The sequence below is a fragment of the Pristiophorus japonicus genome, chromosome 31 (genome assembly GCF_044704955.1).
Source record: "Pristiophorus japonicus isolate sPriJap1 chromosome 31, sPriJap1.hap1, whole genome shotgun sequence".
Lineage (NCBI taxonomy): Eukaryota > Metazoa > Chordata > Chondrichthyes > Pristiophoridae > Pristiophorus > Pristiophorus japonicus.
Genome location: NC_092007.1, coordinates 7,324,524 through 7,396,612, shown reverse-complemented (window position 1 = coordinate 7,396,612; position 72,089 = coordinate 7,324,524). Strand labels below are relative to the sequence as shown.

At 47.2% G+C, this 72,089-nt stretch overlaps 1 protein-coding gene across 1 annotated transcript; it reads left to right on the top strand.

Annotated features, from left to right (window-relative positions):
- The first annotated feature begins 34,095 nt into the window (after window positions 1–34,095).
- LOC139240384 (interferon-induced protein 44-like) lies at window positions 34,096–71,681 on the top strand. The gene is made up of 7 exons (XM_070868874.1): window positions 34,096–34,199; window positions 34,285–34,354; window positions 34,477–34,678; window positions 35,985–36,113; window positions 62,813–62,975; window positions 63,069–63,166; window positions 69,184–71,681. The coding sequence occupies exons 1-7, from the start codon at window positions 34,190–34,192 to the stop codon at window positions 69,346–69,348; spliced, it is 837 nt and encodes a 278-aa protein (XP_070724975.1). The 5' UTR covers window positions 34,096–34,189; the 3' UTR covers window positions 69,349–71,681.
- Window positions 71,682–72,089: the final 408 nt, after the last annotated feature.

The following is a 72,089-nucleotide window of genomic DNA, read 5'->3' as shown; positions in this document are numbered from 1 at the left end:
CTTTGAGGTCCTACTTTTTAATTTTGCTCCGAGCTCCCTAAATTCATCTTGTAGGACCCTGTCCCATTTTTTACCTATATCGTTGGTACCTATATGCACCATGACAACTGGCTGTTCACCCTCCCCCTTCAAAATGTCTTGCAGCCGCTCCGAGACATCCATGTCCCTTGCACCAGGGAGGCAACATACCATACTGGAGTCTCGATTGCGGCCGCAGAAACGTCTGTCTATTCCCCTAACAATAGAATCCCCTACCACTATAGCTCTGCCACTCTTTTTCCTGCCCTCCTGTGCAGCAGAGCCACCCACGATGCCATGACCTTGGCTGCTGCTGCTCTCCCCGATGAGTCATCCTCCTCAACAGTACCCAAAGCGGTGTATCTGTTTTGGAGGGGGATGACCGCAGGGGACCCCTGCACTACCTTCCTTCCACTGCTCTTCCTGTTGGTCACCCATCCCCTATCTGGCTGTGTAACCTTTCCCTGCGGTGTGGCCAACTCACTAAACATGCTAATCACGACATCCTCAGTATCGTAGATACTCCAGAGTAAATCCATCCACAGCTCCAGTGCCGCAATGTGATCTGTCAGGTGCTGCAGCTGCCCATGTAGTCATCAGGGACACTGGGAGTGTCCCTGACTTCCCACATAGCACAGAATGAGCATAACACGTGTCCGAGCTTTCCTGCCATGACTTTACCCTTAGATTAACTTAATTTGTCGACAACAATGATAAAGGTTACCTACTGATAAAGGAAAAGAAAAAAAAGCTACTCACCAATCACCAGCCAATCACTTACCCCCTTGGCTGTGATATCACTCTTCGATTTCTTTCTACTTCTTTTTTGCCTTCTCACCCTGCTGCAGCTGCACCAGCTGGCCTCTCCGACTGTGACTGATGGGCCTTTTATAGGCCTCTCCGACTGTGACTGATGGGCCTTTTATAGGCCTCTCCGACTGTGACTGATGGGCCTTTTATAGGCCTCTCCGACTGTGACTGATGGGCCTTTTATAGGCCTCTCCGACTGTGACTGATGGGCCTTTTATAGGCCTCTCCGACTGTGACTGATGGGCCTTTTATAGGCCTCTCCGACTGTGACTGATGGGCCTTTTATAGACCTCTCCGACTGTGACTGATGGGCCTTTTATAGGCCTCTCCGACTGTGACTGATGGGCCTTTTATAGGCCTCTCCGACTGTGACTGATGGGCCTTTTATAGACCTCTCCGACGAACTCCCATACCTCCTCGAACTCCCGCTCCCCGGCTGTGACTGATGGGCCTTTTATAGGCCTCTCCAACAAACTCCAATGCCTCCTCGAACTCCCGCTCCCTGACTGTGACAGATGGGCCTTTTATAGGCCTGTCCAACAAACTCCCGTGCCTTCTTGAACTCCCGCCTGCCTCCTTGATTCCCATTGACTTCAGTCTTACTCGGGCTCCTTGGTGCCACTCGGTCAAATGCTGCCTTTATGTCAAGGGCAACACCTCACCTGTGGAATTCAGCTCTTGTCCATTTTTGGACCAAGGCTGTAATGAGGTCTGGAGCCAAGTGGTCCCGAGAGAACCGAAACTGTGCATCGATGAGCAGGTTATTGGTGAGTAAGTGCCGCTTGACAGCACTGTCGATGACACCTTGCATCACTTTGCTGATGATTGAGAGTAAGCTGATGGGGCAGTAATTGGCTGGATTAGATAGGTCCTGTTTTTTTGTGGACAGGACATACTTGGGCAATTTTCCACATTGTCGGGTAGATGCAAATGCTGTAGCTGTACTGGAACAGCTTGGCTAGAGGCGTGGATCATTGTGTTAGTTGCTTTCAGTCACAGTACATGTGGGATTAAAAACAAGGTTCGCTCACTGAAAATAGTTGTATTGATACAGTAAGCCCCAAAGTATAGACATTGGCCAGGGCTTTCTTCCACTCCCCAAGTTGATTGGCTGCGCATCTCCGGGGAGGAGGAGGGCAGTACTGAAGGGTCACTGAAATGCATGCAATACAGGAGGCTAGGTTTAGTTGTGAGACCTGTCACAGTGAGGTAACGCAGGCAGCCAACACGACACGTATGGCCTTCTCAAGGGTGTCACCCATGGCTCAGTGGGTAGCATTCTCACCTCTGAGTTGGAAGGTTGGGGGTTAATAGTCCCACCCCAGAGACTTGAGCTGAAAATCCAGCCTGCCACTCCAGTACCTGTACTGAGAAGGTGCTGCACTGTCCGAGGTGCTGTCTTTCAGATGAGATATAAAACTCTGCCCTCTCAGGTTTTGTAAAAGATCCCATGGTACTTAATTGGAGAAGAGCAAGGAGTTCTCCAGGTGTCCTGGTCAACATTTATCCATCAATCAACACCTAAAAGTAGATTATTGGGTGATGTATTTCATTGCTGCTTGTGGGAGCTTGCTGTGCACACATTGGCTGCCACGTATTTGTATAGACTGGTTTTTATATAATGCCTTTCACCACCTCAGATTGTCCCAAAGCGCTTCACAGCCAATGAAGTGTAGTCACTGTTGTAATATAGGACACGCGGCAGCCAATTTGTGCACAGCAAGATCCCACAAACAGCAATGAAATGAACGACCAGATGATCTGTTTTTTTTAGTGAATGTGATGTAGAACATATAATCACCTTGACCAAGTTATAATTACTTTTTAAAAACCTGTCTCTCTCCTTTTTCTTTTAGTTTGTAAAGTTGGCAGAAGATATCAGGATTGAAAAGTGCATCATGTTTTTGATTTCAAATCAGTGGAATATGATAGAGCAGACAAAATGCATACTCGCTTTGTACGCATTGGAAAATATGGTCAGAAACATTGACCAATACCTCAAAGTGACACAGTAATGGGCAAACCTAACCTTGTACAGAACTGTGTGACAAATCCCACTTCTCCATTATAGTGACTGAGCTCGTCCACTTTAAATGTCCCGACATGAAAATCCTCTAATTTGTGTTTTAGCAGGCAATCAGCTTCGGGGTGGGTGGTATATGAGGGTCCGAGGTATTTACTGTTTTTGCACTTTTATGGCAGATGTAGTTATAGAATTATAGAGCACAGAGGGAGACCATTCGGCCCCTCTAGCCTGGACTGGCCCTTTGAAAGAGTGATCCAATTAGTCCCACTCTCCGCACTTCCCCCACAGCCCTGCAATGTTTTTGCTTTTCAAGTATTTATCCAATTCCCTTTTGAATGTTACTATTGAATCTGCTTCTACCACCCTTTCCGGCAGTGCGTTCCAGATCATAACGACAAGCTGTGTAGAAAAACAAATTCTACTCATCTCCGACCCCCTGGCATTTTTGGTAATTTTCTTAAATCCGTGTCCACTGGTTACCGACCATCCTGTCAGTTGGAACCAGTTCCTCCTTATCTAGTCTATCAAAATCTCATATCATTTTGAACACCCCTTATTAAATCTCCCTTTCACCTTCTCTGCTCTAAAAGAAAGACTTGGATTCATATAGCGCCTTTCACGACCACCGGATGCCTCAAAGCGTTTTACAGCCAATGAAGTACTTTTGGAGTATAGTCACTGTTGTAATGTGGGAAACAATCCCAGCTTCTGCAGTCCCTCCACATAGCTGGAATTCCTCATCCATGGTAACATTTTAGTAAATCGCCTCTGCACCCTCTGTAGTATAGAATTTACAGCACCGAAACAGACCATTCGGCCCAATTGGTCTGTGACGGTGTTTATGATCCACATGAGCCTCCTCCCACTCTACTTCATCTCCGCCTATCAGCATAACCTATAAACATTGTTATGTCTGTAATGTATCTATGAATGACTCCACGAGGCAATGTGTTGTACTCAAACTGTAGTGACCTTGGTCCTTTATTCGTAACTCCAGAGTGAGGCACAAGCATGATGGGCAGCCTTTTATACTGGGCCCTGCACACCTATGCAGGTGACCCTCAGGTCTCCCACCGTAGTGCCCTCTGGTGGACCGTCTCTGCCAGAGGGGCAGGAAACCCCGGTCTCCACCAGTTGCACCCTCTAGTGGTGCCAACATATTATATACACAGTGTAAACCTTATTGACAGTACATCAGGTAACAAGTCGCCATCTTATGCAACTTTACAGTGACTGCACAGAGAATATATCTATAGTCTGCATATATAACAAACATAATGCAAGATACACTAGCTGTGTATTCATATACAAGTAGGGTTAGGATTTAGTTTAGTCTCATATGATTCAGGTTTTTGCTTTCTTTTTACTTTTTAGCCAATAGGTAGCAAGCCCAACAAAAGTGGGGGTAGTTCTGGATTTTGTGTTAGGGAATTAAGCTGGGCAGGTGGAGGGAGTAGCAGTGGGAGAGCATTTTTGTGGTAGTGATCATAATTCAGTTAGTTTTAGCATAATTATGGATAAGGACAAAGAAAGAACAGGACTAAGGGTTCTAAATTGGGGAAAGGACAATTATACTGTTCCGAGAGGTGATTTAGCAAAAGTGGACTGGAAAGAGTTACTTGAAGGTAAATCAGTGCCAGAGCAATGGGAAGCATTCAAGAGGGAGGTACATGGAGTTCAGGGTAAATAGATTCCTACAAAGAAAAAGGGTAAAACTGCCAAATTTAGAGCCCCCTGGATGACAAGGTGCACACAGGGTAAAATAAGGCAAAAAGGGGAAGCCTATATCAGACATTGTGAGCTCAGTACTGCAGAAAGCCTAAAAGAGTGTAGAAAGTACAGGGGTGAAATTAAGGAGGAAATTAGAAAAGCAAAAAGAGGGCATGAAAAAATACGACAAATGGAATCAAAGAAAACCCAAAGATGTTTTACAATTACATAAAGAACAAGAGGATAACTAAGGAAAGATTAAGGCCTATTCGGGACCAAAACGGTGATCTATGTGTGGAGGCGGAGGATGTGGGGGAAGGTACTTAATGAATACTTTGCGGCTGTCTTCACAAAAGAGGAGGACAATGCTGATGTTGAAGTTCAGAAGGAAGATTGTGAAATATTGGACGGTATAAACCTATTAAGAGAGGAAGTTTTAATGAGTTTAGCATCTTTGAAAGCAGTTAAATCACCAGGACTGGATGAAATATATCCAAGGCTATTAACAGAAGCAAGGGAGGAAATTGCGGAGGCTCTGACCATCATTTTCCAATCCTCCCTGTCTACTGGAGGTGTGCCAGAGGATTGGAGAACTGCTAATGTTGTACCATTGTTTAAAAAGGGATGAAGGGATAGACCGAGTAATTACCGGACAGTTAGTTTATCCTTGGTGGCGGGAAAATTACTGGAATCAATTCTGAGGGACAGTATAAACTTTCATTTAGAAAGCGACAGAATAACCAAGGTCAGGCAGTATGGATTTGTTAAGGGAAGGTCATGTCTGACTAAGTTGATTGAGTTCTTTGAGGAGGTAACAAGGAGGGTCGATGAGGGCAGTGTGTTTGATGTGGTCTACATGGATTTTAGCAAGGCTTTTGACAAGGTCCCACATGGCAGGCTGATCAAAAAAGTAAAAGCCCATGGGATCCAAGGGAGAGTGGCAAATCGGATCCAAAATTGGCTCAGCGGCAGGAAGCAAAGGATAATGGTTGAGGGGAGTTTTTGTGACTGGAAGGCTGTTTCCAATGGGGTTCCACAGGGCTCAGCACTCAATCCCTTTTTGTCATATATATTAATGATTTAGACTTTAATGTCAGGGGCATAGCAATCGCCCCATCCCAGGAATCAGTCTGGTGAATCTTCGTTGCACTCCCTCTATGGCAAGTATATCCGTCCTTAGGTAAGGAGACCAAAACTGTACACAATACTCTCGGTGCGTTCTCACCAGGGCACAAAATAATTGCACCAAGATGTTTTCACTCTTATATTCAAATCCTCTTGTAATAAAGGCCAACATAATTGCTTGTTGAACCTGCATGTTAACTTTCAGTGATTCATGTGTAAGGACACCCAGGTCCCTCTGAACACCAACATTTCCCAATCTCTCACTATTTAAAAAATACTCTTTTTCTATTTTTCTCTACATTATATTCCATTTGCCATGGTCTTGCCCACTCGCTTAGCCTGTCTGTGTCCCCTTGAAGCCTCTTTGCATCCTCCTCACAACTTAAAGAAGGCATTTGACAAGGTGCCACATAAAAGGTTACTGCACAAGATAAAAGTTCATAGGGTTGGGGGTAATATATTAGCATGGATGGAGGATTGGCTAACTAACAGAGAACAGAGAGTCGGGATAAATGGTTCATTCTCGGGTTGGCAATCAGTAACTAGTGGGGTGCCGCAGGGATCAGTGCTGGGACCCCAACTATTTCCAATCTATATTAACGACTTGGAAGAAGGGACTGAGTGTAATGTAGCCAAGTTTGCTGATGATACAAAGATGGGAGGAAAAGCAATGTTTGAGGAGGACACAAAAAATCTGCAAAAGGATATAGACAGGCTAAATGAGAGGGCAAAAATTTGGCAAATGGATCATAATTTTGGAAAGTGTGAGGTCATGCACTTTGGCAGAAAAAAATCAAAGAGCAAATTATTATTTAAATGGAGAAAGATTGCAAAGTGCCGCAGTACAGCGGGACGTGGCGGTTCTTGTGCATGAAACACGAAAGGATAGTATGCAGGTACAGCAAGTGATCAGGAAGGCCAATGGTATCTTGGCCTTTATTGCAAAGGGGATGGAGTATAAAACAGGGAAGTCTTGTTGCAGCTATATAAGATATTGGTGAGGCCACACCTGGAATACTGCGTGCGGTTTTGGTTTCCATATTTACGAAAGGATATATTTGCTTTGAAGGCAGTTCAGAGAAGGTTCACTATGTTAATTCCGGGAATGAGGAGGTTGACTTATGAGGAAAGGTTGAGTAGGTTGGGCCTCTAAACATTGGAATTCAGAAGAATGAGAGATAATCTTATGGAAACGTATAAGATTATGAGGGGGCTTGACAAGGTGGAAGCAGAGAGGATGTTTCCACTGATGTGGGAGACTAGAACTAGAGGACATGATCTTAGAATAAGGGGTCACCTATTTAAAACAGAGATGAGGAGGAATTTCTTCTCTCAGAGGATTGGTAAATCTGGAGGCTTCAGAGAGCTGTGGAAGCTGGGAGATTGAATAAATTTAAGACAGAAATAGACGGTTTCTTAAACGATAAGGGGATAAAGTGTTATATATGTAAACCTGTAAATACCTTGTTTAACCAGAGGGCTCATCCCCTGCAGTCCCAAGGGATCCCACAATCCCTTGGGAGCATCTGTACTTAAGGAGGCCTCACAGGCTGGGGAGACACTCTGGAGACCTGCAATAAAAGACTATGGTCACACTTTACTTTGTGCTCACAGTATCTGGTCAGACTCTTCATTCATACACTACAACTGGCGACGAGATGCAGATGACAAACCCCACCGCAACGTTGCAGAGAACAGTGGGCATCCTAGAGAAATTTTCGGAGGGAGATGATTGGGAAATCTTCATGGAGCAACTCGAACAATACTTCATGGCCAACGAGCTGGAAGGAGAAGCGAACGCTGCCAAACGAAGGGCAATTCTCCTCACTGTTTGCGGGGCACTAACATATGGCCTCATGGAAAATCTGCTCGCTCCAGCGAAACCCACAGAGATATCGTATGATGATTTGTGCACACTGGTCCGGGAGCATCTTAACCCAAAGGAAAGCGTTCTGATAGTGAGGTACAGGTTCTACATGTGCAAGAGGTCTGAAGGCCAGGAAGTGGCGAGTTATGTCGCTGAGCTAAGACGCCTTGCCTTGCAGGACGTTGCAAATTGGAAGGACATTTGGAGCACATGCTCAGGGATTTATTTGTACTTGGCATTGGCCATGAAATGATACTTCACAAACTCTTGACTGTAGAGACCCCAACCTTGAGTAAAGCCATAGCGATAGCCCAGGCGTTCATCGACACCAGTGACAATACCAAGTAAATCTCTCAGCACACGAGTGCTGCTACAAGTACTGTGAACAAAGTAATATTGTTTTCGAAGCGTAACTTACAGAGCAGGCTTCACATGCCTGTAGCTGCATATCCGCAGATGTCTCAGAGTCCATAGAAACACAGAAATTAGGTGCAGGATCAGGCCATTCGGCCTTCGAGCCTGCATCACCATTCAATAAGATCATGGCTGATCATTCAACCTCAGTACCTCTTTCCTGCTTTCTCTCCATACCCCTTGACCCCTTTGGCTGTAAGGGCCACATCTAACTCCCTTTTGAATATATCTAACGAACTGGCCTCAACAACTTTCTGCGGTAGAAAATTCCACAAGTTAACCACTCTCTGAGTGAAGAAGTTTCTCCTCATCTCAGTCCTAAATGGTTTACCCCTTATTCTTAGACTGTGATCCCTGGTTCTGGAACTCTCCAGCAATGGGAACATTCTTCCTGCCTCTAACCTGTCCAATCCCGTCAGAATTTTATATGTTTCTATGAGATCCCCTCTCATTCTTCTAAACTCCAGTGTGAACAAGCCCAGTTGATCCAGTCTCTCCTCATATGTCAGTCCTGCCATCCCGGGAATCAATCTGGTGAACCTTTGCTGTACTCCCTCAATAGCAAGAACGTCCTTCCTCAGATTAGGGGACCAAAACGGAACACAATATTCCAGGTGTGCCTCACCAAGGCTCTGAACAACTGCAGTAAGACCTCCCTGCTTCTATACTCAAATCCTCTAGCTATGAAGGCCAACATACCATTTACCTTCTTCACCACCTGCTGTACCTCCATATCAAATTTCAATGACTGATGTACCATGACACCCAGGTCTCATTGCACCTCCCCTTTTCCTAATCTGTCACCATTCAGATAATATTCTGTCTTCCTGTTTTTTTCAGCAAAATGGATAACCTCACATTTATCCACATTATACTGCATCTGCCATGCATTTGCCCACTCACCTAACCTGTCCAAGTCACCCTGCAGTCTCTTATCATCCTCCTCACAGCTCACACCACCACCCAGCTTAGTGTCATCTGCAAACTTGGAGATATTACATTCAAATCCTTCATCTAAATCATTGATGTATATTGTAAATAGCTGGGGTCCCAGCACTGAACCCTGCGGCACCCCACTGGTCACTGCCTGCAATTCTGAAATGGACCCATTTATTCTGACTTTCTGCTTCCTGTCTGCCAACCAGTTCTCTATCCATGTCAATACATTACCCCCAATACCATGTGCTTTAATTTTGAACACTAATCTTTTGTGTGGGACCTTGTCAAAAGCCTTTTGAAAGTCCAAATACACCACATCCACTGGTTCTCCCTTGTCCACTCTACTAGTTACATCCTCAAAAAATTCTAGAAGATTTGTCAAGCATGATTTCCCTTTCATAAATCCATGCTGACTTGGATCGATCCTGTCACTTCTTTCCAAATGCACTGCTATTTCATCTTTAATAAATTGATTCCAACATTTTCCCCACCACCGATGTCAGGCTAATAATTCTGTCTATAATTCCTGTTTTCTCTCTCCCTCCTTTTTTAAAAAGTGGTGCTACATTAGCTATCCTTCAGTCCATAGGAAATGATCCAAGTCAATAGAATGTTGGAAAATGATCACCAATGCATCCACTATTTCTAGGGCCACTTCCTTAAGTACTCTGGGCTGCAGACTATCAGGCCCCGGGAATTTATCGGCCTTCAATCCCATCAATTTCCCTAACACAATTTCCTGACTAATAAGGATTTCCTTCAGTTCCTCCTTTTCTCTACACCCTCGAATCCCTAGTATTTCCAGAAGGTTATTTGTGTCTTCCTTAGTGAAGACAGATCCAAAATATTTATTCGACTGGTCTGCCATTTCTTTTGTTTCCCATTATAAATTCACCTGATTCTGTCTGCAAAGGACCTATGTTTGTCTTCGCTAATCTTTTTCTCTTCACATATCTATAGAAGCTTTTGCAGTCAGTTTTTATGTTCCCTGCAAGCTTCCTCTCATACTTTATTTCCCCCTCCTAATTAGACCCTTTGTCCTCCTCTGCTGAATTTTAAATTTCTCCTAGTCCTCAGGTTTGCTGCTTTTTCTCGACAATTTATATGCCTCTTCCTTGGATTTAACACTATCCCTAATTTCCCTTGTTAGCCGCAGTTGAGCCACCTTCCCCATTTTATTTTTACTCCAGACAGCGATGTACAATTGTTGAAGTTCATCTATGTAATCTATAAATGTCTGCCATTGCCTAACCATTGTCAACTCTTTAAGTATCATTTGCCAGTCTATCCTAGCCAATTCACGTCACATATCATCAAAGTTACCTTTCCTTAAGTTCAGGACCCTCGTCTCTGAATTAACACTGTCACTCTCCATTTTAATAAAGAATTCTACCATATTATGGTCACTCTTCCCCAGGGGGCTTCGCACAACAAGATTGCTAATTAGTCCTCTCTCATTATACAACACCCAGTCTAGGATGGGCAGCTCTCTAGTTGGTTCCTCAACATATTGGTCTAGAAAGCCATCCCTAATACACTCTAGGAAATCCTCCTCCACCGCATTGCTACCAACTTGGTTAACCCAATTTATATGTAGATTAAAGTTCCCCATGATAACTATTGTACTTTTATTGCAAGCATCCCTAATTTCTTGTTTGATGTCATCCCCAACCTCACTACTACTGTTTGGTGGTCTGTGCACAACTTCCACTAGCGTTTTCTGCCCTTTGGTATTCCGCAGCTCTACCCATACAGATTCCACATCATCCAAACTAATGTCCTTTCAGACTATTGCGTTAATTTCCTCTTTAACCAGCAACGCTACCTCACCTCCTTTTCCTTTCTGTCTATCCTTCCTGAATGTTGAATACCCCTGGATGTTGAGTTCCCAGCCTTGGTCACCCTGGAGCCATGTCTTCGTAATCCAAATTATATCATAATCACTAATAGCTGCCTGTGCAGTTAATTCATCCAACTTATTACGAATACTCCTCGCATTGAGGCACAGAGCCTTCAGGCTTGTCTTTTTAACACTCTTTTTTCCCTTTAGAATTTTGCTGTAATGTGGCCCTTTTTGATTTTTGCCTTGGGTTTCTCTGCCCTCAGGGTGATGAATGCTAAGCCATTAACACCTTGTTGGCGCTGCGAGGGTGATCATCGTTTCCATTCATGCCGCTTCAAAGGATACATTTGCAAGGGCTGTGGAACAATGGGACACCCCCAATGTATGTGCAGGCGAGCTGCAAACCCTGCTAATCCTGCAAACCACCATGTTGCAGAGGAGGACAGATCCATGGCGGATCATGACGAACCAGAGCCTCAGGCCAAGGAGGCAGAGATATATGGGGTGCACATATTTACCACAAAGTGTCCCCAGATAATGTTGAAGGTTGAAATAAATGGACTCCCAGTGTCAATGGAGCTGGACACGGGTGCAAGCCAGCCCATTATGAGCAAAAAGACTTTCGATAAATTGTGGTGCAGTAAGGCCTCAAGGCCAGTCCTGACTCCCATTTGCACTAAACTGAGAACTTATACAAAGGAACTGATTCCCATAATTGGCAGTGCTACCGTAAAGGTCTCCTGCGATGGAGCGGTGCACAAGTTATCACTCTGGGTGGTACCGGGCGATGGCCCCACGCTGCTCGGCAGGAGCTCGCTGGGGAAGATACGCTGGAACTGGGATGACGTCCGAACGCTCTCGCCCGTTGACGACACTTCATGTACCCAGATCCGAAACAAGTTCCCCTCGCTGTTCGAACCAGGCATCGGGAAGTTCCAAGGAGCAAAAATGCAGATCCACCTAATTCCAGCGACCCATCCATCACAAGGCGAGAGCAGTACTGTACATGATGACAGGGAGGTTGGAGATCAAGCTGGACTGGCTGCAATGAGAGGGCATCATTTCGCCAATTGAATTCAATGAGTGGGCCAGTCCTATTGTTCTAGTTCTCAAGGGAGATGGCACCGTCAGAATCTGTGGTGATTACAAAATAACTATCAATCATTTCTCACTGCAGGACCAATACCCACTACCAAAGGCAGATGACCTATTTGCAACGCTGGTGGGAGGAAAGACATTCACAAAGCTGGACTTGACCTCAGCCTACATGACGCAGGAGCTGGAGGAATCATCGAAGGGTCTCACCTGCATCAACACACACAAAGGTCTCTTCATTTACAACAGATGCCCGTTTGGGATTCGATCGGCTGCAGCGATATTCCAGAGAAACATGGAAAGCTTACTGAAGTCGGTCCCATGCACCGTGATCTTCCAGGATGACATCTTGGTTACAGATCGGGACACCGTCGAGCATCTGCAGGAGGAGGTTCTTAGTCGGCTCAATCACGTGGGGCTCAAGTTAAAATGCTTGAAGTGAGTTTTTCTGGCGCCTGAAGTGGAGTTCCTGGGGAGAAGAATCGCGGTGGACGGCAACAGGCCCACAGATTCAAAGACGGAGGCAATCGAGAACGCACCGAGACCACAGAATGTGATGGAGCTGCAGTCGTTCCTGAACTACTTTGGTAACTTCTTACTGGGTCTCAGCACACTGTACACTGTCACAGCATACTGTGAGACCCTTCGACGATTCCTCCAGAGGAGTTCCACAGTTCTGAAGTTTGGAAAGAATGAGTTGGAGTACATTGCAGTGCAGTGAGCCCTAATTTCAACATAATGCAGTTGTAAGGAAGAGGACAACTTCTGGGACACCCATCTCTACCTCACCACCACCATTCTCAATCTCACCACGGTCTCTAATATTGCTTAACCGACATGCTGGATAAGTACTGGATGAGCAGAAATTTCCTCCAACTAAAAACTGGGAAGACCGAAGCCATTGTCTTGGGTCCCTGCCACAAACTCAGTTTCCGAGCCATTGAATTTATAACCATCCCTGCCAACTGTCTGAGTCTGAACCAGACTGTTTGTAACCGTGGTATCGTACTTGACCCCGAGAAAAGCTTCCGACCACTTATCCGCTCTGGTAATAAAGGATGAAACTGAGTACTGTGTACAATGAGCAAGTGTGACTTTAGCTCCTTTAATGAGACTCCAGAGTGCAGGCACCTCGTGGGTGGCCTGCTTATATACCGTGCTCCCAAGAGATGCTGGGATCCCTTGGGACTCCAACAGGTGAACCCTCTGGCGCCAGTGTAATACAGGTTGCAAGGAGTTAAATACATAACATCACTCCCCCGTTAAGTCAATACTACACTTATTTACAGGGTGAGATGATCAGGGGTTTTTTGCTCCCTTGTTGATTGTCTCAGTACAAATGCTGGTGTGGGTGGGTTGGTCAGTTCTTCACTGGGCTGCCGGGCAGCCGGCCTTGCCGGGCTGCTGGGGATGGTGAGTTCGGCTTCGTGGTCAACCGTGATGTCAGTTGCCACTTGTATGTGTGTTGGAGGGTTAAAATTGGTGGTGTCTTCTTGGGTTTGTTCGTAGCTGTTGGTGAACTGCAATTTGATTTGGTCCAGATGTTTTCTGTATGTTAGTCCATTGGCCAATTTGACCTGAAACACCCTATTCCCCTCTTTGGCTGTGACCGTGCCAGTGAGCCATTTGGGACCATTTCCATAACTGAGTACAAACACAGGGTCATTGACCTCAATATTGCGTGACAAATTTGCACAGTCATGGTACACACTTTGTTGATGCCGCCTGCCCTCCACGTGATCATGTAGATCAGGGTGGACAAGAGAGAGCCTTGTTTTGAGCACCCCTTTCATGAGCAGCTTGGCTGGGGGAACCCCGTTGAGTGAGTGGGGTCTGGTGTGGTAGCTGAGCAGCACTCGGGACAGCCTGGTCTGCAGGGAGCCTTCCGACACACGTTTCAAGCTTTGCTTGATGGTCTGAACTGCCCGTTCTGCCTGGATGCGGGCTTGAACAGGGCAGATGTGACGTGCTTGATCCCATTACGGGTCATGAATTCCTTGAATTCAGCCCTGGTGAAACACGGCCCATTGTCGCTGACCAGGACATCAGACAGGCCATGCGTGGCAAACATGGCTCGTAGGCTTTCAATAGTGGCCGTGGACGTGCTTACAGACATTATCGCACATTCAATCCATTTTGCGTAAGCGTCCATGACAACCAAAAACATTTTGCCAAGAAATGGGCCCGCATGTTCCACGTGGATCCTTGACCACGGTTTGGAGGGCCACGACCAAAAACTTAGCGGTGCCTCTCTGGGTGCATTGCTCAGCTGAGAGCAAGTATTGCACTGGCGCACGCATGACTCTAAATCTGAGTCGATGCAGGGCCACCATACATGGGATCTGGCTATGGCTTTCATCATTACAATGCCTGGGTGGGTGCTGTGCAGTTCACAAATGAATGTATCTCTGCCTTTCTTGGGCAAGACCTTGTGATTGCCCCACAACAGACAGTCCGCCTGCAGGGACATTTCATCTTTGCGCCTGTGGAACAGCTTAATCGCCTCCAGCATCTCCGCTGGGACACTGGACCAGCTCCCATGGAGGACACAGTTTTTTTACCAAGGACAGTAAAGGATCCTGGCTGGTCCAAGTCCTGATCTGGCGGGTCATGATGGGGGACTTTTTGTTCTCGAATGCATCCATTACCATGAGCAAGTCCGCTGGCTGTGCCATTTCCACCCCGGTGGTGGGCAATGGCAGCCGACTGAGAGCATCAGCGCAGCTCTCCGTGCTCGGTCTGTGGCGGATTACATAGTTATATGCCGACAGCGTGAGTGCCATCTTTGGAGGTGGGCAGAGGCATTGGTGTTAATCTCCAGAGAATGAACAGCTTGTGGTCAGTTTCAAGCTCAAACTTGAGGCCAAATAAGTACTGGTGCATTTTTTTTACGCCGTAAATGCACGCCAGAGCCTCTTTTTAATCATATTGTAGGCCCTTTCGGCCTTGGACAAACACCTGGATGCATAAGAGACCGGTTGCAAAATCCCCGATTCGTTAGCCTGTTGTAAAACACACCCGACCCCGTATGACGACGCATCGCAAGCCAGCACTAATCTTTTACAAGAGTTATACAGGACAGGCAGTTTGTTTGAACATAACAGATATCTGGCTTGTTTAAAGGCAGCCTCTTGTGAATTCCCCCATATCCAGTTGTCTCCCTTGCGCAGTAACGCATGTCGGGGTTCTAGCAGGGTGCTTAACCCGGGTAGGAAATTACCCAAATAGTTAAGGGGTCCCAGGAACGACTGCAGCTCCGTCACGTTCTGTGGTCTCAGCGCGTTCTTGATGGCCTCCGTCTTGGCATCAGTGGGTCTGATGCCGTCTTCTGTGATTCTTCTTCCCAAGAACTCGACCTCCTGTGCCAGGAAAACACACTTCGAGCATTTCAACCTGAGCTCCACGCGATCCAACAGACTAAGAACCTCTTCCAGGTTCTGCAAGTGCTAAATGGTGTCCTGACTTGTAACCAGTATGTCGTCCTGGAAAACCATGGTGCAAGGAACTGACTTTAACAGGCTCTCCACGTTCCGTTGGAAGATTGCCGCGGCCAACCAAATCCCAAACGGGCATCTGTTATATAATAAACAGACCTTTGTGCGTGTTGATGCAGGTGAGGCCTTTCGAAGACTCCTCCAGCTCCTACGTCATGTAGGCCAAGGTCATGTCCAGCTTGGTGAATGACTTCCCTCCAGCCAGGGTCGCAAATAGGTCATCTGCCTTGGGTAGCAGGTACTGGTTCTGTAGCGAAAAACGGTTAATCGTTACTTTATAGTCCCCACAAATTCTGACCGTGCCGTCCTCTTTAAGTACCGGGACAATCGGACTGGCCCATTCATTGAATTCCACCGGCGTGATGATGCCTTCTTGCTGCAGCCTGTCCAGCTCAATTTCCACTTTCCTCACGCTTCATATACGGTACCGCTCGTGCCTTGTGGTGGATTGGTCGCATACCGGGAAGCAAATGGATCTGCAGTTTCGCCCCCGAGAAGCTTCCAATGCCTGGCTCGAACAACGATGGAAACTTGCTCAGAACCTGGGCACACGAGGCGTCGTCGATGGACGAGAACGCTCGGATGTTGTCCCAGTTCCAGCCAGCTTCTGCCAAACAATGTGAGGCCATCCCCTGGCACAATCTGTCATGTATCTCACACTACTGTACATAACTGTATCTTACCATGCTATACATGACTGTAACTAGAGATGACCTGTCAGCACAAGCTTACCTTACCACCAAGGGTGCACTTGCAGGAGACACTAGATACCTGTCCCAGAAAGGTATATAAGGACAGGTCTCAGGCAAGTGTGGCATTCGAGAGCTGTGTAATAAAGGTGCAGGTCCTGAGTGACCTTGACTTCAGTATGTGCCTCATGTGAATCTGTACTGCAGGGACAGAACTTTACAGTGGCGACGAGTTACGTGATTACAGAATCCACAGAATGGCAACCAACGACTCAGATGAAAAATACAATGCTGTAGATAACTGGGAGGACTTTATAGAAAGGCTCCAGCAAAGCTTTGTAACCAAAGACTGGTTAGGCGACGATAAGGCAGAAAAGAAAAGAGCCCATCTCTTGACCAGCTGTGGCTCGAAAACATACGCCTTAATGAAGGGCCTGCTTGCACCCAAGAAACCAGTAATCAAGTCGTTTGAAGAGTTGAGCACACTGGTAAGAGACCACCTGAAGCCAACGAGCAGCTTACATATGGCCAGACACAGGTTCTACAATACAGACGCTGTGTGGGCCAGAGCATACCCGACTTTGTGGCGGAACTTCGGAGGTTGGCTAGCTTATGTGAGTTCTCCGATGAACTAAGGAGAGAAGTACTGAGAGACTTTTTATTGAAGGAATAGGCCACGCAGGCATATTCCGAAAGCTCATAGAGACCAAGAACCTGACCCTAGAGGCAGCAGCACTGGTTACACAGACATTCCTGGCAGGAGAAGAAGCGACGAGGTTGATCTACACTGCGGGTACGACAACTAACAAAACATCGGAACAAGGGGTTCAAAGTGTGAAACAAGCTGCTACCCCCACACACAGACAAAGGCAGGAGAGCAGGCCCTCAACAGCAGGCAGTGGCGCCAGAAGCCATCAAGGGCCACATGAACGGCCGTTCACACCTCATTAACCCACAATGCGAGCAATCAACCACAAACTGAGAGAAACTCAAGAGAGATCAGCCAGACGCAACTCGTCTTTGGAAACAATGGAAGCGGTCTGTGCTGGAGATGTGGGGGAAGGCACTCATCAAGGGGGTGTCGATTTCAGCATGCTGTTTGCAGAAACTGCGACTATACAGGGCATCTGGCTCGCATGTGCAAAAAAATGGCAGCTCGGCTGGTATACGAATCGGAAGGGTCGGAAAGCGGACCAGAAGACGGTGGGGACAGTATCTGGGACACCGATGTACAGCGGGTCAACACGATCAATGGCCACTGCTCCTACAACAAGACGTCTCCAATAATGATGAGGGTCCTACTCAACGGGATACCCGTCAACATGGAGCTGGATAGGGGAGCGAGTCAATCTCTCATGAGCGCTCCACAATTTGAACAGCTGTGACCGCACAAAAGAGACAGACCAAAACTTACAAGGGTCGACACCAAACTAAGGACCTATACCAAAGAAATTGTCCCAGTCCTTGGCAGCGCCATGCTCTCAGTCACACACAAAGGGACAGTGAACCGACTTCCCCTGTGGATTGTCCCCGGAGATCTCCCAGCACTGCTGGGGAGAAGCTGGCTGGCAAAACTAAACTGGAAATGGGATGATGTTCATGCCATGTCGTCAGAGGAACAGACCTCCTGCTCAACAGTTCTAAGTCGATTTGAACATCTCTTTCAGCCAGGTGTGGGCACCTTCAAAGGGGCTAAAGTCAAAATCTACATCACGCAGGATGCTAGACCAGTCCATCACAAGGCTAGAGCTGTGCCCTATGTGATGAGGGAAAAGATTGAACATGAACTGGACAGGCTTCTGCGGGAAGGCATTATCTCACCCGTGGAATTTAGCGACTGGGCAAGTCCCATCGTCCCAGTCATGAAGCCTGATGGATCCGTACGAATCTGTAGGGATGACAAATCTACCATAAACAGAGTCTCCCTACAGGACCAATACCCGTTGCCCAGAGCGGAGGGCTTATTTGCCACATTGGCTGGAGGAAAACTTTTCTCAAAACTAGATTTCACATCTGCATATATGACGCAAGAATTGACCGATGAATCCAAGCCACTCACCACCATCAACACACATCGAGGCCTTTTCATGTACAATCGATGCCCATTCGGCATCAGGTCGGCAGCTGCTATATTCCAGCGCAACATGGAGAGTCTGCTCAAGTCCATCCCGGGGACGGTTGTATTTCAAGACGACATACTTATCACAGGCAGGGACACCGACTCCCATCTCCGCAATTTGGAGGAAGTACTAAAGCGGTTGGATCGGGTAGGCCAAAGAGTTAAGAAATCCAAATGCCTGTTTCTCGCGCCCGAGGTTGAATTTTTGGGCAGAAGGATTGCCGCTGATGGAATCTGCCCAACAGAGTCCAAAACCGAAGCAATTCGCCTGGCACCCAGGCCCCGGAATGTCTTAGAACTGCGCGCCTTTCTCGGGCTACTCAATTACTTTGGGAACTTTATGCAGAACTTAAGCACACTGCTGGAGCCTCTCCACGTGCTACTCAGAAAGGGGTGCGATTGGTTTTGGGGGGACGCCCAGGAACACGCCTTCAATAAGGCACGCAACCTTCTGTGTTCCAACAGTGTTTTGGCTTTCTTTGATCCAGGTAAAAAGCTAGTTCTTACATGTGATGCGTCAGCATACGGGGTCGGGTGCGTTTTACAACATGTCAATAGTGCGGATAAATTACAACCCATAGCTTATGCCTCCAGATCACTTTTGCGGGCGGAGCGCGGGTACGGAATGGTGGAGAAGGAGGCGCTCGCGTGCGTGTATGGTGCCAGAAAGATGCACCAATACCTTTTCGGGGCCAAGTTCGCGTTAGAAACTGACCACAAGCCCCTCATGTCCCTACTATCCGAGAGCAAGGCAATAAACGCCAACGCCTCAGCACGCATTCAACGGTGGCCACTCATGCTGGCGTCTTACGATTACACCATAAGGCACAGACCAGGCACAGACAACTGTGCCAACGCGCTTAGCAGGCTACCCCTGGTGACCACGGAAGGGTCTGATGAACAGGACTGTGAGATAGTCATGGAAATCAATGCCTTTGAGTCCACAGGTTCGCCCATGACGGCTCGCCAAATCAGAGCCTGGACGACCAGCGACCCCACATTATCCCCAGCAAAAAGATGTGTCTTAACTGGTGACTGGGCAGAGGCTCGCGATGCCTGCCCCGAGGAGATCAAACCTTTCCATAGGTGTATGCATGAACTGTCACTACAAGCAGACTGTCTGATGTTGTGAATGTTTAAAAATGTATAGAGACATTGAAGTTGAGAACGTGGGAATTGTATCGGGACAGTATAAGCTAACAATGAATTCATGGAGGAATAGCCATGACATCTCAGACTCGAGACTGCGAAATGTTACAACACTAACACATATTGAAACAAAACCCACAGCTTGCAGAAAAACCTCAAGGTCTTATTAAATCATGTTATTAACCTGAAACATTAACAGAAGGTCTTTGTTTAAAATCAGACCATACTGAGGTTGGCTTATGAGTGGACAAAGGGAAAGAGGGATCAAAAGGGATAGGCTGAACTAGGATGTCACTCTGGCCCTATCTTGTTATCTTTTGCCGAAAATGTATAACCGTCGTCCCTTTACAATGTAACGTCACTTTGTCCGTAGGAAGTGAGTGCGTTCTATCAGAGTTGCATTCCTTCTGTCTGATAAGGTCCCCGATCGGGATTTGCTTTTTAAATAAAAGCTTGCTTTGTTTAAAGCACAAACGCTATTCGTTTCAGTAATTTTGCTGAACCAGATTGAGAGAAAAGAATCTACATTTACATTTGGTGTCAGAAGTGGGATCTCAACGGACGACTGCCGAAAACTTGCGAATTAAGAGCCAGACTAGCCTTGGACGAGACGAGGGGAAAGTGGCCACTGGAGTGAGTATGATTTCAATACTGCTCCAGTATCCCCCGGTTTCAAAAGTCTGAGGAAAGTTTAGCCACTCGCTGGTTCTCAGGTAGTGTCTGAACGAGATCCAGGACAATCTGGTGAATACCTTTCAAACTTAGAATAGGGATAGAGATAGGGAAATTGCGCGGTGACGCAAACCAAGCGGCGACTTGGAAAGATAGGTTAGAATAGTTAAGTCTGCCTGGGTTCGAGGTCCAGAGCCTGCCTGGGTTCGAGGCCCAGTGTCTGTGTGGGTTCGAGGCCCAAGTAGATCCGTGCGACGACAAGGAAAGTAGGGATAGTTAGAGCTAGATAGGGATAGATGATCAATCATGGATCCAAAAATTAATAGGAAAGAAAAGAGACTCTTGTGAACGTCTGTTTTAAATGAGAAATGCTTGTGTGATTTTTACTGTAAAAAAAAAAAGCCGGGGAGTTGTGGTTTGTTTTAGCTCCACCCACTTTTTCAAACAGAATGAAAGTTTTTTTAACCCTTCGTAGTGTTGTCCTGTATGTGGGAAGTTTAAGAGTGTGAACCTTATTGAATTACGTATATTCGGATGATAAGTTACGAGCCAGGAAATGCACAGAGGATAGGTTTGTTGAGTAAAAAAAAAATACATGGTCCCGGTGGTTAAAAAAAGGATTTGACATGCTCACTTACTTGTCGAAAGAAAACATTCAGAGCAGGCACAGCAAAACAACTGAGATGGATTCAAAAGGATTCAAAAAAAATATTATATTAAATAACACGACCTTGAGGCTGGAACAATTGAGATAACGAAAAGCAGTCCACAGCCCACGTGCCAGACTTCCCTCTAGTTATGGAAAAGACAAAACAAAAGTAACGTACTAAATAGGTGCTGAAAAAAAAAATGTTCTGAGATTTTAAATTATGAGAAAAATTCCACTGCAGTCTAAAAAAAAATCACTCCTGTCGAGTTGGCAGAAAAACTCCATTAAATTAGGGCTTTCATTGACAGAAGGAGAACATATTAAAAACCGTAGACGTCTTAAAGAAAGAGTGCGCGCACGAGAAACGTACTCAGAGTTCCACTGGGACCTCTGAGAAATGTATCGATAGACTACGTAGTTAAAATGGTTGGCTTTGCATTGACCGAGGCTGATGACGAAATTGAATTTCAGTAAACAAATGTGTGGTCTCGTTTTAAATCAATTAAAAAATATATCTTTGGCAAGTACTTGAATAAGAAGTTAAAAAATATTGGAGTTTAATCAAATGCTGCCTTTCCTGATGAAAAGATTTTTTTTTTCAGATGGTTACGTGAAGTCAGGTAATGACATCAGGTCTTCTTACAAACCTGTAAAGGAGTTAACCCTTTCCATTGACAGCCGTTTCATACTGAACATTATCAATTTGGATTTCTTAATAGAAAAAAGACTCACCTAACAGAGGAATGGTGCGATAGTCAGAATAAAAATAAAAACAGAACGAGCTTATGTAATAATACTTGCCTGATACAATAAAGAAATAGATACTCAAACAAAACAAATTGAAGAGTTAAAAGGCTAAGATAAATAAGCTGAAAGGGATCCACAAACCCAACTTAACCCTGACCTCCGATTTCACGGAGTGACCTCGACATGCATGGATATAATGCAGAATCAAGGGACCTGTGGGCCCTGGTAAAGCAAACCCTGAGCCCAACTGAGCATACCCAATTTCTAACTCACCTAGGACGTGCTACTCATGATGCATTGGTGGTTGCTCACCCTAACGATGTCCAGGATCGCCGAAACGCTATCTTTAATGCTCTCACCACGACCCTTCAGAAGCCCATCAGTATGGCCGCAGTATTAGAAACTAAACCCAAACGAGAAGAAACTGCCGATGAATTCATGGAAAGATTTATTGAAATACACAGAAGTCAATCAGGAGATAATGCCTTCAGGGCAGGAGAGGATTCTCCTCAATTCTGCGCTATCCTACTTCAGTGCCTGCCCTATTCAGTTGCTCCCGCTATCCGGACAAATAATTGGGCAGATAACAGTAAAGCCCAGATGGAAAGGGCGGTTAAATATTATTGGCAGGAAAAGAAAGGAGAGGGGGGAGGTGCGCCCCCAACCCGGGTCAAGACTGAATACGTGACTAGAAAGGAAGAGCCGCCTCGGGTGGAAGGACCAAAACCCGACCCAAGGGGATACCAGAGGGAACCGCGATATTGCGTGCAGGGTTGGGTGGATAAACAGGGATACGGTTATATCAAACACCCAAATGGCCCGGGCCCTGCTAATTACGGACCGCCCTACTGTCCCCGGCCTGGTATGGGAAGAGGTCGGGGCTGGGAAAGACGAGATGGATGCTTTATTTGTGGGCAAGAAGGACATTGGAATAGAAATTGTCCCTCCCATCAGCATGAAAAAGGAAGAGGAGGGGGGCAAGGGGGGAGAGGACGGGGATCTTACACTAACTTCTCCCAGAACAACCCCTTTGGCCAACCGTCCCCCGATTCGTATTGACTACGCAGCTTGATTGTGCAGGGACCCTCCCCGGATGACGAACCGATGATATTGTTAAAAATTTGGAATGAGTGGCAACCCTTCTTGATAGATACGGGAGCCTTCATGTCTTCTGTACACTCAAAGCTTAAACTCCCCGTCTTCACTGAAACACAGGGACTGTCAGGATTCCTGGGACAAGTCTCTACATTCCCGGTGTCAGAACCAGTTAAAATGAGTTACCAGGAAGAATCGGTGGAACATCGATTTGTTATCACAACCAATCTGGACTGTAACTTGATGGCTAGAGACCTCCTCTGCAAATTCCAGTTGCATTTGGAGTGTGGAGATGATGGGATTATTGTAAAACAGGGAACCCTTAAGCGGCAGTATTATACCACTAGAACCCCTCAGTGGTGGTCTCTGGACCTGCCGCAGGCACCCTATCACGTGACCCTAGCATACGATCCCAGTGGAAAGAATCAGGACCTGCAGAACTTTTATCAGGATCACGAAGGGGAAGTGAAGGAAATTCTATTAAGGGCTAGAGTGACTGGACCGGAAGGGAAGGCAGATTTTGTGGAAATGGACAGCCCCAACGGTGGCACCACATATTACTTGTGAAGTATTACCTCCCCACCACGCTAAAGATTTGGGAGTTATGGTGCGCCAGGCTATAGACGAGGCTGACCCTACCAGCCGGGATGTGCAAATTGTAAAACATGGCCGAACAGTCCAATTCCACGGGGACCCCGAGAAGGTCTTAACGACTCTGCAGCATCATACTGGCTGTGACATACCTGACTATGTGGATCCTCATGTGTGGGCAGAGGACCCCTCCCAAGTGGGTTATACTCCCATTGATCCGATTGAGATCCCAGTGCAGGGCAATGTGGACTGGCCCTCTATCCGACAGTACCCACTGAAATCACAGGCAATACCGAGTATCCACCGAGCTTTGGAGGCTAGCCGAGTCGAACCAATTTGCCAGTTTCCAGTCCCTAGCACGGCTAAACAAATGCGACAGTGGTTGGGGATGATCAATTACTGCAGATCCTGGATCCCTAATGTTGCCCTGATGACTAAGCACCTCACCCCGTATACAAATAAGTAAGGCAGCTTTGAAATAGAAACCGCAGACGTCCAAGCTTTTAAGGAACTAAAGACAGCCCTGCTGCAAGCTCCGGCTTTGGGCCGGCCCCTCTATGACCGGCCCTTTCAACTGTATTATACAATTCTGAAAGACTGTGCTACCATTGTCTTAACACCTCTCACTCCGTAGCTGCCCTCCTGGGCCAACTGCAGACTCAACACCTTACCATGGCCAGGCAAAGCAGATATGAGATCTACTTACTAAACAATCCTAAGCTGACCTTTCGGCACTGTACTGCCATTAATCCGGCCTGTTTTCTTACTGAGCCACCCCAAGATGAGGAAGAACCCAGTCATGATTGTTTATCTTTAATTCAAGAGGCCACATCAGTCAGGGAAGATTTAGTTGATGTACCAATGGAAGATCCAGACTGTATTATGTATGTTGACGGAAGTTCTTCTATTAATCCAGAAGGTACACGAATCTCAGGATACGCCATAGTAAACCAGGAGAATCAGGTCTTGGAATCTGCCGCTTTTGAAACTGCCTATTCTGCCCAACAAGCTGAACTATTCGCCCTCACCCGAGCCTGTATCTTGGCCAAAGATCTCAAAGTCAATATCTATACCGACTCTAGGTATGCCTTTGGGGTGGCCCATGATTTCGGACAATTATGGAAAAATAGGGGATTCCTAACCTCACAGAGGAATGAGATATCCCATAAGCAACTAGTATCTGATTTGTTGCAAGCCCTCATGCTCCCCAAGCACATTGCCGTTGTTAAATGCACCGCCCACACCACCGGAAAATCCCCGGTTGATATAGGGAACCACTGTGCTGACAAAGAGGCTAAACAGGCCTCTCGTGACCAACAGATGGTAGTGCCCAAAATGATGAGTCAGACTAAAAATCCTGCGAAGGATAAGTTAGCCTCGGAAAAACCAATGCCAACCATCCAAGATGTTATAAAAGCACAGGAGGACGCACCTGAAAAAGATAAACTGTTGTGGAAATATTATGCATGTACTTATGACAATGTTTATAAACTCTGGACCGCTCCCGCGGAACAGACTTGCATGTCTGACGAGTTGGCTCTATGGGTTATTGAATGTATGCATTTTGCTACTCATTGTGGAGCAAGGACCACGAGTGATACACTTTTGGCTACTTGGTGGCACCCTAGACTCCAGGCGCTCGCCCAGAACATCGGTAGTCGTTGCCTGGTTTGCCAGCAACATAATCCAGGGAAGGGAGTCCCCTGTGATTGGGGTAAAACGCCCCTACCCGAAGGTCTCTTTGAGACATTTCAGTTGGACTACATTAAGTTGCAAAAAGTTCAGTGTTACAAATATGTGTTAGTAATAGTAGATGTGTTTAGCAGATGAATTGAAGCCTACCCTACCCTGGATAATAAGGCTCAAACTGTTGTTAAGGTGTTAATGAGGGAAATTGTTCCTAGATATGGTATCTCAGCTCGACTGATGACCACCTATGTTCTTTCTCTGACTCAGGCTCTGTGACTAGCTCACAACCAGGTTCAAGATGCTCACCTCGACCTCCCAGTTTTACCCGAATTGTCCTTCGTGGCACCAGGGAAGTATGGATTCGGAAGGGATTAGAGCCACAATGGGAGGGGCCTGTTCAGGTGTTACTCACTACCCCCACTGCAGCCAATGTTGAGGGGAAAAGTGCCTGGGTTCACCTGCACCACTGCAAGCTCACCACCCTCTAACGAACCTATTTTACTGGTTATTCTAACTCCTGTTTCTGTTCCAGACTTCCTCTTCTCCATAGCTGAACAAGGCCGTTGGCATCCTAATTGGAACGTGGACCAGTTTGAACTTTTACCCGTAGTGATAGACAGCCAGCTACACCGACGGTGACCTGAGAAGAGAGACGGGAAAACTGAACTCTTTTAATCAGCAAAATAATTGGACTATTTATCTGAATCCTGAGCCATAAGATGTAACTGTGTCTGTATGCCACAGTCTGTATAATAGTGTTGATATATGACAGTTTCGGCACATGGGAGGGGAGACAGAGACGAGAGCTCCATGCGCAAAATGGGAACTTTTCTAGATGTTGGGTGTGTTCACATATCCCTATACATTCCAAAGAGGGAATTCCTTTGCGCCCCGTTCCACTAACCCTAACTGAGACTGTCAGATGGATTCAGAGCCAAACTATCACGAGAGGAGGGGGGCCAATACAATTAGTCAGACGTTCCAGGGATGGTACCAACCAACCTACGACCGTGGAAAAGAACCCCCATTCTTAGCCCTGACCAATACCTCGGGGATTGGGGAGGCCAACCGGGGTAATATGACTAACCCGAAATTACACCAGTAACAAGGGACATATCATACGGTACAGCAAATGCCCAAACAGTCTCAACATCACCACAGGTGCACGAGTCACCATCCTCTCTCACCTTCCGAATAAAACAGGTGGAGGTTTGTGGGCCCAGTCCTGGGACCCGGAAGATGGACAGGGTCCTGTTATCTGGGATATGTGGTGCCATTTGTGCGGCAAGTACGTACCCTGGCGGAAGCACATGCCTCCAGCTGATACAAGCGAGCCATCACCCCCGCCGACAAGTTCTTTGGGGTCATGATGTTCCCAATCAGGATAGGACGTCTCATGGATGAAGTACAGAACCTAGGGACGATATTTGAACAGATAGCTAACAATACTGCTGAAGCTCTGGAGGGCATCACAGCTGAAATGGTAGCAATAAGGACCGTAGCATTACAAAACCGAATGGCCCTCGATTACCTGTTAGCTGAGAAAGGGGGAACGTGTGCCCTGATAGGATCTGAATGTTGCACTTACATTCCTGATAAGTCAGAAAACATAACCTATCTCGCTGATCACATAAGAAGGGAGGTGAAGAAGTTATCCACACCAGCAGAAGGATCTAGCTGGTTTGATTGGCTATCAGATGGATCTTGGAGATCCTATCTAATTGTTGGTTGCCTTAACCTTTGTTGTAAAGTAATGATGGCAAGGTTAGCAAACCCTCTTGTGGTCAAGGGCTCCCGAGTTATGATCCAACGAACTAAAGAACTACTCGACAATAACAACAATATGGATCAGGAAAGAGAGTGCGAACGGCTGAATGCGATACTCCTGGAATAGTCACCAGGGTTATCATGGAATGATAAAAGGGGGGAATGTGAATGTTTAAAAATGTATAGAGACATTGAAGTTGAGAACGTGGGAATTGTATAGGGACAGTATAAGCTAACAAAGAATTCATGGAGGAATAGCCATGACATCTCAGACTCGAGACTGCGAAATGTTACAACACTAACACATATTGAAACAAAACCCACAGCTTGCAGAAAAACCTCAAGGTCTTATTAAATCATGTTATAAACCTGAAACATTAACAGAAGGTCTTTGTTTAAAATCAGACCATACTGAGGTTGGCTTATGAGTGGACAAAGGGAAAGAGGGATCAAAAGGGATAGGCTGAACTAGGATGTCACTCTAGCCCTATCTTGTTATCTTTTGCCGAAAATGTATAACCGTCATCCCTTTACAATGTAACGTCACTTTGTCCGTAGGAAGTGAGTGCGTTCTATCAGAGTTGCATTCCTTCTGTCTGATAAGGTCCCCGATCGGGATTTGCTTTTTAAATAAAAGCTTGCTTTGTTTAAAGCACAAACGGTATTCGTTTCAGTAATTTTGCTGAACCAGATTGAGAGAAAAGAATCTACATTTACAATGTGGGGCAGCCGAGTAGTTATGCCTCTGCGAGGCAGAGAGGTATTTGTCCGGGAGCTCCACCGCGAGCACCCGGGGATCGTTCTCATGAAGGCCATAGCCAGATCCCACGTCTGGTGGCCTGGCATTGACGCGGACTTAGAGCTCTGCATCCGACGGTGCACCATTTGTGCCCAACTCAGTAATGCACCCAGGAAGGCCCCCCTGAGCCCCTGGCCCACCAAACCGTGGTCGCGGGTGCACGTAGACTATGTGGGCCCATTCATGGGCAAAATGTTCCTTGTAGTTGTAGATGCATTTTCTAAGTGGATCGAATGCACCATTTTAAACTCGAGCACCACTTCCACCACTGTGGAGAGCCTTGGAACCATGTTCGCAATGCATGGCATTCCTGACATATTGGTCAGTGATAATGGTCCGTGCTTCACAGCGCAGAATTCCAAGATTTTATAAGTGACCACGGCATCAATCACGTGAAGACGGCACCGTTCAAGCCGGCCTCCAACGGCCAGGCAGAGCGAGCAGTGCAGATCATTAAACAAGGCATGCTCAAAATCCAAGGTCCCACGCTGCAGGGCCGCCTGTCGCGACTGCTGCTGGCATACAGATCTCGTCCGCATTCACTGAATGGAGTTCCCCCCCCGCGCAACTATTAATGAAATGGACCTTAAAGACAAGGCTCTCATTAATCCTCCCAGATATGCATGAAATCGTTGAGGCAAAGCGCCGTAAGCTAACCGAGTACCATGACCGAAATTCGAGGGGGAGGTGGAATGAGATAGGGGACAAAGTGTTTGTGCTGAACTATGGCAGGGGTCCCAAATGGCAGGGCTTGCACGGACAGTAACAAGCAAGGAAGGAAACAGGCTACTGGTGGTACAAATGATCAATGGCCAAACCTGCCGGAGGCATGTAGACCAAGTCAAAAGTAGATTTACCAACAACACTGCTGAACCAGAGGCAGACTACAATGTGGAACTCACACCACACCTGGTGGACAGACAGAGGGAACAACCTGAGGAAAGGGCAATCCCAACAGACAGCCCAGGCGAGACACCAACAATCATACTGAACGAAACAGACAGCCCAGGCGAGATACCAGCAATCACACCGAAAGAAAAACAGGCACCAAGGCAAACAACTGAACCACAACTAAGCCGCTCCACGCGAGAGGGTAGACCACCTGAGAGACTGAACCTATAAAGACAAGAAGACCTTGGGGGAGGGTGATGTCATGTATCTCACACTACTGTACATAACTGTATCTTACCATGCTATACATGACTGTAACTAGAGATGACCTGTAACCACAAGCTTACCTTACCACCAGGGGTGCACTTGCAGGAGACACTGGAAACCTGTCCCAGACAGGTATATAAGGACAGGTCTCAGGCAAGTGTGGCATTGGAGAGCTGTGTAATAAAGGTGCAGGTCCTGAGTGACCTTGACTTCAGTATGTGCCTCGTGTGAATCTGTACTGCAGGGACAGGACTTTACACAATCCACAACGGGAGTTCATGCACTGCTCCATCATAGAAGACTTTGACTTCTGCACTGCCAATTACAGGGATTAGTTCCTTGGTGTAAATCCTTAGTTTGGTGTGAATGGGGCTAAGCTTGGGCCTGTGTGCCTTGTTGCCCCACAGCCTGTCGAAGGCCTTTTTACTCATTATGGACTGACTCGCACCTGTGTCCAGTTCCATCGACACTGGAATTCCGTTCAGTTCAACTTTCAACATTATTGGTGGACATTCCATGGTGAATGTGTGTATCCCGTACACTTCTGCCTCCTCGGTACGAGTCTCCAATTCAGCCTGATCCACAGTGAATCGAGATTCCTCTGCAATGTGGTGGTTTGCAAGGTTTGCAGCTCACCTGCACATTCGCTGGAGGTGTCCCACTGTTCTGCAACCGATGCACGCATAGTGCTTGAAGCGGCATCGATGGGGCCAATGATCACCTCCACAGCGCCAACAAGGTGTTAACTGCCTCACATTAACGATTGATGGCGGACTCTGGGTCATCTGAGGTCGGGCAGCAGCAGCCGGCGTGCACGTTCTGCCATGTATATTCCTGCTCGAGACCGACGTTACTTTGTTCTGGCCGAAACCTCTTTACTCTGCAAAATCTGTTTGGTGTTGTCGCTGGTGGACATAAATGCCTGGGCTATCGTTATAGCTTTACTTAGGTTCGGAGTTTCAACAGTCAATAGTTTGCGATGGATTACCTCATGGCTAATGCCAAGCACAAAAAAGTCTCTGAGCATTTGTTCTAGGAATCCCTCAAATTCACAATGTCCTGCAAGGTGCCTTAGTTCGGCGACGTAGCTCGCCACTTCCTGACCCTCCGACCGTTGACACGTGTGGAACCGATATCTTGCCATCAAAACGCTTTCCTTCGGATTTAGGTGGTGCCGGACCAGCGTACACAATTCTGCATAGGATTTAGCTGTTGGTTTTGCCGGAGCTAATAGATTCTTCATGAGGCCATAGGTTGTTGCCCCACAGACAGTTAGGAGGATCGCCCTTCGTTTGGCAGCGTTCTCATCCCCTTCCAGCTCGTTGGCCACAAAGTATTGGTTGAGTCTCTCCACGAAGGCCTCCCAATCGTCCCCTTCTGAGAATTTCTCCAGGATACCGACTGTTCTTTGCATTTTCGCACGGTTGTTCATTACCTCGTCGCCAATTGATAAGCTCATAATAAAGGATGAAACTGAGCACTGTGTACAATGAGCAAGTGTGACCTTAGCTCCTTTAATGAGACTCCAGAGTGCAGGTACCTCGTGGGTGGCCTGCTTGTATACCGTGCTCCCAAGGGATGCTGGGATCCCTTGGGACTCCAACAGGTGGGCCCTCTGGTGGTAGTGTAATACAGGGTACAAGGGGTTAAATACATAACACGCTCCATCACCAAGACCGTTTACGTCCACCTCCGTAACATCGCCTGACTCCGTCCCTGCCTCAGCTCATCTGCTGCTGAAACCCTCATCCATGCCTTTGTTACCTCTAGACTGGACTATTCTAATGCTCTCCTGCTGGCCTCCCATTTTCTACCCTCTATTAACTTAAGCTCATCCAAAACTCTGCTGCCCATATCTTAACACACACCAAGTCCCGTTCACCAATCAGCCCCTGTGCTCGATGACCTACATTGGCTCCTGGTTGAGCAATGCCTCGATTTTAAACTGATCATCATTGTTTTCAAATCCCTCCATGGCCTCACCCCTCCCTATCTCTGTAACCTCCTCCAGCCCCTACACCCCTCGAGATCTCAGCTCTCCTCCAATTCTGGCCACCTTAGCAAGTCTGATTTTAACCGCTCCACCATTGTGGCTGTGCCCTCAGCTGCCTGGGCCCTCCCGAAATCACTCCGCTTCTCTTTCCTCCTTCACCATTATCCTTAAAACCTACTTCTTTGACCAAGTCTCCCCGAATATCGCCTTACGTGGCTCGGTCTCAAATTTTGTCTGATAACGCTTCTGTGAAGCTCCATAGGACGTTTTACTACATTAAAGGTGCTCTGTACATGGATGTTGCTGTTGACATACATTTTAGGAGTTAGTACGTACCTGAGAGGAACACAAGAGGAGTAATGCCCTGTGTATCAGTATAATGCAGACAATCAAAGCTGGGAGGGAGACAGATGAGAGAAGCATCAAGTTTCACATGAGCTTTTTCCTGTAACCTATCCAATTCTTGCTAGAAGAGGCTCCTCCATTTCCCAAAGTAGTATTCCAGTCTCGGGCACACTTGACTGGTTTAAAGAAAGACTTGTTGGGGTTTCAGCCCATGTTTGAGAGGGAATATGAACTGTTTGGGAGACTGCTGCAGCCTTGGAAAGACATAGGAATTCCATTTGGGATCTGAGGAAGTGGGAAGTCTTAAGAATATCAGCTGATAATGAGGGACCAGAAGTGGAGCTGTTAGATTGGACTTGCGGGAGCAACGTGAAGAAACTGTGCTGTCCAAGAATTGAGAGCCACCCAGTTTCCACTGCCCAAAGGGACAAGCCGAAGATCAGGAAAACTGAATTCACCCCACGGTATTGTGAGATGAATGAAAGTAGACGATATTCACGAGTGAAAAAAGATTATAACTGGAGAAGGAAAAGTGGAAAAGAGAACACAGGACACCGGAATCTCTACCATAAGTCCTGCTAAACCTTTACAAATCACTGGTTAGGCATCAGCTATCAGTATTGAGTATAACTCTGTGCACCACACTTTAGGAAGGTGTCAAGGTCTTGGAGACTGTACATAGAAGATTTACCAGGATGATACCAGGGTTGAGAGACTTCAGTTACGTGGAGAGACAGGAGAAGCTGGGATTGTTCTCCTTGGAGCAGAGAAAGTTAAGGGGAGGTTTGATACAGCTGTTCAAAATCATGAGGGGTTTTGAAAGAGCAAATAGGGAGAAACAGTTTCCTCTGGCAAGTGGTTCATTAACCAGAGATCATCAATTTACAATAATTGGCAAAAGAACTATTTAAAAAAGGAGGGAGACAGAAAGCAGGAAACTATAAACCAGTTAGCCTAACATCTGTTGTTGGGAAAATGCTGGAGTCCATTATTAAGGAAGCAGTAGCAGGACATTTGGAAAAGCATAATACAGTCAAGCAGAGTTAGCATGGTTTTATGAAAGGGAAATCATGTTTGACAAATTTACTGGAGTTCTTGGAGGATGTAACGAGCTGGGTGGATAAGGGGGAACCAGTGGATGCGGTGTATTTGGATTTCCAGAAGGCATTCGATAAGGTGTCACATAAAAGGTTTCTGCACAAAAGTTCATGGGGTTGGGGGTAATATATTAGCATGGATAGAGGATTGGCTAACTAACAGAAAGCAGAGAGTTGGGATAAATGGGTCATTTTCCATATGGCAAACAGTGACTAGTGGGGTGCAACAGGGATCAGTGCTGGGCCTTCAACTATTTACAATCTCTACTAATTACTTGGATGAAGGGACTGAGTGTACTGTAGCCAGATTTGCTGATGATACAAAGATGAGTGGGAAAGCAAATTGTGAAGCGGACACAAAGAATCTGCAAAGGGATATAGACAGGCTAAGTGAGTGGGCAAACATTTGACAGATGGAGTATAATGTGGGAACGTGTAAGGTTATCCACTTTAGCAGGAAAAATAAAAAAGCAAATTATTATTTAAATGGAGAGAGATTACAAGATGCTGCTGAACAGCGGGACCTTGGGGTCCTTGTGCGTGAAACACAAAGAGAGTATGCAGATACAGCAAGTAATCAGGAAGGCGAATGGAATGTTGGCCTTTATTGCAAGTGGGATGGAGTATAAAAGCAGAGAAGTCCTGCTACAATTGTACAGGAATTGGTGAGGCCACACCTAGAGTATTGTGTACAGTTTTGGTCTCCATATTTAAGGAAGGATATTTTGCATTGGAGGCTGTTCAGAGAAGGTTCACTCGGTTGATTCCTAGATGAAGGGGTTGACTTATGAGGAAAGTTTGAGCAGGTTGGGCCCATGCACATTGGAGTTTAGAAGAATGAGAGGTGATCTTATTGAGACGTCTAAGATACTGAGGGGGCTCGACAGGGTAGATGCAGAGAGGATTTGGGTTTGTTATTGTCATGTATCTCACACCACTGTATATAACTGTATCTTACCATGCTATACATGACTGTAACTAGATATGACCTGTAACCACAAGCATACTTTACCACCAGGAGTGCACTTGCAGGAGACACTGCACACCTGTCTCACACAGCTATATAAAGGCAGGTCTCAAGTGTGGCATTCCAGAGCTGTGAAATAAAGGTGCAGGTCCTGAGTGACCTTGACTTCAGCATGTGCCTCGTGTAAGTCTGTACTGCAGGGTCAGGACTTTACAGTTATGATCTGGAATACACTGCCTGAAAGGGTGGTGGAAGCAGATTCGATGGGGAGTTTCAAAAGGCAATTGGAGATGTACTTGAAGAAAACTAATTTGCAGGGTTATGGGAATAGCATACATACGAACACTGAAAAATAGGTAACGACCATCTGGTCCATCGAGCCTGTCCCACACAATTGCAATACCTTGTATATCAGGTTATATACTCTCCACCCCACCCGAAACCATGTGATCTCCCGGGAAAGGCAAAAAAACAGATAAACAACCCAGGCCAATTTGGGGGGGGAAAAATCTGGGAAATTCCTCTCTGACCCATCTAGATGATCGAAACTAGTCCAGGAGATCACTCTGACCATTAAATTCCCTGCAGTGCCGGCCTTGTGTAAGAGGTGATCTCTGCCACATCCAGAAACAATTCCAGCTTTCACTTGAAGGAATTCAATGAGTCTGCATCCACCACATGAGAGGGCAGCTTGTTCCAAAGGTCTAGTATTCTCTGGGAAAATAACCTGAGACGTGGGAATAAATTGGACAGCTCTTTCAAAGAGCCGGCACAGGGACAACAGGCCAAATTGACTCCTTCCGTGCTGTAGGATTCTATGATTGCAAATGATAAAGCACGCTGGATAACCTATTCCTATGATTTCTATGCTCTTTTGAATATGATTCATATGGATCAGTTTGTAGAACTCTGACCTCTGAATCAGGGGTCCTGGGGATGGTAGGGGAGAGTGGGGAGCTGGGGTACACACTCCCCGATAATCCCCACCTCTGCCCACTGTGTGCCCAACTCCAGTGCACAATCCCAGTCCTTTATTTACAATTAGGAGAGGAGAGGGGATATATTGTAAAAGGGAATGACATTTGTTTAGGAGTTGATGTTTGAGACCTGTATAAGATGCCAGAGCAGACACACACAAATAAAAGCCCTTTCTCCATTCCTGCCTCTTCCTCGCAACATGTTGGTTTTATTCATCAAACAATCCCAACGCTGAAAAAACAAAAGGCGGAAGTGAGAAATAGACTTGGGGGATTTCCAAAACCCGGACAGTTAGTTTCTGTTTCGCAAGTTGTTCGGTTTGCAACTGCGCTGTGAATCCAGACATGGGGAGCTGTAAGTTTATAACGTTTCACTGTCACTGCGATCGTACTCTCGTCTTTAAAAACATATAATTTAATGCATTCAACTTTCATTTCAGGGTTTTCAACGCCGGACATTTCAAGGTTTTCAAAAGACGATGCCATTCACTATCCGACTTTCGACAAAGGGTAGGCCGCTTTAATCAGGAAGTGCCTTTCTGCAGCAGACACACCGATAGGAAAATGATTATTTTGTTCAAACACATTAATCTTGAGATCTAACTCTTTCCTCTCTTCCTGTTCTTTGACAGAACCCTGGATTCTCTGAGGGGCAAACTGTGCGACTACAACCCTCCCAAAGGATGTCCGGACTGTGTAAACATCTTGCTATTCGGCATGGTGGGGGCTGGTAAATCGGCCACCATTAATACATTCCTCTCAGCTCTGGATCCACATGGAAGAACGATGGACTGTGTCCCGACTGGGAATGATCCCCGCTCTCTCACACCCGAGGTACCTACTGCCTGTTTTTCAATATTCATTCTTAGAATGTGGACATTGCTGGCAAGTTTGGCATTTATTGCCCATCCTTAGTCACCCTGAGACAATTGAGTGTACACCTCAGAGGACAGTTAAGGGTCAACTACGTTAGTGTGGGTCTGGAGTCATATAGACCGGGTCAGAACGGCAGGTTTCCTTCCCGAAAGGATATTCGTGAACCAGAAGGGTTTTAACGACAGTCCGACAGCTTCATGGTCACTTTTACTGAGATCAGCATTTCATTTTGAGATTTTAAAAACTGAATTCAAATTCTCAAACTGCCCACAGAGGGATTTGAACTCGCATTCTCTGGATTATTGTTCCAGAACTCTGGATTATTGGTCCAGCAATGTAATCACTACGCCACCGTACCCTTACTGAGGGAGCGCCGCACTGTTGGAGGGGCAGTACTGAGGGAGCGCCGCACTGTTGGAGGGGCAGTACTGAGGGAGCGCCGCACTATCGGAGGGGCAGTACTGAGCGAGCGCCGCACTGTTGGAGGGGCAGTACTGAGGGAGCGCCGCACTATCGGAGGGGCAGTACTGAGGGAGCGCCGCACTGTCGGAGGGGCAGTACTGAGGGAGCCCCGCACTGTCGGAGGGGCGGTACTGAAGGAGTGCAGCACTGTCGGAGGGGCAGTACAGAGGGAGCGCTGCACTGTCGGAGGGGCAGTGTTGAGGGAGCAGCGCATTGTCGGAGGGGCAGTACTGAGGGAGCGCTGCACTGTCGGAGGGGCAGTTCTGAGGGAGCGCTGCACTGTCGGAGGGGCAGTGCTGAGGGAGCAGCGCATTGTCGGAGGGGCAGTACTGAGGGAGCGGCGCACTGTCGGAAGGGCAGTACTGAGGGAGCGGCACACTGTCGGAGGGGCAGTACTGAGGGAGCGGCGCACTGTCGGAGGGGCAATACTGAGGGAGCGCCGCACTATCGGAGGGGCAGTGCTGAGGGAGTGCTGCACTGTCAGAGGAGCCATCTTTCAGATGAGACGTTAATCCCAGGTCCTGTCTGCCCTCTCAGTTTGACGTAATGGTGGACACTATTGGAAAAAGAGCAGGGGAGTTCTCCATGGTTTCCTGGGGCCAATATTTATCTCTCAACCAACATCACTAAAACAGATGATCTGGTCATTATCACATTTCTGTTTGTGGGAGCTTGCTGTGCACAAATTGGCTGCCACATTTCCTACTTACAACAGTGACTACACAGCCATAGTGATTTGTGATGTCCTGATGTCGTGAAAGGCACTATGTAAATGCAAGTCTTTAAAAAAATTATTTAACAGCTCAGGTCCTTCAAGTCACACTCGTTGAAGTTTTGGGATCTGTCCGGTTGGAATTCACTGAAGAATGCAAATCAGGCAACGAAAGTGTTAACAATGGTCCTGGAAGGAAGGGTGCCACCAAAAAGCAACGTGAGTTTACCTAACTATTTTACACCATTATAGGGAGTCTCAATAAACTCAAAAAACTCTTTGGCATGTAAAAATGAGCAATATTTACAGGAAGAAAATTCCTATATGTCAGTCATGGCTCAGAGGGTAGCTCTCTCTCGCCTCTAGTTAGAAAGTTGTGGGCTCGAGTTCCACTCCAGAGACTTGAACCCATAATCTAGGCTGACACTCCCGGTGCCAGTGCTGAGGGAGGGCTGCACTGTCGGATGTGCCATCTTTTGGATGAAACGTTAAACTGATGCCCTGTCTAACCTTTCAAGTGAACGTAAAAGATCCCATGGCATGATTCAACAAAGAACAGGAGAGCTCTCTCACGTGGCGGGGCCAATATTTATCCCTAAAGCAACCCCTAAATGATAATGTGGTCATGATTCCATTGCTGTGTGTGGGAGCTTGCTGTGTACAAATTGGCTGCTGTATTTCCTATATTACAACAGTGACTGCTCTTCAAAGGTACTTCATTGGCAGTAAATTGCTTTGGGACATCCTGAAGTTGTGAAAGGTGCTATATAAATGCAAGTTCTTTCTTTCCTCTCTCCCTCCCTCTACTCTGGAAGTCGGCTCAGTGCTGTGTGTTATATTCAGAATCACTCCACAAGACTATGCTGTAAGCTCAAACTGATGTGACCTTAGTCTCTTTAATCAAACTCCAGAGTGAAGAAGCAGCATAGCAGACAACCTTTTATACTTGCTTGCATGAGGTGTGCAGGTGACCCTTGGGTCTCCAACAGGTGCGCCCCCTGGTGGCAAGTCTTACACTATTATAAAGTTGACATAAATAACATCACTCTTCCCCACCCCGCCCCCAAAGTCTTAGATACAAGTTATTTACAAGTTGAGGTGATCAGGGGCTCTTCGTTCCTGGGTTGATCGCCTGAGTTGAAATCCTGGCATGAGTAAGTCGGTCGGATCATTGATGCACTGCATCGCGGCTGGTCTGAATGGTAAGCGAGTGAGGTTGCGTCCGGTAGCTGAGCAGAACCCGAGATAACCGGGTCTGCAAGGAGCCATCCATCACGCGTTTCAAGCTCTGCTTGATGGTTTGGACTGCCCGTTCTGCTTGACCATTGGATGCGGGCTTAAACGGCGCAGACCTGGCATGCTTGATGCCATTGCGGGTCATGAACTCGTTGAATTCCGAGCTGGTGAAACATGGTCCATTGTCACTAACAAGGACGTCGGGCAAACCATGGGTGGTGAACATGGCCCGGAGGCTTTCAATGGTGGCAGTGGATGTACATGATGACATGATTACACATTCAGTCCATTTAGAGTAAGCGTCCACTGCTACTAGGAACATCTTTCCTAGAAAGGGGCCAGCGAAATCTACGTGGACCCTCGACCACGGTTTGGAGGGCCATGACCACAGACTCAGGGGAGTCTCCCTTGGTGCATTGCTCAACTGTGAACAAGTGTTACATTGGTGTACGCATGACTCCAATTCCGAGTCAATAACGGGCCACCAAACGTGTAACCTGGCATTAGCCTTCATCATGACTATGCCTGGGTGGGTACTGTGTAGGTCGCTTATAAACGTTTCCCTGCCTTTTTTTTGGCAAAACCACGCGATTCCCCCATAGGAGACAATCCGATTGGATGGACATTTCATCCTTGCGTCGGTAAAACGGCTTAATTTCATCTTGCATTTCCCCGGGAACAGCCGACCAGCTCCCATTAAGGACGCAGTTTTTTACTAGTGATAACACAGTGTCCTGGCTAGTCCAGGTCCTGATCTGGCGAGCCGTGACGGGTGACCCCTCGCTCTCAAAAGCATCCAATACAAGAAGCAAGTCTGCGGGTTGCACCATTTCCACCCTGGTGGTGGGCAATGGTAGCTGACTGAGGGCATCAGCACAGTTCTCAGTGCCTGGTCTATGGTGGATTACATAGTCATACGCAGATCATATTAGTGCCCATCTTTGGATGCGGGACGAAACATTGGTGTTAATACCTTTGCTTTCTGAAATCAGCGAAATGAGCGGTTTGTGGTCGGTTTCGAGCTCGAACCGGAGTCCAAATAGATATTGGTGCATTTCCTTAACCCCGTATATGCATGCTAATGCTTCTTTTTCAATCATACTGTAGGCTCCTTCAGCCTTAGATAAATGTTTGGACACATATACAACCGGTTGCAGTTTGTCTGACACATTGGCTTGCTGTAACACACAACCGACCCCGTACGAGGATGCATTACAAGCTAGTACTAAATGTTTACACGGGTCATACAATACAAGTAACTTGTTAGAACATGGCAGGTTTCTGGCCTTATCGAAGGCTGTCTCTTGAGATTTACCCCAGACCCAGTCGTCACCCTTGCGTAGCAATAAATGCAAAGGTTCCAGCAAAGTGCTTGATGTAAGCTGAGTGGACCTAGTGAAATACAAGGTCGACGCTTAGCTTTGATACACCTCTGGACGGACTAAGTGAAATACAAAGTCGACGCCCCGACTAATAGAGATGGCACTTTGATTAGAGGTTCAAAACGGTCTTTATTCACAGGCCTGGGGAGAACTTTCTGAGACCGCTCTCAGATCCGACTCCACCGAGATGTTAGTGAATTTTCTATTTGTACATTTAACAGTCCATCACCTCTGTAGCCTATCCCGCGTGACATCTTATGCTACTCCCTATATTCGCGGTTAATCTTGTTTCTTCTTGTAAGCTTATTTTCTGCTCCTTCTGTCATTGGGGCCTTCCTCTTATGTATTCTTGCAACTTCGTTGCTGTAACAATCGCCCTTTGTTTTTGCCAGATGGCCTTGTCCGATAGCATGTTTTCTTAAGGTAGCATGCTCATGTTAATTCTGTAAGGAAAGCATATCGTGGTTAGTTTTATCAGACTTTAGATGTAAGCCATGTTGCTATCCACACAGTGCATCCTTTACCGTTTAATTGTGCAGACCGGTGCCTTGCCCGAGCAAGTCCTCAAGTCCTCTTAATCATGGATCGATTCGCTATCTCTCATCCCGTTTCACCAAGCGCACTGGTGATATACTATAGCTCAACATATTTATACATAAATTCAAGCGCTACATAAATTTGGTGATTTCAACCCCCCCTTAAGGCCCATTGGTCACCTTGACCCAATATGGCCAGTATCCTACAGTTTAAGATTGTCTAGTGCCCGTCGCCCTGGTGGTACCAACCCAGGGCGTCTGGTACTCATAGTCTCACAATCCTAAACACAGTTTTCATAGTAATTTCTCTCCCATCCTCCCCCAAGTTTGTTGGTGGTTAGCAACAGTTTTCCTTCCTCTTCCTCCTTCTTTACCCGTATAGTTATGGCTCTGGTTAGGTTCTGGTTCTTTTGAAACATAGGCATAGAAACATAGAAAATAGGTGCAGGAGTCGGCCATTCGGGCCTTCGAGCCTGCACCGCCATTCAATGAGTTCATGGCTGAACATGCAACCTCAGTACCCCATTCCTGCTTTCTCGACATACCCCTTGATCCCCCGAGTAGTAAGGACTATATCTAACTCCTTTTTGAATATATTTAATGAATTGGCCTCAACAACTTTCTGTGGTAGAGAATTCCACAGGTTCACCACTCTCTGGGTGAAGAAGTTTCTCCTCATCTCGGTCCTAAATGGCTTTCCCCTCATCCTTAGACTGTGACCCCTGGTTCTGGACTTCCCCAACATCAGGAACATTCTTCCTGCATCTAACCTGTCTAAACCCGTCAGAATTTTAAACGTTTCTATGAGATCCCCTCTCATTCTTCTGAACTCCAGTGAATACAAGCCCAGTTGATCCAGTCTTTCTTGATATGTCAGTCCTGCCATCCCGGGAATCAGTCTGGTGAACCTTCGCTGCACTCCCTCAATAGCAAGAATGTCCTTCCTCAAGTTAGGAGACCAAAACTGTACACAATACTCCAGGTGTGGCCTCACCAAGGCCCTGTACAACTGTATGAACACCTCCGTGCCCCTGTACTCAAATCCCCTCGCTATGAAGGTCATCATGGCATTTGCTTTCTTAACCGCCTGCTGTACCTGCATGCCAACCTTCAATGACTGATGTACCATGACACCCAGGTGTCGTTGCACCTCCCCTTTTCCTAATCTGTCACCATTCAGATAATAGTCTGTCTCTCTGTTTTTACCACCAAAGTGGATAACCTCACATTTATCCACATTATACTTCATCTGCCATGCATTTGCCCACTCTCCTAACCTATCCAAGTCACTCTGCAGCCTCATAGCATCCTCCTCACAGCTCACACTGCCACCCAACTTAGTGTCATCCGCAAATTTGGAGATACTACATTTAATCCCCTCGTCCAAATCATTAATGTACAATGTAAACAGCTGGGGCCCCAGCATAGAACCTTGCGGTACCCCACTAGTCACTGCCTGCCATTCTGAAAAGTCCCCATTTACTCCTACTCTTTGCTTCCTGTCTGACAACCAGTTCTCAATCCACGTCAGCACACTACCCCCAATCCCATGTGCTTTAACTTTGCACATTAATCTCTTGTGTGGGACCTTGTCGAAAGCCTTCTGAAAGTCCAAATATACCACATCAACTGGTTCTCCCTTGTCCACTCTACTGGAAACATCCTCAAAAAATTCCAGAAGATTTGTCAAGCATGATTTCCCTTTCACAAATCCATGCTGACTTGGACCTATCATGTCACCTCTTTCCAAATGCGCTGCTATGACATCCTTAATAATTGATTCCATCATTTTACCCACTACTGATGTCAGGCTGACTGGTCTATAATTCCCTGTTTTCTCTCTCCCTCCTTTTTTAAAAAGTGGGGTTACATTGGCTACCCTCCACTCGATAGGAACTGATCCAGAGTCTATGGAATGTTGGAAAATGACTGTCAATGCATCCGCTATTTCCAAGGCCACCTCCTTAAGTACTCTGGGATGCAGTCCATCAGGCCCTGGGGATTTATCGGCCTTCAATCCCATCAATTTCCCCAACACAATTTCCCGACTAATAAGGATTTCCCTCAGTTTCTCCTTCTTATTAGACCCTCTGACCCCTTTTATATCCGGAAGGTTGTTTGTGTCCTCCTTAGTGAATATCGAACCAAAGTACTTGTTCAATTGGTCTGCCATTTCTTTGTTCCCCATTATGACTTCCCCTGATTCTGACTGCAGGGGACCTACGTTTGTCTTTACTAATCTTTTTCTCTTTACATATCTATAGAAACTTTTGCAGTCCGTCTTAATGTTCCCTGCAAGCTTCCTCTCGTACTCTATTTTCCCTGCCCTAATCAAACCCTTTGTCCTCCTCTGCTGAGTTCTAAATTTCTCCCAGTCCCCAGGTTCACTGCTATTTCTGGCCAATTTGTATGCCACTTCCTTGGCTTTAATACTATCCCTGATTTCCCTTGATAGCCACGGTTGAGCCATCTTCCCTTTTCTATTTTTACGCCAGACAGGGATGTACAATTGTTGTAGTTCATCCATGCGGTCTCTAAATGTCTGCCATTGCCCATCCACAGTCAACCCCTTAAGTATCATTCGCCAATCTATCCTAGCCAATTCACGCCTCATACCCTTCTTTAAGTTCTGGACCATGGTCTCTGAATTAACTGTTTCATTCTCCATCCTAATGTCGAATTCCACCATATCATGGTCACTCTTCCCCAAGGGGCCTCGCACAACGAGATTACTAATTAATCCTCTCTCATTACACAACACCCAGTCTAAGATGGCCTCCCCCCTAGTTTGTTCCTCGACATATTGGTCTAGAAAACCATCCCTTATGCACTCCAGGAAATCCTCCTCCACCGTATTGCTTCCAGTTTGGTTAGCCCAATCTATATGCATATTAAAGTCACCCATGATAACTGCTGCACCTTTATTGCATGCACCCCTAATTTCCTGTTTGATGTCCTCCCCAACATCACTACTACTGTTTGGAGGTCTGTACACAACTCCCACTAACATTTTTTGCCCTTTGGTGTTCTGCAGCTCTACCCATATAGATTCCACATCATCCAAGGTAATATCCTTCCTAACTATTGCATTAATCTCCTCTTTAACCAGCAATGCTACCACACCTCCTTTTCCTTTTATTCTATCCTTCCTGAATGTTGCCTACGATATCTCCTGCAACAATCCACCAGAACGTATAATGACATTAATAATTGAACTATTACCAGCACGTGCGACATAATCCTAATCCAGGGATGTACGTTACCATTCAGTCCCCAGTTCCAGATCTTCTCATACCAAGGCCGTTCCCTTAAGTCTGTTTCGATGTCTTTAAGTTGTTTCTTTAGATCTTCTATTTCATGATAATGTTTTATAATTTCCTTCCTTCCAGTTCTCCTGTTCATGTAATGCCGGAATTGCCTTGGGCTCTGGTATGACATAAGTTTCAATTTCCCTATTAAGTCCTGTATTATTAAGGGAAAAACTTTTCTCTCCTTGCAGTCTTTGTGGGTGTATATATTGGTGTCCTATCTGTGTAGGTATCTTTGGGTAAAAACAAAAGTTTGGCTGGGGAATGGGACAAGTCAGATCTTGGTATTCATATTTCTGTTCAGTGGTGGTGACACAAAATGTTCAGGTGTTCCTAGGTGCTACCCTTGTTCGGTGTATTCCGCTTGGGCGTATTTTGAGGTTGCAATTAATGGTTCTCGTAAATCCGCACTCGGCTGTGTCTCCCTTGCTGGGGGTGTGTGTGCACACCCATGTCCTTCCCTGGCGGTGGCACCCGTCCATCACCACCCTTCTTACGGTTCCATTCTTCCGGTTATTATCTTCGTCACCTCCCCATATGGCCTTGGTAAGGACACCATGATATTTAACCCAACTCTTCCTCTGTACCTCTCCTATATTAATCACATCATTCAGGGGCTGGCCCTCTTCTGGGAGTTGTGGGATGGCCAATACAAAGCCAATCACCTTAGGCCGTGGGGGCAGACAATTGGCTGCCCTGTATACTTGTGCCATTTCACGCCCCTTGCATAGGCTCTTATTTGTGTCGATCCAAGGTTCCAGATCCTTATTAGTAATCCAATCGGGGATCTGTCCATTATTTATTTGCTTCACGTTATGCTGGGCATTGGATAATAGCCATGAGCCATACATGGCGCATACCAATTCCTTATGGGTTTGGCAAGCTGACCCGATCAATAATCGTGTTAATTGTTTCTGCCTGGGGGGGGCTACTATCCTTTCCACCCCCAACAATTGTTTTGCCGTTTGTTCTCCTGTCACTGCCGTTTGTTGGCCAGCTTTAGTATCTTGTTTTAGTAGCTTCTTTCTTTTCGCTTGTAGTTCTTCTACTTCTTCCCCCACTCCTTCTATGTCAAAGCTATTAACTGTTGCCAACCCGGCCGCATATCCTACTCCGGCCATTTCCAATACTCACCGCTTCTTACGTCTAAAAGATAGATTTTCCCTGTGGACCCTCTAATTGTTTCATCCACTGGGAGTCCCATAATTGTTTGGTATAACTATTACACATCGCGGGCATAGCAAAAGTACTCATATCGATAGCAAGTTTAACGATTCCTTGTGCCGCACTAAAATACATCACATCCTGTGTTTTCCTTATTATTAAACCTCTTCATGTCCCTTCTTCCATTGACGGGCATGTTAATGGGGTTGTGGAAGGTTGCGGGGTGGTCGTCGTGGCAGGTGGTAGTTGATGATGGGTGTGCTCCGCAGATCCTCCAGTAACCCTGGCTATTTGGCAGTGCATCGCACATCTCCTCGTTTCCATCCGGGGAGGACACAGGACGGCCACTATTATCGGACCCCCGTTCTACACATTGCACAGCTGTGCACCCACTTTCCCACCCGTTGGTGCTGTTCGTGCATGCCCACGTCTCTCCCGTTGTTGCCGTTTATCCGGTGAAACTAGGGGTGTCCGAGGTACATCCTACACGAACTTGCTATCGATGTGAGTACTTTTGCTATGCCCGCGATGTGTAATAGTTATACCAAACAATTATGGGACTCCCTGTGGATGAAACAATTAGAGGGTCCACAGGGAAAATTATCCCTCTTGGGGCCTTTATTACACCTTTGGCACAGGTTGCGCTGCCGCTTGTGCCGAAAATTAGGGTGGGTGTCATGTCCCCTTTCCTTACCACCGTGCTCGAACCTATCCCTAGAATCGTGATAGTGATGCTCCACTTCTTCTTACGAGTTCGCTATTCCTGCAAGGAAAACAAATGGCCAGTCGTCACCAGCCGGTTAGAATCATTCTATTCTTATCTGCCCCTCTAAACTGCACTGAGATACATTTTCCCCCTTCGCGTTGTTCCTCCCATCGCGTGAATATCTCCATTCCCGATCTACTCATCGGCCTTATATACCTTTAGCTGAGTCCAGTGTTTCCACCTTCCTTTACTCGTTTCGGACTCATCTATACACTCACATATGTAACTATTCATTAATACTTCGTAGGGTCCTGACCACTTGGGTGCTAGCCCTGGTTTGACTGGTATTTTTGCCTTCACTTTGCTACCTATTGCCGGGACCTCCTTGTCATTTTGCGTATCCTGCTCTAGGTCCCGTATAATCTGTTGGTTTTTGGCCTCATGTCTGAGAGCGTGTAATTGTTTAATAAACCTCCTGATCCTCTCCTCCGGTGACGACTCCTTCTGGCAGTGTCATTCCTCGTCTGGTCATTAGTTCAAATGGTGTCAGCCTTGTCGTTCTACTCAGAGTTGCCCTAAGTCTCATTAATATACTTGGAAGTAATTCTGTCCATTCCTTCCCTGTGTCTTCTATTGCTTCAGCTAATGATAATTTCAACGTTCGGTTCATCCTTTCTACCATCCCTGAACTCTGAGGGTGGTATGGTATGTGAAACCTCAGTCTAATACCCAATAGGGCACATGTCTCCTTTATGACCTTTCCCGTAAAGTGCTTTCCCTGGTCTGAATCAATCTGTACCGGGATTCCCCATCGTGGTACTACCTCCTCTGCCATTATTTATGCCACTGTTCTAGCTGTACAATCTCTAGTAGCAAATGCTTCAACCCATCTAGTAAACTGATCTATCATTACCAAACAATAAGTCTTTCCTTTTGATTTTGGTAAGAGTCCAGTGAAGTCTATCTGCAACTTCTCCCATGGGCCTCTTGGTCTCGGCTGATGTCCCCACTTTACCTTGGCAGGTTTCCCTGTGTTATATTGTGCACTTATGTGGCGATGTCTGCAGAATCTGTCCACCGCTTGTTTCATTCCGGACCACCACCAGCATCGCTGGAGCTTGTTCAACATATTGGATATACCTGTGTGTTGTCTACCATGGTATAATTCCATTACCCTTTGCTGTATACAGCTGGGTGTATATATTAATTGATCTTTCCTCCATATTCCCCCCGCCCTTTCTCTTGCTTCTCCTCCTGGGATACTTCCTTATGTAATTTGGATATGTAATTTGGATAATGCCGTAATAGCAGCTATGTCTATTTGCGTCTCTGGTCCTGTTCCGATCTCGTTTACTGCCGCAATCTGTTGCTCTACCAGCTCTCTGGCTGCGTGATCTGCGGCTCTATTTCCCTTTTCTGTGGGGGAATTCCCCCGCTGATGGACTTTTACCTTTTACTACCGCGGTTTCAGTGGGTAATTCTGAGGTGGCTACTAATTTCTTTACTAAGTCCTCATGCTGTATGCGTTTGCCCCCGAGGAGATGTACCCCTTTCTACTCCAGGCTGCCCTGTAATCGTGTACTATGCCAAAAGCATAGCGGCTATCGGTATAGATATTCATCCGTTTTCCTTCTGCCTATTTCAATACTTCTATCAATGCCGTTAGCTCTGCAACTTGTGCTGAATTATCCCCTGGTAATATTCCTTCCCTCTGGAAGGTGCCATCTCCCACTACCACAGCCCAGCCTGTCCATGGTGTCCCGTTAACATATTTACGGAACCAGTCCACATATAACTCTAAGTCTGGTTCCATCAAAGGTAACTCCCTGATCATATCTACATACTCTAATTCCTCTTCACTGGTGCAGCAGTGTTCCTCTCCTTCCATTCCCATCATGGATGCCGAGTTTTGGCTCATATCTCTAACTATCTGTACAGATTTGTCTTTGGGTAACAGAACAGCCTTCCTAGCAGCCTTCCGGCCGTTCGAGACGATTTTTAATCATCCAGTGTTCAACAATTCCACTAAGGTGTGTTGTGTATGTATCACAATATCCCCCGTCATTACGACGGGTTCACTCACTTTGTGCACCGTGGTCAGTAAATCAATCACGGCAACACATCTTGGCATGCCAGCCACTATTGGGGATCTTCGTGCCGAATAGTAGGCTACGGGTCTCATGTAATCCCCATGTTTTTGCGCTACCACCGCACTGTAATGTCCCCCATGATTGTGACAAAAGATATGATATGGCCTCCCCATGTCGGGTAACCCTAAGGCTGGTGCGGCAGTTAGTGCTTGTTTTGGCTTAGTAAAGGCCCCCACCTGCAAATCTGTCCATTCAATGGGTTCCTCTGCAGCTTTTCCCCATTGGTCAATTCATACAGGGGTGCAGCTAGTTGTGAAAACCCTTCAATAAAGTTTCTGCTGTAATTAAATAGTCCCAGGACTTGTCGCATTCCCCTTACATTGACAGGTTTGGACATACCGTTTATGGTCCTTTTCCAATCTTCTGGCATGGCTCTCTTGCCCATGTTAATATGATAGCCCAGATAGGTTACCTCTGGTTTCCCTACTTGAGCCTTGCTGGGGTTTATTTTAAATCCTGCACCCTGGAGTGCCTTCAGAATCTTGGACAATGCCCTTGAGTGTTTTTGGAAGCTATCAGTAAATCGTCGACATACTGTAACACGGTACTGCCGTTCTCCTCTAGTTCTACTTCCTCCAGGGCCCTGGCCATGTGTTGATGGAATATAGCTGGACTATTATGGAACCCTTGGGGGACCCTCGTCCAAGTATATTGTTTCCCATTTCGTGTGAAGGCAAATTTCTCTTGCGATTCCTTGTCCAATGGTATGGATCAGAATCCGTTTGCAATGTCTAGTAATGTAAACATTTTGTGTTCTGGTTTTAGCCCATTACAAATTGTAGCTGGGCTTGCTCTATCGGGTATTCCTTTGGGGTCACCTTATTTAGTGCCGTATAATCAATTGTCAGTCGATATGATACATCTGGTTTCTTCACTGGCCATACTAGGGAATTAGTTTCGGATATAGTTTCCCGTAAGATTCTCTGTTTGGTTAATTCCAACACTATGGGCCCAAGTTTCCACATGATTTGCGCCTGATTTTTAGGAGCAACTGGTGGAGAACAGACTATCTTAGAAATCGCAATTCTCCACATTTTTTTTTCTGCAGTTCTAGTCAGGTAGAACAGTTCCACTTTGGAACAGAATTTTTTCTTCAAAAGGGGGCGTGTCCGCCCACTGACGCCTGATTTCCAAGTTTCCACAGTGAAAACGTACTCCAAACTAACTTAGAATGGAGCAAGTGAAGATTTTTGTAGAACTGAAAAAACCTGTTCTACACATAAAAAAATCAGGCGCAGGTTACAAATTAGGCGACCAGAACGAGGTGGGGGGGAAGGGAAGTCATTAAATTCTATAATAAATCTTTATTTATACTTATACAAATATTATACAAATAAATCCAACCTGAATAAAAATTTATAAGCAAAGAAAAGATTAAATAAACCATCTTCCTACCTGTGTGAAAGTGCTTCAGCCAGGGAGAGGGCTGCAGGGGGGGGGGGGGGGGGAAGGAGGCAGCCGTTCATTCCCGCGGGGGGGGGGAAGGAGGCAGCCGTTCGTTCCTGTGGGGGGGGGGGGGGAGGAGGAAGCCATTTGTTCCTGTGGGGGGGGAGGAGGAAGCCATTCGTTCCCGCGGGGAGGGGGGAGGGGGGAGGGGGGAGGGGAGGAGGAAGCCATTCGTTCCCGCGGGGAGGGGGGAGGGGAGGAGGAAGCCATTTGTTCCTGTGGGGGGAGGAGGAGGAAGCCATTCGTTCCCGCGGGGGGGGGGGAGGGGAGGAGGAAGCCGTTCGTTCCCGCGGGGGGAGGAGGAGGAAGCCATTCGTTCCCGCGGGGGGGGGGGAGGAGGAAGCCATTCGTTCCCGCGGGGGGAGGAGGAGGAAGCCATTCGTTCCCGCGGGGGGGGGGGAGGAGGAAGCCATTCGTTCCCGCGGGGGGAGGAGGAGGAAGCCATTCGTTCCCGCGGGGGGGGGGAGGAGGAAGCCATTCGTTCCCGCGGGGGGGAGGAGGAGGAAGCCATTCGTTCCCGCGGGGGGAGGGGGGAGGGGAGGAGGAAGCCGTTCGTTCCCGCGGGGGGGGGGGAGGAGGAAGCCATTCGTTCCCACGGGGGGGGGGAGGAGGAAGCCATTCGTTCCCGCGGGGGGGGGGAGGAGGAAGCCATTCGTTCCCGCGGGGGGGAGGAGGAGGAAGCCATTCGTTCCCGCGGGGGGGGGGAGGAGGAAGCCATTCGTTCCCGCGGGGGGGGGGGGAAGGAGGAAGCCATTCGTTCCCGCGGGGGGGGGGAGGAGGAAGCCATTCGTTCCCGCGGGGGTGGGGGAGGAGGAAGCCATTCGTTCCCGCGGGGGGGGGGAGGAGGAAGCCATTCGTTCCCGCGGGGGGGGGGGAGGAGGAAGCCATTCGTTCCCGCGGGGGGGAGGAGGAGGAAGCCATTCGTTCCCGCGGGGGGGGGGAGGAGGAAGCCATTCGTTCCCGCGGTGGGGGGGAGGAGGAAGCCATTCGTTCCCGCGGGGGGGGGGGAGGAGGAAGCCATTCGTTCCTGCGGGGGGGGGGAGGAGGAAGCCATTCGTTCCTGCGGGGGGGGGGAGGAGGAAGCCATTCGTTCCCGCGGGGGGGAGGAGGAGGAAGCCATTCGTTCCTGCGGTGGGGGGGGGGGAGGAGGAAGCCATTCGTTCCCGCGGGGGGGGGGGGGAGGGGGAGGAGGAAGCCGTTCGTTCCTGCGGGGGGGGAGGAGGAGGAAGCCATTCGTTCCCGCGGGGGGGGGGGGAGGAGGGAGCCGTTCGTTCCCGCTGGGGGGGGGAGGAGGGAAACGGCTGCCTCAACTTTCTGAGGCTTCCTGCAGCCTTCTCACTGCTGCAAGAAGCCTCAGTGCTGATGTGCTGATGGCAATGTGCTTTTATTAAAAAATGTTCAAAAATTAAACAGCTACAAAGAACTACAAAAATGGCCGAGTGCCAATGTTTCCTTCACACTGCGCGTGCGCGAACGCTCCAACGCGCACGCGCAGCGTTGCCGGCAGGAAAAAAACTAATTTAAATGGTACCCGCCCCCTCCCACTTACAAAATCGGCGCGAGTGTAGGCTCCGCCCCCCTGGGCGCCGCGCCAAGCAGACATGGAGCTGCAGGGCGCTCCAGAATCGCGCGTTTTTTTCCGCTGCTGTTTCTGGCGCGAAAAACGGGCGCCCAGCTCGGAGGGGCGCCCCTTTTTTATCGTGTGGAAACTTGGGCCCATTGTCCCGTACTGCTGCTTTGGCTTCCTCCTTTAAAGGATATTGTTTATGTGGGCGATGCATTTGTCCCGGTATTTTTACCGGGGGGGTTTGGACTGACCCACAATCCTGCTTATACATTGTCCACACCCCAATATACTCTCTGCATGGGATCGCCCATGGTCCCTTCTTATCCCATTCTGGGTCGATAATCTTAATTGCTCCTACCTGATTTGTTCTGTTTCCCAGGGCTACTTGTTTGTTTAACTTATGATCTGGTGGCCAGATCACTTTATTCGCTTTAGGATCGATTAAAGCTCCTACTTCCTGCAGTAAGTCTATCCCTAGGATTGTTCCTTCAGTATTCTCACATACCCACAAATGGGTAGGTATCATTATACATCCAATTTCTAATAGAATTGTTTCGCTCTTATAAGCCTCAAGTCTTTTTCCACCTATTGCCGCCACATTGATCGAAAGTTTGGTTCGGGGCAAGGGCAAATCTGTCAGTGAGCTTGAGGCTCCCGTGTCTATTAACATTTTGCACTGCCGGCCCCCTATCAATGCGTCAACAAACACCCTTGGGTCTTCCTCATCATTTACCCCGAGGGTCGCTACCTGTCATTTAGTATTCAACTTCTTCATCATGTCTTCCATTTGTCTCATGGTGCATACCGTCTCCTTCTCTGATTTACACCTGTATCGCCTCTCATCTCGGGCAATGCTCCTGTTCCTATATTCTCCATCCTCCCTTTCTTCCCTGTCCCGTCGCCGCTGTCTCTCCCTATCCCTATTCTCCTGCTCTTCTCTCTCTTCCCTCATCCACCTTTTGAAATCTTCCTTTGATGGCCCACTTCTCCGGGTTGTCCCCTGCACAAGGTTCCACAAGGGCCCCCGGTAATCCGAACCATGTACCAACCTTTTAAACCACGAGAGAGATAATTGTTGGTGGATAAATGACCCCAACTACAGCCACGAGAAAATAACTAACCGTTTTGGCAAAAAATTATGGAATTAAGGATTAGCCATAATTTGCACAATAAGGACTGCGACCAGTTAGTGCGAGCAAAACTCCCGGATGACCACTGGGATCAATTAGGCCAGAATTTTAGGGATGGAACCTGGTGTCAGACGTTAAATATCCTCTCTGTTTCGGCCCTAGTCCCTCTCTTCCTCCTCCTTTGTTCCAACAATCTACCTTCTTATGTCCTGGCTTGTTACAATTATGGCAAGTGGGTCTTGAATCTGATGCTCGCCGGACATTCCCCCCCGTTTCTGTTTGCATTCCTACGGCTTCTTCCTGTCCCCTCAACTCTTCGGCTTTAGCTATCTTAGCCTTTTGCATGTTATCCACCTCGGTTGCCCATCTAATTAAATCATCATAGTTGTTCATTGTAACAATTCCTAATCGTATGGCTGCCTGATGTGCGCGACCTAACCCGGCCTTAAATGATTGTAGAAAACATTGATTATCCCTAGTGGGGTTTAGAACGCCAGAACAGCCCACGAATTTTCCTCATTTCCGTTTGCTATAATCTACAGCAGATTCTCCTTTGTCTTGAGTTATATTGGTTATAGCTGCCCAGTTTACCGGAGCTGGTCCCATCACCCCCTCTACTGCAAGTTTAAAGGCGTTATAGTCATTGTCCTCCTGTTGTTGTGAGATATTTAACGTCTGACACCAGGTTCCATCCCTAAAATTCTGGCCTAATCGGTCCCAGTGGTCATCCGGGAGTTTTGCTCGCACTAACTGGTCGCAAATTATGGCTAATCCTTAATTCCCTAATTTTTTGCCAAAACGGGTAGTTATTTTCTCGTGGCTGTAGTTGGGGTAATTTATCCACCAACATTTGTCTCTCGTGGTTTAAAAGGTTGGTACGTGGTTCGGATTACCGGGGGCCCTTGTGGGACCAGGGGGGGGGGACGTTGTTTGTTGGTTCCGGGGATCAACTGGGTCTTTATCGAGGCCGCTTTTACCTCGCGGGGCACTGGATTGTAGGGTGGTGGGAGATTATTTTCTTCTGGCCAGGACGGTGGTTCCGGCCAGTTCTTTTCCCTATTATACTCGAATGCTTCCTTCCCCAACCTATCCCAATCCACGGTATCATCCCCGGGTATTTTCAGATACAAAGGCGTACTGCTAGGGGTTGCGGTTGCTATCGGGTTTCCCTTCTCTCCCACTTTGGGAGATGTTGCTTCCTTCCTTGTCCGTTCCTCCTCTTCCCTTTGTTTCAACTCTTTACACTGTTTCTGGTCACAAGCTAAGATTACCGTTCCCCCTTTTCCCTCCTTATCTTTGGTTTGTCCCCTCCACCAAGCCCTTTGGTTCTCTGCACTGTCTTTGGGATCCCACCCTTTCTTTTTCATGATTTCAATGAGTTTCTGATTTTTGTCCGCTAAATAGTGGGTGACGGAGTCGGGATCTCCCCAAGGGGATCGTCCCCCCTCCTTTATTTTCAAGTCCTTCTTAGACATCCTAGATTTTAACCGTCTTTCCAAGAATTCTTATTTTACCTCGCGTGTATTTATAGGATTTTGCTGCCTATCCGACTTAGAGGATTTTGCCGCCTTCCCGGCTTACCAGACCGCACCTCTTCCTCGAGTCTGTCTCCCCTGGTTCTTTTAGTCGCAGCCTTACAGGTTCTCACAGTACGTTCTGAGCTTTTTAATTTATGGGTGGTAACTTAAAATGTACTCACCCTCTCTGGCTCAACGTTCCAGTGAACCGGCAAGAGCCTACGATCCAGCCGACTGCGCCAAATGACGTAAGCTGAGTGGACCTTGTGAAATACAAGGTCGACGCTTAGCCTTGATACCCCTCTGGACGGACTAAGTGAAATACAAAGTCGACGGCCCGACTAGTAGAGATGACAGACTTCGATTGGAGGTTCAAAACAGTCTTTATTCACAAGCCTGGGGAGAACTTTCTGAGACCGCTCTCTGATCCGACTCCATCGAGATGTTAGCGAATTTCCTATTTATACATTTAACAGTCCCATCACCTCCGTAGCCTATCCCGCGTGACACCTTACGCTATTCTTTATATTCGCGGTTAATCTTGTTTCTTCTTGTAAGCTCATTTTCCGGTCCTTCTGTCATTGGGGCCTTCCTCTTAACTATTCTTGCAACTTCGTTGCTGTAACAATCGCCCTTTGTTTTTGCCAGATGGCCTTGTCCGATAGCATGTTTTCTTACGGTAACATGCTCATGTAAATTCTGTAAGGAAAGCATATCGGGGTTAATTTTATCAGACTTCAGCTGTAAGTCATGTTGCTATCCACACAGTGCATCCTTTACCGTTTAATTGTGCGGACCGGTGCCTTGCCCGAGCAAGTCCTCAAGTCCGTTTAATCATGGATCAATTCGTTACCTCTTGTCCCGTTTCACCAAGCACACTGGTGATATACTATAGCTCAACATATTTATACATAAATTCAAGCACTACATAAATTTGGTTATTTCAGTGCTCAACCCGGGTAGAAAGTTACCAAAATAGTTGAGGAGTCCCAGGAACGAACGCATTCTTGATGGCCTCCGTCTTAGTGTCCGTGGGTCTGATGCCGTCTGCCGCAATCTTTCTCACCAAAAATTTGACCTCTGGCGCCAGGAAAACACACTTGGAGCGTTTCAGCCCGAGTCCCACTCTGTCCAGTCGCTTTAGAACCTCTTCCAAGTTGTGCAAGTGTTCGGTGGTGTTGCGGCCAGTGATCAGGATGTCGTCTTGAAACACAACGGTGCGCGGAACCGATTTCAGCAGACTCTCCATGTTCCTCTGGAAGATGGCAGCAGCCGAACGAATCTCAAAAGAGCATCTGTGGTATATGAACAGTCCTTTGTGCGTGTTGATGCACATCAATCTTTATGAAGATTCAGCCAGCTCCTGTGTCATGTAAGTAGAGGTTAGATCCAGCTTGGTGAACTTGGTGAACGACTTCCCCCTGCTAACATTGCAAACAGGTCCTCCGCTTTGGGTAGTGGGTGCTGGTCCTGTAACGAGACTTGGTTGATCGTTACTTTGTAGTCTCTGCAGATTCTGACCGTGCCATTGCTTTTCAACACCGGAACAATTGGACTGGCCCACTCATTGAACTCCACTGGCAATATAATTCCCTCTCATCAAAGTCTGTCCAGCTCAATCTCGACTTTCTCCCACATCATTTGCTTCGGTCTTCACAGTGGAAGACACAAAAACCATGCCAAAAATTGCTGGTCACAGGAATGTGGGAAGGGAGGACCTTGAGACAATCACTATCACTAGGGGGGTAGTGCTGGACAGGCTAATGGGACTCAAGGTAGACAAGTCCCCTGGTCCTGATGAAATGCATCCCAGGGTATTAAAAGAGATGGCGGAAGTTATAGCAGATGCATTCGTTATAATCTACCAAAATTCTCTGGACTCTGGGGAGGTACCAGCGGATTGGAAAGCAGCTATGTAATGCCTCTGTTTAAAAAAGGGGGCAGACAAAAGGCAGGTAACTATAGGCCGGTTAGTTTAACATCTGTAGTGGGGAAAATGCTTGAAACTATCATTAAGGAAGAAATAGCGGGACATCTAGATAGGAATAGTGCAATCAAGCAGACACAACATGGATTCATGAAGGAGAAATCATGTTTAATTAATTTACTGGAATTCTTTGAGGATATAACGAGCATGGTGGATAGAGGTGTACCGATGGATGTGGTGTATTTAGATTTCCAAAAGGCATTCGATAAGGTGCCACACAAAAGGTTACTGCAGAAGATAAAGGTACGCGGAGTCAGAGGAAATGTATTAGCATGGATAGAGAATTGGCTGGCTAACAGAAAGCAGAGAGTCGGGATAAATGGGTCCTTTTCGGGTTGGAAATCGGTGGTTAGTGGTGTACCACAGGGATCAGTGCTGGGACCACAACTGTTTACAATATACATAGATGACCTGGAAGAGGGGACAGAGTGTAGTGTAACAAAATTTGCAGATGAGTGGGAAAGCGGGTTGTGTAGAGGACACAGAGAGGCTGTAAAGAGATTTGGATAGGTTAAGCGAATGGGCTAAGGTTTGGCAAATGGAATACAATGTCGGAAAATGTGAGGTCATCCACCTTGGGGGGGGAAAAAAAAAAAACAGTAAAAGGGAATATTATTTGAATGGGGAGAAATTACAACATGCTGCGGTGCAGAGGGACCTGGGGGCCTTGTACATGAATCCCAAAAAGTTAGTTTGCAGGTGCAGCAGGTAATCAGGAAGGTGAATGGAATATTGGCCTTCATTGCGAGAGGGATGGAGTACAAAAGCAGGGAGGTCCTGCTGCAACTGTACAGGGTATTGGTGAGGCCGCACCTGGAGTACTGCGTGCAGTTTTTGGTCACCTTACTTAAGGAAGGATATACTAGCTTTGGAGGGGGTACAGAGACGATTCACTAGGCTGATTCCGGAGATGAGGGGGTTACCTTATGATGATAGATTGAGTAGACTGGGTCTTTACTCGTTGGAGTTCAGAAGGATGAGGGGTGATCTTATAGAAACCTTTAAAATAATGAAAGGGATAGACAAGATAGAGGCAGAGAGGTTGTTTGCACTGGTCGGGGAGACTAGAACTAGGGGGCACAGCCTCAAAATATCGGGGAGCCAATCTAAAACCGAGTTGAGAAGGAATTTCTTCTCCCAGAGGGTTGTGAATCTGTGGAATTCTCTGCCCAAGGAAGCAGTTGAGGCGAGCTCATTGAATGTATTCAAGTCACAGATAGATAGATTTTTAACCAATAAGGGAATTAAGGGTTATGGGGAGCGGGCGGGTAAGTAGAGCTGAGTCCACGGCCAGATCAGCCATGATCTTGTTGAATGGCGAAGCAAGCTCGAGGGGCTAGATGGCCTACTCCTGTTCCTAATTCTTATGTTCTTATCATATATGGAACCGCTCGGGCCTTGTGATGAACAGACCGTGTATCAGGGAGTATATGGATCTGCACTTTGGTGCCTGTGAAGTTGCCGATGTCTGGCTCAAATAGCGACTGAAATGTTTTCGCACTTGAGGGCACGAAGCGTCATCCACCGAAGACAGCGCTTTGATGTCATTCTAGTTGCATCGGATCTTTCCTAGCCAGCTTCTGCCGAACAGCATTGGGCCATCGCCTGGTACAATCCATAGTGATAAATCATGCACAGCTCCATCATACAATACCTTCACTGTCACTGGTATGAGCTCTTTGGTGTAAGTGCACAGCTTTGTATGAATCGGCCTTTGTGCCTTGATGCCCCAGTTTCTCAAAAGTCTTCTGGCTTATAATTGACTGACTCGCCCCTGTGTCCAAAACCATGGAAACTGGAATGCGGTTTAATTTGACTTTCAACATTATCGGAGGGCTTTTGGTGGTGAAGGTGTGTACCCCATACACTTCCTCTTCAGCCTTGGGTTGAGTTGTCTCTCTTACTCGTTCAGCGTGATCCGTGCCAGATCGGACATCTTCTGCCGACTCTGCCCCGTGGTGAGTCGCAGCACGTTTGCACATTTGCTGGAGGTGCCCCATTGTTCCACAGCCCTTGCACACGTAGTGCTTGAATCGACATTGATGGGCTCTCTGATTACCCCCGCAGTGCCAACATGGTGTTAATGGATTCGCATTCACGCCCCACGGCAGACTCCGTCATCCTAGGTCTGGCCTCTACAGGCGTGTCGGCCCTGCCGTGTACAGTTCTGCCTGCTGAAAGCATTATTTTATGCACAATACTTGCTGGTGAGCTTCGATGCTGAGAAGATAACTGTTTAGCGTTATCGTTCGTGAACAGGAAAGCCTGGGTTATTGTGATGGCCTTGTTCAGATCTAGGGATTCGGCAGACAGCAGTTTGCGAAGAATGATCTCGTGGCCGATTCCAAGCACGAAAATGTCCCGCAACATTTCCCCCAAAAATCCAGCAAATTCGCACGGTCCCGCAAGGCGTCTTAGGTCAGCGACATAGCTCGTCACGTTCTGTCCCTTGGAGCGATGGTGCATATAAAAGCGATACCTGGCCATCAAGATGCTGTCCTTCGGCTTGAGGCGTTCCAGAACCAGCGTACACAACTCTGCATATGCCTTGTCCATTGGTTTCGTCGATGCTCGCAGATTTTTGATGAGGCCGTATATCGTGGACTCACAAACGGTGAGGAAAATCGCCCTGCGCTTGACCGCGTGACTGTCTGTATTCAGCTCATTGGCCACGAAGTACTGGTCAACACGCTCAACGAAGGCTTCCCAATCATCACCCTCAACAAATCTCTCAAGAATGCCAACAGCAGCCATAACCGTGTGAAAGGTCGTGATCTGTTACTCGTCGCCAATTGTTATGTTCAGCATAACTCCACAAGACTGTATGCTGTAAGCTCAAACTGATGTGACCTTAGTCTCTTTAATCAAACTCCAGAGTGAAGAAGCAGCATAACAGACAACCTTTTATACTTGCTTGCATGAGGTGTGCAGGTGACCCTTGGGTCTCCAACAGGTGTGCCCCCTGGTGGCAAGACTTACACTATTATAAAGTTTACATACATAACACTGTGGAAGAGCAGAGGGATTGGGAAGGCACAGGTTCACAGGAATTAGAGGCAGAAAGTCAGGTTGATGAGAACATACAGAAACTAGTGGCATTCTCGATTTTATTAGAAGAAATGTAGAATAAAAAAAGCCAAGAGGTAATGATCAGCTGATAGAAAACCTTAAGCCCTCAGTTTGAGTACTGTGGGCTCCACACTATACAAGCAATGACGGACAAGTAAAGACCATCTGGTCCATCAAGCCCATCCCACACAATCGCGATACCTTGTGTCATCATCATAGGCAATCCCTCGGAATCGAGGAAGACTTGCTTCCACTCCCAGAGTGAGTTCTTTGATGGCTGAACGGTCCGATACGAGAGCCACAGACCCTGTTACAGGTGGGACAGACATTCGTCGAGGGAAGGGGTGGGTGGGACTGGTTTGCCGTGCGCTCCTTCCGCTGCCTGCGCTTGGCCTCTTCACGCTCTTTGCATTGAGACTCGAAGAGCTCAGCGCCCTCCCGGATGCACTTTCTCCACCTCGGGCAGTCTGCGGCCAGGGTCTCCCAGGTGTCGGTGGTGATGTCGCACTTTACCAGGGAGGCTTTGAGGATGTCCTTGTAACGCTTCCGCTGTCCTCCTTTGGCTCGTTTACCACGAAGGAGCTCCGCATAAAGCATTTGCTTAGGGAGTCTCGTATCTGGCATGCGAACTATGTGGCCTGCCCAGTGAAGCTGATCGAGTGTGGTCAGTGCTTCAATACTGGGGATGTTAGCCTGGTCGAGGACACTGATGTTGGTGCGCCTGTCCTCCCAGGGGATTTGCAGAATCTTGCGGAGACATCGTTGGTGATTTATCTCCAGCGACTTGAGGTGCCTTCTAGACATTGTCCATGCCTCAGATCCATACAGGAGGGCGGGTATTACTACAGTCCTGCAGACCATGAGCTTGGTGGTAGATTTGAAGGCCTAGTCTTCAAACACTCTTTTCCTCAGATGGCCAAAGGCTGCACTGGCGCACTGGAGGCGATGTTGAATCTCCGCATCAATGTCTGCCTTTGTTGATAAGAGCCACCCGAGATATGGGAAATGGTCCACATTGTCGAGGGCTGCGCCGTGAATCTTGATGATTGGAGGGCAGTGCTGTGCGGCGGTGACAGGCTGGTGGAGGACCTTTGTCTTACGGATGTTAAGCGTAAGGCCCATGCTTTCGTATGCCTCAGTGAATACATTGTCTATATCCTGGAGTTCAGCCTCTGAATGTGCGCAGACGCAGGCATCGTCCGCGTACTGTAGCTCAACGACAGAGGTTGGGGTGATCTTGGACCTGGCCTGGAGGCAGCATAGGTTAAACAGCTTCCCCACTGGTTCTGTAGTTTAGTTCCACTCCAGCGGGGAGCATGTTGATTGTGAGGTGGAGCATGGCACCGAGGAAGATTGAGAAGAGGGTTGGAGTGATGACGCAGCCCTGTTTGACCCTGGTCTGCACATGGATTGGGTCTGTAATGGATCCGTTGGGAAGGATCACGGCATACATGTCATTGTGAAGCAGGCAAAGGATGTTGACAAACTTTTGGGAGCATCCGAAACAGAGGAGGACGCTCCATAGACCCTCATAGTTGACCGTGTCCAAGGCCTTTGTAAGATCGAAGAAGACCATGTATAAGGGCTGGCGCTGCTCCCTGCATTTTTCCTGCAGCTGTCGCGCTGCAAAGATTATGTCCGTGGTGCCCCGTAGCAGACGAAATCCGCATTGTGATTCCGGGAGGAGCACCTCGGATACAGGGGGAGGAGGACTCTAGCAACAACTTTCCCAGTGGCTGATAGCAGGGAGATTCCCCTGTAGTTGCCGCAGTCGGACTTGTCCCCTTTTTAAAAAAATGGTCGCAATCATTGCATCTCTCAGATCCCCTGGCATGCTCTCCTCCCTCCAGATGAGAGAGATGAGGTCATGTATCCGCGCCAACAGCACCTCTCTGCCATACTTTAGCGCTTCAGCAGGGATTCCATCCGCACCCGTAGTCTTGTTATTCTTCAGCTGTTTTATGGCTTTGCCTACCTCATGCAATATTGGAGTTTCATTGAGTTGGTGACTGGTCGCATGCTGCGGGATGGAGTCGAGAACACTCGAGTCAAAGGCAGAGTCTCGATTGAGGAAATCTTCCATCGGGCCCTGACAGCCTCGGTGTCCTTGATGAGTGTTTCCCCATTCTTGGCCAGGAGTGGGGTGGGGCCTTGGGAGTTTGGACCGTAGGTGGCCTTGACTACAGTGAAGAATCCTTGCATATCATGGCTGTCGGCCAGTTGTTGCATCTCCTGTGCTTTCTCCATCCACCACCTGTTCTTTAGGTCCCAGGTTTTTTGTTGGACCTGAGCCTTCAGCCATCTGTAATGCTGTTTCCCGAATTGGGTTGTTGCTTGAGACTCAGAAATGCTTTGCGCTTGCGATCTATTAGTTCATCGATCTCCTGATCATTTTCATCAAACCAGTCCTGGTGTTTTCTGGTTGAGTGACCAAGTGTCTCTTCACAGGCACTGGTTATAGAGACCTGGAGGGCAGACCAAGCGCTATGGGCATTCAGCATCTCAGGGTCATTAAGGCTCGCCAGGTTAGCTGTGAGGTGCTGGCTGTATACGGCTCTCTTAGCTGGGTCTCTAAGTGCCCCGGCATTAACTTTTTTATGGAACTGCTTCTGCTGTCCCCTCTGCTTTGGGGTAATGTTAATGTTGATGATGGATTGGATTAGGCGGTGGTCTGTCCAGCAGTCGTCAGCTCCTGTCACGGCGCGGGTGAAGTGCACATCCTTGCGATCCCTGGCTTGGACGATGACATCGTCAAGCAGGTGTCAGTGTTTGGAGCGAGGGTGTTGCCACGATGCCTTGTATTTGTCCCTCTGGTGGAACAGGGTGTTGGTGATGAGGAGTTCATGTTCTAGACGTTTTGTCAGGAGTAGGGTACCACTGGAGTTGGCTTTCCCTACCCCCTCTCTGCCAATCACGCCTCCACAGAGGGCTGTGTATCACAACATACACTCCACCCCACCCGAAACCACGTGACCTCCTGAGAGAGGAAAAAAAAACAGATATAAAAACCAGGCCAATTTGGGGGGAAAAATCTGGGAAATTCCTCTCCAAACCATCTCGGCGATCGAAGCTAGTCCAGGAGATCGCTCTGGCCTTGAATTCCCTGCAGTACCGACCTTCTATAAGAGGTGATCTCTGTCCCAGCCACAAACAATTCCAGCTTTCACTTGAAGGAATTCAGTGAGTCTGCATCCATCACATGAGAGAGCAGCTTGTTCCAGAGGGCTACTATTCTCTGGGCAAAGAACCAAATCCTGGCATCTAACCTAGATCTAGCCCTATACAGCTTAGATTTGTGCCCCTGGTCCTGCCTAACCTATTTAATTGAAATAAACGGTCAGCTGGATCACTGTCTATTCCCTTCATTATTTTATAAACCTCAATCAAATCCCCCTAGACTCCCCCTTGGACTCTATCCAGATTCAGTACGATTTACCTGTATGAGCAAATACAAATACAAAGGCCTAGAAATTCGTGGTGATCACAAAAGCTGCCGGTGCCACCACGGCCTGGGGTTAACGGGTTGACACTGGGGATGAATTATCATTAGCCCAGCGCGCTGACCAGTTGGCCTTGGTCTCGGCGGCGGACCCCAATATGGTGTCCAGAATCAGCGTTGCAGATTCGAACAACCTCCGGGAGCGAGGCTGTGATTTCGCAAAGCACATGTGGCTTTCTTAAAAGGGCAATGCATTGTCATTTTCTTAAAAGGGCAACGCCTTCCAAAATGATCAATATCATCATAGATAGTCCCTCGAAGCGAAGATGACTTGCTTCCATGCCAAAAAAGGATGAGTTCACAGGTGTTTCAATGAAGAACCTAATATTCCAGATCTTGAACTACATTCTGAAGGATAGAAGATGCCTGTGCATGGATTTTTTAACGTGTGGTGACTGTTGCACGGAGCTCGGTCTTGGTCCAGTGGCAAGGGTTATCTAAGACGACTGGAGAACAGCTCTGCTGCACGGACCAAGTGCGCGCACACAATGCAGTGTGGGCTGGTCCGTGCTGCCCCTGGCCCCGAACTCACGCCTCTCCTGGGCCCCGATCACATCCCTCTACAGTCTCTCGCCGCTCCTGCTGTATCTGCCCACTCTCCAATCACCGAACTGGTTCTTGATGATGTCTCTCTTCGCTCGCCCTCCTGCACCAGCTCACACTGCTCCCTGAAGTGGCATATGCCTCCACGCTGCTCCCAGGCATCGCACTTCCGCTCCTTTTATGGCCCTGACCTGCCGCTGGTGTTCTCACGCAGGTCGAGCATAGCGAGTGCTGCCCTGCAGTTTCAGAGCGTACATCACATCCATGGCAGTGACCGTCTTGCGCTTGGCGTGCTCAGTGTGGGTGACCGCATCCCTGATCACATTCTTCAGGCAAACCTTCAGCACCCCGCGTGTCTCCGCCTTTTCCCAGTCCTTTGCCTCCTTTTACCTCTTCCAGACATGATGATTCTTCACAGGAACATAAACTGAAATATGATAAAAATCACGTAACAATAAGTGGTTTTCAGCCCTTAAGGCTCAACTGCCTTCTCACAAAAAAATTAACGCTAAAAAGAATTCCCGAATGGGAGTCTTCAGCTCTTAAAGCTTCATTGCCTTCCGTACCTTGTAAAATGGGAAAAGTGCTTCAGCACTAACCATAGTGGCTCAGCAAGTCAGGGAAGGGGCACCCAGGGGCTTTCACTCAGCACTCCAGCTTTGTGCAGAGGATCAGCACTGCAAAACAGGCCCTCTACCCAGGGAGGCCCTCAAGCAAGGAGGTTGTGGGACCACATCACCAACGCCCTCACTGCCAGCAGTGTCGTGCCCCCACCCCCCCTGCCATCGCCCCACCCCTCCCCACCACATGGCTCCAGTGCCCAAAGAAGCTACATGACCTCAGGCCACTGGTCAAGGTCAGTGAATGCTGCTTCAAAAGCCGTCTCCTACTAACTGCACCACTAGCCTCACACACTGCTCAATGCATGACCCCCACACCCTCAATCACTCACCTACCAACAATCTGTACCAAACACGAGACACACCTCCCATTCCTAGCTTTTCTGTGCTACTGTAAACTGCTGAAATCAGTTAAAGGGCATTCGTAACTGGGTTTATATTTAAAATCATTTAACATCGAAAAATCATCTGAGGGAGCATGCTAGATACAAGGCATATTAATCTTTAGATTATAGAAATATTAAAATAGCCTCTATGTTAAAGCAAGTTTTCATGGATTTCAATTAAGTTGTTTCATTCCAGGTTATATTTTAAAATCTGGATCTGTAGCAGTGGAAAATGCTGTGTAAACAATGCTGTGAAAATGTCAGGAAAACACCAAACCCAAGGCAGAATAATAGAGAAACAGTGAGAAAAGTCCGAGAGTAACACGCAGAGAAACACATAGAGAGGTTACAGAGTATCACACAGGGACAGAGTAATAAAAAGATAAATGCACAAAGGGAATGAAACAGAAAAATACAGAAAGTAGGAGAGGCATAGGCACAGCTGGAGTTTGACAGTGAGAGGCGGGTGGGGGAGACCCTTACTGACACCGAAACCCAAGACTGAGGTCGCGACCCCTCTGGATCTCAGTAGGATTGGTGAATGAGATGCATGGACCTTGTCTGATGGGACTAGGAACCCCTCCAGTCATCATTCACCATTGTGCTGAGTAGATGTAAACATTGTGCCGTTGGTAGCTTTTAGTATAACCCATTCACTTTTCTCTAACTTAGATGCAGGAATTCAATCCTGATTCAAATGATGCCAAGTATCCCGTCGTTCCGGAAAATGTAATTCATGGAGTCGTATTCGTTGTTAACACCAACATCATGGACAACATTTCTGATGATTTGATGAAGCAGTTTCAGGAACTACAAACCATTGTGGCGAAGAAATGTATGTCTCAGTTTCTCTTTCTGCCTACGTAACCTTTGTCGCCATTCAGTTTTATGTTTAACATTCATATTTTTATCAAATGTCTCTTTTCAGATATTTACAGGATTGTGATTGGGACCAACATTGACCGATTAGAAATATCAGAGAAAGACTATCATCGCATTTATGAATACAAACCACTACAGCAGAAGGTAATGAGTGTGTTTTAATTTGTAGAATCAGGTGCATTGATATTAATACAATTGAAATCTAAATTGTTCTCAGGATGTGGGCGTCACTGGCAAGGCCGGCATTTATTGCCCATCCCTAATCCCCCTTGAGAAAGTGGTGGTGAGCCGCCACCTTGAACCGCTGCAGTCCGTGTGGTGAAGGTGCTCCCACAGTGCTGTTAGTTCCAGGATTTTGACCCAGCGCCGATGAAGGAACGGCCGATATATTTCCAAGTCAGGATGACTTGGAGGGGAACTTGGAGGTGATAGTGTTCCCACGTGCCTTGGACCATGGTCCTTCGAGATGGTAGAGTTAAAGGTTTGGGAGGTACTGTCGAAGAAGCCTGGGCAAGTTGCTGCAGTGTTTCCTGTGGATGGTACACACTGTAGAGGCATTGCACGGTGGTGGAGGGAGTGAATGTTTAAGGTGCTGCATGGGGTGTCAATCAAGATGACTTTTTTTTCGTGGATGGTGTTGAGCTTTTTGAGTGTTGCTGGAGCTGCAACTCATACAGGCAAGTGGAGAGTATTCCATCACACTCCTAGCTTGTGCCTTGCAGAGTTGAGACAGTCACTGCAGAATACCCAGCCTCTGACCTGCTCTTGTAGCCACAGTATTTATGTGGCTGATCCAGTTAGGTTTCTGGTCAATTGACCTCCAACCACCACAACCATCTTCCTTTGTGTTGGGTATGACTCCAGCTAGTTCAGAGTTTTCCCCCTCGATTCCCATTTCCTTCAGTTTTACTAGGGCTCCTTGGTGCCACACTCGGTCAAATGCTGCCTTGATGTCAAGGGCAGTCACTCTTACCTCATCTCTGGAATTCAGCTCTTGTCCATGTTTGGACCAAGGCTGTAATAGGGTATGGAGCCGAGTTGTTCTGGCGGAACCCAAACTGAGCATCGGTGAGTAAGTGCTGCTTGATAGCACTGTCGACGACACTTCCATCACTTTGCTGATAATTGAGAGTAAGCTGATGGGGCGGTAATTGGCTGGATTGGATATGTCCTGTTTTTTTGTAGACAGCACATACTTGAGCAATTTTCCACATTGTCGGGTAGATGCAAGTGCTGTAGCTGTACTGGAACAGTTTGGCTAGAGGCATGGATCATGGTGTTAGCTGCTTTCAGTCACAGTACGTGTGCGATTAAAAACAAGGTTCGCTCACTGAAAATAGTTGTATTGATACAGTAAGCCCCAAAGTATAGACATTGGCCAGGGCTTTCTTCCCCTCCCCAAGTTGGTCGGGTACATATCTCCGGGGAGGAGGAGGGCAGTACTGAAGGGTCACTGAAATGCATGCAATACAGGAGGCTAGGTTTAGTTGTGAGACCTGTCACAGTGAGGTAACGCAGGCAGCCAACACGACATGCATGGCCTTCTCAAGGGTGTCACCCATGGCTCAGTGGGTAGCACTCTCACCTCTGAGTCGGAAGGTTGGGGGTTAATAGTCCCACCCCAGAGACTTGAGCTGAAAATCCAGCCTGCCACTCCAGTGCAGTATTGAGGGAATGCCGCACTGTCGGAGGTGCCATCTTTCAGCTGAGACATTAAACTCTCAAAGTGGATGTAAAATTTCCCGTGGCACTATCTTGAAGAAAAGCAGCGGAGGTCTCGAGGTGTCCTGGTGAACATTTATCCGTCAATCAAGAACTAAAAACAGATTATCGAGTGATTTATTTAATTGTTATTTATGGGAGCTTGCTGTGCAGAAATTGGCTGCCACATATTTGGACAGACTGGTTTTTATATAACGCCTTTCTCCATCTCAGATTGTCCCAAAGCGCTTCACAGACAATGAAATGTAGTAACTGTTGTAATAAAAACATAAAAACAGGGAAAATAGGTGCAGGAGTAGGCTATTCGGCCTTTCAAGCCTGCACCACTATTCAATATGATCATGGCTGATCATTTTTGCAACTTCAGTACCCCATTCCTGCTTTCTATCCATACCCCTTGATCCCTTTAGCTGTAAGTGCCACATCTAACTCCCTTTTGAATATATCTTAACGAACTGGCCTCAACAACTTTCTGTGATAGAGAGTTCCACAGATTCACAATTCTCTGAGTGAAGAAGTTTCTCCTCATCTCGGTCCTAAATGGCTTACCCCTTATCCTTGGACTGTGACCCCTGGTTCTGGACTTCCCCAACATCGGGAACATTCTTCCTGCATCTAACCTGTCCAATCCCGTCAGAATTTTATATGTTTCTATGAGATCCCCTCTCTCATTCTTCTAAATTCCAGTGAATATAAGCCTCGTCGATCCAGTCTTTCTTATATGTCAGTCCTGCCATCCCGGGAATCAGTCTGGTAAACCTTCATTGCACTCCCTCAATCGCAAGAATGTCCTTCCTCACATTAGGAGACCAAAACTGTACACAATATTCAAGGTGTGGCCTCACCAAGGCCCTGGACAACTGCAGTAAGACCTCCCTGCTCCTATACTCAAATCCTCTTGCCATTTGCCACCTTCACCGCCTACTGTACCTGCATGCCAATTTTCAATGACTGATGGACCATGACACCCAGGTCTCGTTGCACCTCCCCTTTTCCTAATCTGTCACCATTCAGATAATATTCTGCCTTCGTGTTTTTGCCATCAAAGTGGATAACCTCACATTTATCTATATTATACTGCATCTACCATGCATTTGCCCACTCGCCTAACCTGTCCAAGTCACTCTGCAACCTCTTAGCATCCTCTTCACAGCTCACATTAGTGTCATCTGCAAATTTGGAGATATTATATTCAATTCCTTCATCTAAATCATTAATGTATATTCTAAATAGTTGGGGTCCCAGCACTGAACCCTGCGGCACCCCACTAGTCACTGCCTGACATTCTGAAAAGGACCTGTTTATTCCACTCTCTGCTTCCTGTCTGCCAACCAGTTCTCTATCCACGGCAATACATTGCCCTCAATACCATGTGCTTTAATTTTGCATACCAATCTCTTGTGTGGGACCTTGTCAAAAGCTTTTGAAAGTCCAATACACCACATCCACTGGTTCTCCCTTGTCCACTCTATTAGTTACATCCTCAAAAAATTCCAGAAGATTTGTCAAACATGATTTCCCCTTCATAAATCCATGCTGACTTGGACCGATCCTGTCACTGCTTTCCAAATGCGCTGCTATTACATCTTATATAATTGATTCCAACATTTTCCCTACTACCGATGTCAGGCTAACCAGTCTATAATTCTCTGTTTTCTCTCCCTCCTTTTTTTAAAAAGTGGGGTTACCGTAGCTACCCTCCAGTCAATAGGAACTGATCCAGAGTCTATAGATTGTTGGAAAATGACCACCAATGCATCCACTATTTCTAGGGTCACTTCCTTAACTACTCAGGGATGCAGACTATCAGGCCCTGGGGATTTATCGGCCTTCAGTCCCATCAATTTCCCTAACACAATTTCCTGACTAATAAGGATTTTCTTCAATTCCTCCTTCTCGCTAGACCCTCGGTCCCCTAGTATTTCCGGAGGGTTATTTGTGTCTTCCTTAGTGAAGACAGAACCAAAGAACATTTCTTTGTTCCCCATTATAAATTCACCTGCTTCTGATTGCAAGGGACCTACATTTGTCTTCACTAATCTTTTTCTCTTCACATATCGATAAGACGCTTTTGCAGTCAGTTTTTAATGTTCCCTGCAAGCTTACTCTCATACTCTAGTTTCCCCCTCCTAATTAAACCTTTTGTCCTCCTCTGCTGAATTCTAAATTTCTCCCAGTCCTCAGGTTTGCTGCTTTTTCTGGCCAATTTATATGCCTCTTCCTTGGATTTAACACTATCCCTAATTTCCTTTGTTAGCCACGGTTGAGCCACCTTCCTCGTTTTATTTTTACGCCAGACAGGGATGTACAATTGTTGAAGTTCATCCATGTGATCTTTAAATGTCTGCCATTGCCAATCCACCGACAACCCTTTAAGTATCATTCTTCAGTCTATCCTAGCCAATTCACGTCTCATACCATCGAAGTTACCTTTCTTTAACTTCAGGACTCGAGTCTCTGAATTAACTGTGTTACTCTCCATCTTAATGAAGAAATCTACCATATTATGGTCACTGTTCCCCAAGGGATCTCGCACAACAAGATTGCTAATTAATCATCTCTTGTTACACAATACCCAGTCTAGGATGGCCAGCTCTCTAATTGGTTCCTCGACGTATTGGTCTAGAAAACCATCCCTTATATACTCCAGGAAATCCTCCTCCCCCGTATTGCTACCAGTTTGGTTAGCCCAATCTATATGCGGATTAAAGTCACCCATGATAACTGCTGTACCTTTATTGCACGCATACTTAATTTCCTGTTTGATGCCATCCCCAACCTCACTACTGTTTGATGGTCTGTACACAACGCCCACTAGCGTTTTCTGCCCTTTGGTGTTCCGCAGCTCTACCCATACAGATTCCACATCATCCAAGCTAATGTCCTTCCTTACTATTGCATTAATCTCCTCTTTAACCAGTAACGCTACCCCACCTTCTTTTCCTTCCTGTCAAGCCTTCCTGAATATTGAATATCCCTGGATGTTGAGTTCCCAGCCTTGGTCAACCTGGAGCATGTCTCCGTAATCCCAATTACATCATATTTGTTAACAGCTATCTGCGCAGTTAATTCGTCCACCTTATTACGAATGCTCCTCGCATTGAGATACAGAGCCTCCAGGCTTGTTTTTTTAAACACTCTTTGTCCTTTTATAATTTTGTTGTAATGTGGCCCTTTTTGACTTTTACCTTTTGATTTCACTGCCCTCCACTTTTCCTCATCTCCTTTCTACCTTTTGCTTCTGCCCCCATTTTACTTCCCTCTGTCTCCCTGCATAGATTCCCATCCCCCTGCCATATTAGTTTAAGCCCTCCTCAACAGCACTAGCAAACACTCCCTCTCGGACATTGGTTCCGGTCCTGCCCAGGTGCAGACCGTCCGGTTTGTACTGGTCCCACCTCCCCCCAAACCGGTTCCAATGTCCCAGGAATTTGAATCCCTCCCTCTTGCACCATTCCTCAAGCCACGTATTTACCTTAACTTTCCTGCTGTTTCTACTCTGACTAGCATGTGGCACTGGTAGCAATCCTGAGATTACTACCTTTGAGGTCCTACTTTTTAGTTTAACTCCTAACTCCCTAAATTCAGCTTGTAGAACCTCATCCTGTTTTTTTTTTTTCCTATATCGTTGGTAGCTATATGCACCACGACAACTAGCTGTTCACCCTCCCCCTCCAAATTGTCCTGCAGCCGCTCCGAGACATCCTTGACCCTTGCACCAGGGAGGCAACATACCATCCTGGAGTCTTGATTGTGGCCACAGAAGTGCCTATTTATTCCCCTTACAATAGAATCCCCTACCACTATAGCTCTCCCACTCATTTTCCTGCCCTCCTGTGCAGCAGAGCCATGAACTTGGCTGCTGCTGCCTTCCCCTGATGAGTTATCTCCCCCAACAGTACCCAAAACGGTATATCTGTTTTGGAGGGAGATGACCACAGGGGACCCCTGTACTACCTTCCTTCCACTGCTCTGCCTGATGGTCACCCATTCCCTATCTGCCTATGTAACCTTTGCCTGCAATGTGACCAATTCACTAAACGTGCTATTCATGACATCCTCAGCATCGTGAATGCTCCAGAGTGAGTCCATGTGCAGCTCCAGTGCCGCAATGCGGTCTGTCAGGAGCTGCAGCTGGACACACTTCCTGCACCCATTGTAGTCAGGGACACTGGAAGCGTCCCTGACTTCCCACATAGCACAGGAGGAGCATGACAGGGGTCTGGGCTCTCCTGTCATGACTTAACCCTTAAATTAACTTAATTTGGCAACAATGCCAAAGGTTACCCACTGATAATATAGGAAACGTGGCAGCCAATGAGATAAATGACCAGATAATTTTTTTTAGTGAATGTTGGTTCAGATTTGTGATGTAGAACATTTAATCACCTTGACCAGTTTTGAATACTTTTAAAACCTGTCTCTCCTTTTTCTTTTAGTTTGGAAAGTTCTCAAAAGATACCGGGATGAAACAGCGCATCATGTTTGCAATTTCAAATGAGTGGAATGGCGATACGATAGGGCTGACAAAATGCATTCTCACTTTGTACGCCCTGGATAATATAGTCAGAAACATTGACCAATACTTCAAAGCGACAGACTAATGGACAAACCTAACCTTGTAAACTGTGTAACAAATCCTATTGCTCTATCATAGTGGCTGAATAAGTCCACTTAAAAGTCTGAACTCGAAAACCATTATCCTCTAATTTGTGCTTTAGCACAGTCATAGAAACATAGAAACATAGAAAATAGGTGCAGGAGTAGGCCATTCAGCCCTTCTAGCCTGCACCGCCATTCAATGAGTTCATGGCTGAACATGCACTTCAGTACCCCCTTCCTGCTTTCTCGCCATACCCCTTGATCCCCCGAGTAGTAAGGACTTCATCTAACTCCCTTTTGAATATATTTAGTGAATTGGCCTCAACTACTTTCTGTGGTAGAGAATTCCACAGGTTCACCACTCTCTGGGTGAAGAAGTTTCTCCTCATCTCGGTCCTAAATGGTTTACCCCTTATCCTTAGACTGTGACCCCTGGTTCTGGACTTCACCAACATTGGGAACATTCTTCCTGCATCTAACCTGTCTAAACCCGTCAGAATTTTAAACGTTTCTATGAGTCAGTTTACGGGTGAGTGGTATGTGAGTGTCCGATGTATTTACTCTCTGTTCTATGCACTTTTATGGCAGATGTATTTATAGAATGATATAGCACAAAGAGAGGCCATTCGGCCACTCGAGCCTGTGCCAGTTCATTGAAAGAACGATCCAATTCGTCCCACTCCCCCTGCTCTTCCCCCGTAGCCCTGAAATGTTTTTCCCCTTCCAGTATTTATCCAATTCCCAGTTTGAACGTTACTATTGAATCTGCTCCCACCGCCCTTTCAGGCAGCGCGTTCCAGATCATAACAACTCACTGCATTTGAAAAAAAACATCTCCTCATCTCTTCCCTCCTGCAGGTTGGGCCTATACACATTGGAATTCAGAAGAATGAGAGGTGATCTTATCGAAGCGTATAAGATTGAGGGGGCTTGACAAGGTGGATGCAGAGAGGATGTTTCCACCGATGGGGGAGACTAGAACTAGAGGACATGATCTTAGAATAAGGGGCCGCCCATTTAAAACTGAGACGAGGAGAAATTTCTTCTCTGAGGGTTGTAAATCTGTGGAATTCTCTGCCTCAGAGAGCTGTGGAAGCTGGGACATTGAATAAATTTAAGACAGAGATAGACAGTTTCTTAACCGATAAGGGAATAAGGGTTATGGGGAGCGGGCAGGGAAGTGGACCTGAGTCCATGATCAGATCAGCCATGATTGTATTAAATGGCAGAGCAGGCTTGAGAAGCCGTATGGCCTACTCCTGCTCCGATTTCTTATGTTCTTATGTTCTTATTGCCCATTTCCGCCCCTGCCTCAGCTCATCTGCTGCTGAAACCCTCATCCGTGCCTTTGTTATCTCCAGACTTGACTATTCCAACACACTCCTGGCTGGTCTCCCACATTCTACCCCACGTAAACGTGAGGTCATCCAAAACTCGGCAGCCTGTGTCCTAAGTCGCACCGAGTCCCACTCACCCATCACCCCCTGTGCTCACTGCCCCGTGTCCTAACTCGCACCAAGTCCCACTCACCCATCACCCACTGTGCTCACTGCCCTGTGTCCTAACTCGCACCAAGTCCCACTCACCCATCACCCCCTGTGCTCACTGCCCCATGTCTTAACTTGCACCAAGTCCCACTCACCCATCACCCACTGTGCTCACTGCCCCGTGTCCTAACTCGCACCAAGTCCCACTCACCCATCACCCACTGTGCTCACTGCCCCGTGTCCTAACTCGCACCAAGTCCCACTCACCCATCACCCCCTGTGCTCACTGACCCGTGTCCTAACTCGCACCAAGTCCCACTCACCCATCACCCAGTGCTCGCTAACCTACATTGGCTGCTGGTTAAGCAACGCCTCGATTTCAAAATTCTCATCCTTGTTTACAAATCCCTCCATGGCCTTGCCCCTCCCTATCTCTGTCTGTAACCTCCTCCAGCCCCTACACCCCTTCCTATCTCTGTAACCTCCTCTAGGCCCGACACCCCTCCCTATCTCTGTAACCCCCTCCAGTCCCACAACTCCCCCGAGATGTCTGCGCTCCTCTAATTCTGCCCTCTTGAACATCCCTGATTATAATCGCTCAATCACTGGTGGCCGTGCCTTCTGTTGCCTGGGCCCCAAGCTCTGGAATTCCCTCCCTAAACCTCTCCGCCTCTCTATCCTCTTTAAGACGCTCCTTAAAAACTTCCTCTTTGACGAAGCTTTTGGTCATCTGTAATTTCGTCTTGTGTGGCTCGGCATCAAATTTATCTGTTTTGTCTTAAAATGCTCCTGTGAAGCACCTTGGGACATTTCACTACGTTAAAGACACCATAAAATAAACACAAGAAGTTGTTGTTGTACTTTATCTCACTGAAGCTAGAAATGATGAAATAGTTCAAGTTGTTCATTTCAGGACGCTTTAGAGTTTAATGTGATGGTACAATTTAGCTAACTGCTGTTCAGCTTCTGCTGAGGTTCAGGGTGTGGGTTGCAGGATGTGTGATTTGTGCCTGCTGATGTCTTTTTGTCACCACATTGTCAACGTGAAGGGAGGGTGAACAGCCAGTTGTCGTGGTGTATATAGGTACCAATGATTTAGGTAAAAAACAGGATGAGGTCCTACAGGATGAATTTAGGGAGCTAGGAGTTAAATTAAAAAGTAGGACCTCAAAAGTAGTAATCTCAGGATTACTACCAGTGCCACGTGCTAGTCAGAGTAGGAATAGCAGGATAGCTCAGATGAATACGTGGCTTGA

Coding starts and splice junctions, on each gene's coding strand:
- LOC139240384 (XM_070868874.1), top strand. Junction 34,679..35,984: donor CCCGCTCTCTCACACCCGAG/GTACCTACTGCC, acceptor ATTATTTAACAG/CTCAGGTCCTTCAAGTCACA. Junction 62,976..63,068: donor AACCATTGTGGCGAAGAAAT/GTATGTCTCAGT, acceptor GTCTCTTTTCAG/ATATTTACAGGATTGTGATT.